Raw genomic sequence first — 72,089 nt, forward strand, 5'->3', positions numbered from 1 at the left:
AGGGGTTAGTTGAATGCAGTAGGTAGATGAATTTACGCAAATTGATATACTGGGGATCAAGTATAAAATCAAGGTAGAAAAATGTAAAATTGTTTAAAATTTAAAATAGATGTTCATTTCATATACATAAAATGGAGTAAAAAGGGTTAAAAAGGTCAGGAAATACTGATGGGATCCAGGTATCCTGAATGATGATGAGGATTGGATCAATATAGGACCTAAGGAATGAGAGAAAAAAGGGGGATAATGTGTATATTAGAATATGGGCCCAATGGGGTAAACCTAGTGTTGTCGTATTCAGTACAAATAGAGATTACTTGTGTTCCGCAGAAGTGGGACAGTGAAGTGGTGAATAGAAGGAGTAGAACACAAGGCCAATGTCCAATGTACAACAGAGGGAACCTGGAAAAATATCGGTGGTTAATCAATGAATAAGGGCTCTAGGTAAAATTTATAGCAAGCCAAGTTATATACATGACGAACCTCCGATACCTATTGATGGTTGGCAAATGTACATAGAGGTCGTCACAAAGTTGAGGTGCTGTTTATGAAGATCCAAAAATGCCAGCAGCAACTAATCAGCTAAAAGGTAAATTTAAAAATTTGTATCCTCATGTATATCTATAGGGGAGAGAGATAGAGAGAAAAAAAAACCAAAAACTTTTTATACCGTTGATGGATTCTTATTCCTGAATTTAGGAAACAGTAGCCAACATACAAAGATCTGAGCTATTAAAAAATAAACCAACATTGAACGATGCCCCAACTATTCAAGACCAAATTGCCGATTTACCTTTTATCATACAGTTTCACAGTAACCATAAATGTTTTAAAAATATCATCAGTCGCCATTGGCATATCCTTCTTCAGGATAAATCAATTGGTAGTTTTTTACCTAAACACCCCCGTTTTATTTTTCGGAGAGCTCAATCTTTGGCTAGTAAAATTACCCCCACGGTAGCTAGGGAAAATATCCATAGTGGAATGAACGAGAATTATAATAAGAATTCCTGCTCTGCAGGCTTTTCACCCTGTGGATACTGTTCTAGCTGCAGACAAACAGGTCTTTGATAAGCACAAAATGGCGCCGACGCCACATGTCTGTATTTTATATGCCAAGGGACATGTTACTTAGGCAGCCAATGACACAAGCCCTGGTGTCTTAACCTTGAGGATATTTTTTGTGCCATGATTGGCTGCAGGAACATCCACAAATAAAGTTAAGAAAAAAGTACGCCGCTCCTCTGGCTTCTTCCGAGTTTCCACCCCCTCTACTCTATAAACACTTTTACTGTTTATTAGACAGCACCACAATCCTATACAAAAGCATAACATGTTATTAGAAAAGCATTTTGGAAGACGCGATCAGTTATCGAATAAAACCAAACATTGACAACTCTTTGGGAAATGGCTCGGATTACCGAGCTCAAGACAAACCGGCTAAGGCTTGTACCGAATTTGAGAACGGCGAACCTTTATTAAACACGCTCGCTCATCTCTAATTATCTGGGGGGGTTTCGGTCATTTCACTTCCTGCAAATAATTTAACAAAAAGAAATAAAGTTTTATGAACCCCCAAAAGTTACTGATAAAGAATACAGCTCACAGAGCTAAAAAAACCAAGCCGGTATGCAACTCTAGCAACTGAAAAATGAAGACGTTAGAGTTCTTGGAAGAAGAGAAGGAAAAATGAAAAGCGGTGTAAAACTTGGACAAATAAGTTTGCAAAGATCTTCCATGGTCACCTACGACACAGCGAGCAGACTTCATACATGATTCTTGCATGTCTGGATTCTGTCTTCTTTACGGTGTTGTCATACATAATTATACCGTATCAGTCAGTAACCAAGGTTGTAGACTACATATTTATTACACATTTATAATAAAATAGGCCCTGACCACCATTGTGTTACATGTTCCCTTTCTCTTTAGGGTCAGAAATGATTCATTATGGAATATGTGCAATGATAGAGGTCCAGGTCATCTGATAGGGGGCACGTTAGTATATACAATGTAAGGTACTAATTATACATAGGGATGGAAGTGAGACAGCGAATAACACATGCATGATACACTATCCCGATACTGATGTTCTCTGACTCAGTCTGGGATACATAAAGATGGATCAATCCGGGAACTGTCAAGGATAAGCTCTTAAATGGATTAGGAAATTACAGGCAATTTAACTTATTGTGCACAAGAATCCTACACATTACATTTCAAGAATCATCACGGTCTTATATTTCTCCTCCTGCCTCTCCGTATTGACAAATGAAGTCATGAGAATATAAAATGCTTCACTTTTTATTTAGTCGATTGAAATGAGAAGGACATAGATTTTGTATTACCCCAGAGCCTGGAAGGATAATAGGCCATGATAACCACGGGCGGCCATATTGGCGTTTTATCATTGTACAATGCACAGTGTTCATTATCAGTCAGACCTACAGGGGGCGCCGCCGGCACTAATGGCCTTGGCATCATGCATGATACTATAGAAAAACTGTTTAGATTGAGCGGTATTATTTGTGCAACTTACAGCAACATTGATTGGACACTAAAAATAAATCAGAAAGTTTTATGAACCTCAAAATGGTAGTGATAAAAAATATAGCTCACACATCAAAAAAATGGTATCATCTGGGCACTATATGTTTAGATGGAAGGAAAGAAGGTCAATGTTATGTAATGAGTTTTAGTCCTATTGTATATATAAAGGCATGGTTGATATTATGCTGAATGATCATGATTAAGGCTTAGGCTGAAATGCGTCAGTCATTTTCCCCCCTTTTTTCCCCTATCACTCCATGTTTGTTTTTTTAACTGTCTGACCATTTGGCAATCTTTAATGTACTAATATAAATGTGAAATTTTACGTGATACGTCTCGACAGTCCGGTCTTTCCAGCGCTGGAGTTTTTTGTTTTAGTTTGTTAGTCTAAAGGCTACTTTACACACTGCGATATCGGTCCCGATATCGCTAGTATGGGTACCCGCCCCCATCTGTTGCGCGACACGGGCAAATCGCTGCCCGTGTCGCACAACAGCCGTCACACATACATACCTGTCCGGCGACGTCGCTGTGACGGGCGAACCGCCTCCTTTCTAAGGGGGCGGTCCGTGCGGCGTCACAGCGATGTCACTGAACCGCCACCCAATAGCAGCGGAGGGGCGGAGCTGAGCGGAACGTAACATCCCGCCCACCTCTTTCCTTCCTCATAGTGGCCGGGAGGCAGGTAAGGGGAGCTTCCTCGTTCCTGCGGCGTCACACGCAGCGATGTGTGCTGCCGCAGGAACGAGGAACAACCTCGTTACTGCTGCAGTAACGAGATTTGAGAATGAACCCCCATGTCGCCGATTAGCGATTTTGCACGTTTTTGCAACGATGCAAAATCGCTTATCGGTGTCACACGCAACGGCATCGCTAATGCGGCCGGATGTGCGTCACGAATTCCATGACCCCAACGACTCCGCATTAGCGATGTCGCAGCGTGTAAAGCCCGCTTTAGAGTAGGTGTAAGAAGATTGAGTTAGTGCATAACAGAGCTCTGCAAACAAACATCGCCATCTGCTGACCAAAGGTAGAAGGAAAAAGAACTGTGTAACTAGGAACTGGAGGGTCGAGTGTATGTTCCAGAGAGGAAGAGACAGTAATGAATATCAGGTTAGGTAACAGCGGAGTTGCAGCTAGGAATTATTAAAGACCCAAAAGGGCAGAGAAGGGGAGAAGTTCACACCTGGACGTTTGTAAGGGCAGATGTGTGAAGGCAGATGAGCTGGATTATAGTCTCTTTAAATCTATTTAGTAAAGGTTAAGTTTTATATTTTTCTACCTTCGCTAATCTCCGTGGACGCTCTGCAATCCGAAAGGTTGCAACGCAGAATTGTCCGGATTGTGGATAAGCCCCAGTCAGTACTGTGGAAAGATGAGACCAAGATAGAGCTTTTTAGTAAAGCACATCATTCTACTGTTTACCGAGAACGGAATGAGGCCTACAAAGAAAAGAACACAGGACCGACAGTCACATATGGTGGAGGATCAGAGATGTTTTGTGGCACTGGGTTCCTTGATGGTGTGTGTCGCGGGCGGAGGAGGGGACGCTGCGCTCACCCACTGCTCGGGTCCGGCTGCTGCTGCTCAGTGGTGGCTCGAGCGGTGGGCCGGATCCCGGGGACTTGAACGGCGTTCCTCGCCCGTGAGTGAAAGGGGGGTGGTTTGGGTTTAGGGATATTGTCCGTGACGCCACCCACGGTTGTGGTGAGATTGGTGACACCACCGCTGCTCTGGACGGGGATCCCGGGAGCGATGACAGGGAGCAGCTTGGATGTTGGTTCTCCCCTCCGTGGGTACAGGGTTTGGTTGTCCCGGGGCCCGGTGAGGGGTAGGGATGGATGGCAGGCGGGTTACGGGGCCTGGTGAGGTGCAGGGTCGCGGGAGCAGCGCTGTGCCGCACGGCACAGTGGTACTCACTCAGCCAGTAATTCACACGGAGTCTCTGGTCAAACAAACGGCTGGATGGACGGGTCCCACAGGCGGCTGCAGTTGTTCTCCTGCCGGTAGGTTGATGGTGACTGCCTTTCCCTGCACCTGTGTTGTGTTACGGTTCTAATGGCTTCCCACCGGTAACCCGCTCCCCAGCTTGGATGGATGCTGAAGGAGCCCCTTTTGCCCGCAGGCTCTGGCCCTGGGAACTGTAGCCTTGGCGGTGACTGTGTTTCCCTTTACGGTGTGAGCGGTTGCCTTCAATCGGGTCTTGGCTGCTGGGAAACCCCGGAGGTTCCCTTCGCTAACGGATTTTACCAGTTTTACGGCGACTCCTAGCCTGGTCGGGGTCCGTAAGCCCTACCGGATGGTGCTGGCTTCTCTTTGCTCTCCGATCCGGTACCGTCGGGCCACCACCCGTCCACGGTCCTTACGGTTCGCTCTAATCAGCCTCTCCTGCAGACGGTCACCACCGTCTGCCAACCTTGCTGTACCGTCCGGGCCACACATCCGGACGCCGTCAGTCTCTTCTACCACCACTTCACTCCTCTCTAAACTGATCTAAACTGACTCCTTTTCCCGCCTCCAGGACTGTGAACTCCTCGGTGGGCGGGACCAACCGCCTGGCCCACCCCCTGGTGTGGACATCAGCCCCTGGAGGAAGGCAACAAGGATTTTTGTGTTTGACTTTGGTGTGCCTAACCGGACTGTGGGGTGTGTTGGTGTAGTACCTGTGACGACCTGGCTTGTCCACGGCGCCACATGTGCAAGACACATTGAAATTTGAAGATTACCAAATAATTTTGGATCGCAGTGTAGTGGGTTTGCGTCCATGGGTCTTCCAGCAGGACAATGACCCAAACAAGCTTCGAGAAGCCCCCAGAAATGGATGGAAACAAAGCGTTGGAGAATTCTGAAGTGACTGCAATGAGTCCGGATATAAATCCCACTGAACACCTGTGGAGAGACCTAGAGCAGTTTATAAAGAAGAGTCCAAAATTCCAAGTGAGAGAAGTAAGAAGCTTGTTGATGATTATAGAGAGTGATTGAATGCAGTTATTTATTCCAAAAGGTGGGCAACCAAATATTAAGTTGAAGGTGCCACCAATTTTGCAATTTTGTCCGGCCCATGTCTGTAGTTTTGTGTGAAATTATGTCTAATTTGCTTTTTTTTCCTCAGTTTTTTTTGTCTTGTTCTGATACATACAAAGGAAATAAACATGTGTATGACTTTATGGGAGAAATATTTCCTTTTCTGGAACAACTTCAAGGTAGCCAACACTTTCGGCCATGACTATATATATATATATATATATATATATATATATTTTTTTTTTTTTATAGCAGCTATAGTAGGATCTATGGTGTGTTATTTAATCAGCTAGTCTTGCCTGGTAAATTGCGATATGTATATAAGTCTTCGTTCTTCGGCCTACTGACCTTCCTTCTTCATAATATATTGTTCTATTATCTTTGGTATTTAGACAGCAGCACCTCTCTTAATTACATAGCCACATAAATATAGGACTTATATACAGCTCTGACACCGGTGTCACTTTTTCCTATACCTTGTCTTCCAGCGGGATGGCAGCACTTGAAACATATCATCTCGCCCTTTCATTAATTCTTCCAGGCTTGAATGCACACAGTATACATCAGTCTATGTAGTATTATTCTTTGGATTTTTCCTTTACATGGAGTGCTGCCAGGCGTGTACGTGTGACCCCGCTAGCTCCAGGTACACCTTGTGTTACACAACCGGCTATCATTTACAAACAAGCCTAGCTGTTGCATAGATTATATTTTTTCCTTCTGCTATTACTTTTTTTTTTGCTAATGGAAGCTAAAATGAAACATTTGTAAATCACTGTTGTACTGCCCAAAAAAATTTGTTTAAAAGAACAGAGAGTCCTCAGTGGTTGATACCTTTTAATGGCTAACTGAAAAGATGGTAATAATTGCAAGCTTTCGAGACTACTCAGGTCTCTTCATCAGGCATGGTATAACACAAAATCTGAAGAGTCACGTATTTATACACAACAGGACTTAGAATAGTGCAGTAAAAAAAAAAAAAAAAAAAAAAAAAGAACAAGTTATATGAAACAGAACTATCTCTATGGCAGGGGGACAAGCTGTTCTAGCCATAAATACTGCTGCAGTTCAGTGTGAAAGTTTTATTGTCCTTTGATAAGGGTCTGGTCCAGGGCTGTGACATGCTCGGATGGTCAGAGGAGCACATCTTTTAACTGATGTAAAAAGACATGAATCCATGAGACACATTCATTCCTTCTCTGAATGTGTCAAAGGTCATCATAAGTTTGTACTCCCATAGTCTCCTGTCTCTCTGGGACTTGAAGTTTCCTTTCAATACCAGCAATTTCATGTCCATGATGCTGTGGTCTGGGTTACAAAAATGTTTGGCCACAGGTAGATCCATCCTTTTTTCTCTAATTGTGTGGCGGTGAGAATTCATCCTTGTCCTGAGCTGTTGTCCTGTCTCCCCTACATACAGACCCCCAGTTGGACATTTGGTACATATAATTAAGTACACCACATTGGTTGTGGTGCAGCTGAACGTACCTGGGATCTTGTAGTCCTGATGTGATCTGGGAATCTTTATCTTGTCCGTTGTCAATATTAATGGACAGGTCTTGCATTTTTTCTGGTTGCAGGGAAATGTTCCTGTTGGTGTTGGAGAGGACAGGGAGCTTCTGACAATGATGCTTCTTAGATTTGGGGGCTGTCTAAAACACAGAAGTGGGGGGTCTGGAAAAATAGATTTTAACCGGGCATCTTTTTGCAGTAATGGTTGTAGTTTCCGTGCAGCTCCTCTAAACACCTCCAGATGTGGATTGTAGGTGACTACAAGAGGGACCCGGTTGTTCTCTTCTTTGGTTTTATAATGTAGAAGATGGTTTCTTGATATTCTGGTGGCTCTTATAATCTGGTTTTCAATTGTTCTTGGGTGGTAGCCTTGATTCAAAAAGGTTTTTCTGAGGCCCTCAAGGTGATTGTCTCTATCTGTACTGTTGGAACATATCCGATTGTACCTGATAGCCTGGCTGTATACAATAGAGTTTTTTATGTGTTTTGGATGAAAACTGTCCCATTTCAGGTATGTTGGACGGTCAATTGGCTTCTTGTACAGGGATGTCTGTATTTCATTGTTCCGTAGTTTAATGATGGTGTCCAAGAAGTTGATTTCCGTGCAGGAGTAGTTGAGTGTTAGGTTGATGGTGGGATGAAACTGATTAAATTGTTCATGGAAGGTCTTCAGCTGCTCCTCAGACTCTGTCCAGATGATTAAAATATCATCAATGTAACGGTAGTAGGCCAGAGGCCTGATAGGACAAGAGGATAAAAAGTCACTCTCAAGCTTGGCCATGAAAAGATTTGCATATTGTGGTGCCATTTTGCTTCCCATTGCAGTCCCAGTCTCCTGTAGATATATGTCATTGTCAAATTCAAAGTAATTATGGGTGAGGATAAATTTTGTAAGCTTCACCACAGAATTGGCATCAGTTCCTGTATTTTCCAGGAAAATTTTGCAAGCATTTAATCCATCCTGGTGTGGAATATTCGAGTACAAGGATTCCACATCCATGGTGGCAAGGATGGTTCCCTCTGGAAGAGGACCTATTGCTGATAGTTTTTTCAATAGGTCAGTAGTGTCCTGGATGTAGCTGGTTGTATCCCTTACCAAGGGTTTAAGGATACCCTCTACCCATCCAGAGACTTGTTCAGTGAGGGTGCCCACACATGAAATGATGGGTCTTCCTGGGTTTCCAGATTTGTGAATTTTGGGAAGCATGTAGAATGTGCCTATTCTTGGACTCACCGGTATCAGTTCATCAGTTCTTATGGATATGTCAGGCAGACAAGAGGCCAACTTGTTAAGTTCCTTGTAATAGTCCTGTGTAGGGTCAGACTCCAATTTCTTATAGTAGCGTGTGTCCATCAGTTGTCTGTGTGCTTCCTTCATGTAGTCTGATTTGTTCATCATGACTATTGCACCCCCCTTGTCTGCAGGTTTAATGATGATTTCTTTGTTGGTTTTCAAAGATTTTATGGCCCTTCTCTCCTGGGCACTGATGTTGGATGGTTGCCTCCTGTGTGTGTCTAGGAAAGTGGATTTTACCAAATGTCTGAAAGTGTCTATATAGTTATCCAGATGAGGGTTGCGTCCTGGTGGAGGTGTCCAATCTGATCTTTTCCTGGTTGTCAAGATCCGTCTTCCTTCAGTCTGGGAGGATTCTGAAACATCTGCATCGCTAAAATATTCCCTCAGACGTAGTCTCCTGAAGTAATCTTCCATGTCGCTGCAGAGTTCAATTTTGTCTAGAGCTTTAGTCGGACAAAATGAGAGTCCTCTAGAAAGCACAGCAACTTCCATTTTGTTTGGTTTGTAATCCGAGAGATTGATAACACAGTTAGATGCTTTTGTGCCTTGAATGGACTTGGTTTCCAAGTTGTCAGGTTTTGGCTTTGTTCTCCACCTGTTTGTATTAAGTCCTGAATTGAGGCGCAGTCTGTGTAGCTTCTTTTCCTTGTTGTGGATCAGAAGGGTTCGTAGTCTGTAGTAGTATTGTTGTACTTCTTGTTCTGTGCTTTCTGGAAGTGTCTTCCTTTGTGTTTCAAATTCCCTCTGGATTTTACTCTTGATGCTGTAGAAGACATGCAAAAGGTGATTCCTTAGTCTCTCAGAAGTCCTGTGACAAAGGTTTTGTGCATAATGGGTATTGTAGGTATGTAGAATTGGGTTTGTAATCCAGAGTCCTTTGGGGATCAGATTCTCCTTTTTGCATTTGGATAAGAAAAATATGTCGCTGTCCAGTTGTGCGCGTTTCTTCAGAAGTGCCTTTAGTTCCATAAAGATGCGGTACATTCTGGTATCCTCCATTTTGATACAAGTAAAATATATCTTTGTACCGTGTTAGCCAGTAGAGATAAAAAAATTTGTTTAAAAGAACAGAGAGTCCTCAGTGGTTGATACCTTTTAATGGCTAACTGAAAAGATGGTAATAATTGCAAGCTTTCGAGACTACTCAGGTCTCTTCATCAGGCATGGTATAACACAAAATCTGAAGAGTCACGTATTTATACACAACAGGACTTAGAATAGTGCAGTAAAAAAAAAAAAAAAAAAAAAAAAGGAACAAGTTATATGAAACAGAACTATCTCTATGGCAGGGGGACAAGCTGTTCTAGCCATAAATACTGCTGCAGTTCAGTGTGAAAGTTTTATTGTCCTTTGATAAGGGTCTGGTCCAGGGCTGTGACATGCTCGGATGGTCAGAGGAGCACATCTTTTAACTGATGTAAAAAGACATGAATCCATGAGACACATTCATTCCTTCTCTGAATGTGTCAAAGGTCATCATAAGTTTGTACTCCCATAGTCTCCTGTCTCTCTGGGACTTGAAGTTTCCTTTCAATACCAGCAATTTCATGTCCATGATGCTGTGGTCTGGGTTACAAAAATGTTTGGCCACAGGTAGATCCATCCTTTTTTCTCTAATTGTGTGGCGGTGAGAATTCATCCTTGTCCTGAGCTGTTGTCCTGTCTCCCCTACATACAGACCCCCAGTTGGACATTTGGTACATATAATTAAGTACACCACATTGGTTGTGGTGCAGCTGAACGTACCTGGGATCTTGTAGTCCTGATGTGATCTGGGAATCTTTATCTTGTCCGTTGTCAATATTAATGGACAGGTCTTGCATTTTTTCTGGTTGCAGGGAAATGTTCCTGTTGGTGTTGGAGAGGACAGGGAGCTTCTGACAATGATGCTTCTTAGATTTGGGGGCTGTCTAAAACACAGAAGTGGGGGGTCTGGAAAAATAGATTTTAACCGGGCATCTTTTTGCAGTAATGGTTGTAGTTTCCGTGCAGCTCCTCTAAACACCTCCAGATGTGGATTGTAGGTGACTACAAGAGGGACCCGGTTGTTCTCTTCTTTGGTTTTATAATGTAGAAGATGGTTTCTTGATATTCTGGTGGCTCTTATAATCTGGTTTTCAATTGTTCTTGGGTGGTAGCCTTGATTCAAAAAGGTTTTTCTGAGGCCCTCAAGGTGATTGTCTCTATCTGTACTGTTGGAACATATCCGATTGTACCTGATAGCCTGGCTGTATACAATAGAGTTTTTTATGTGTTTTGGATGAAAACTGTCCCATTTCAGGTATGTTGGACGGTCAATTGGCTTCTTGTACAGGGATGTCTGTATTTCATTGTTCCGTAGTTTAATGATGGTGTCCAAGAAGTTGATTTCCGTGCAGGAGTAGTTGAGTGTTAGGTTGATGGTGGGATGAAACTGATTAAATTGTTCATGGAAGGTCTTCAGCTGCTCCTCAGACTCTGTCCAGATGATTAAAATATCATCAATGTAACGGTAGTAGGCCAGAGGCCTGATAGGACAAGAGGATAAAAAGTCACTCTCAAGCTTGGCCATGAAAAGATTTGCATATTGTGGTGCCATTTTGCTTCCCATTGCAGTCCCAGTCTCCTGTAGATATATGTCATTGTCAAATTCAAAGTAATTATGGGTGAGGATAAATTTTGTAAGCTTCACCACAGAATTGGCATCAGTTCCTGTATTTTCCAGGAAAATTTTGCAAGCATTTAATCCATCCTGGTGTGGAATATTCGAGTACAAGGATTCCACATCCATGGTGGCAAGGATGGTTCCCTCTGGAAGAGGACCTATTGCTGATAGTTTTTTCAATAGGTCAGTAGTGTCCTGGATGTAGCTGGTTGTATCCCTTACCAAGGGTTTAAGGATACCCTCTACCCATCCAGAGACTTGTTCAGTGAGGGTGCCCACACATGAAATGATGGGTCTTCCTGGGTTTCCAGATTTGTGAATTTTGGGAAGCATGTAGAATGTGCCTATTCTTGGACTCACCGGTATCAGTTCATCAGTTCTTATGGATATGTCAGGCAGACAAGAGGCCAACTTGTTAAGTTCCTTGTAATAGTCCTGTGTAGGGTCAGACTCCAATTTCTTATAGTAGCGTGTGTCCATCAGTTGTCTGTGTGCTTCCTTCATGTAGTCTGATTTGTTCATCATGACTATTGCACCCCCCTTGTCTGCAGGTTTAATGATGATTTCTTTGTTGGTTTTCAAAGATTTTATGGCCCTTCTCTCCTGGGCACTGATGTTGGATGGTTGCCTCCTGTGTGTGTCTAGGAAAGTGGATTTTACCAAATGTCTGAAAGTGTCTATATAGTTATCCAGATGAGGGTTGCGTCCTGGTGGAGGTGTCCAATCTGATCTTTTCCTGGTTGTCAAGATCCGTCTTCCTTCAGTCTGGGAGGATTCTGAAACATCTGCATCGCTAAAATATTCCCTCAGACGTAGTCTCCTGAAGTAATCTTCCATGTCGCTGCAGAGTTCAATTTTGTCTAGAGCTTTAGTCGGACAAAATGAGAGTCCTCTAGAAAGCACAGCAACTTCCATTTTGTTTGGTTTGTAATCCGAGAGATTGATAACACAGTTAGATGCTTTTGTGCCTTGAATGGACTTGGTTTCCAAGTTGTCAGGTTTTGGCTTTGTTCTCCACCTGTTTGTATTAAGTCCTGAATTGAGGCGCAGTCTGTGTAGCTTCTTTTCCTTGTTGTGGATCAGAAGGGTTCGTAGTCTGTAGTAGTATTGTTGTACTTCTTGTTCTGTGCTTTCTGGAAGTGTCTTCCTTTGTGTTTCAAATTCCCTCTGGATTTTACTCTTGATGCTGTAGAAGACATGCAAAAGGTGATTCCTTAGTCTCTCAGAAGTCCTGTGACAAAGGTTTTGTGCATAATGGGTATTGTAGGTATGTAGAATTGGGTTTGTAATCCAGAGTCCTTTGGGGATCAGATTCTCCTTTTTGCATTTGGATAAGAAAAATATGTCGCTGTCCAGTTGTGCGCGTTTCTTCAGAAGTGCCTTTAGTTCCATAAAGATGCGGTACATTCTGGTATCCTCCATTTTGATACAAGTAAAATATATCTTTGTACCGTGTTAGCCAGTAGAGATAAAAAAATTTGTTTAAAAGAACAGAGAGTCCTCAGTGGTTGATACCTTTTAATGGCTAACTGAAAAGATGGTAATAATTGCAAGCTTTCGAGACTACTCAGGTCTCTTCATCAGGCATGGTATAACACAAAATCTGAAGAGTCACGTATTTATACACAACAGGACTTAGAATAGTGCAGTAAAAAAAAAAAAAAAAAAAAAAAAGAACAAGTTATATGAAACAGAACTATCTCTATGGCAGGGGGACAAGCTGTTCTAGCCATAAATACTGCTGCAGTTCAGTGTGAAAGTTTTATTGTCCTTTGATAAGGGTCTGGTCCAGGGCTGTGACATGCTCGGATGGTCAGAGGAGCACATCTTTTAACTGATGTAAAAAGACATGAATCCATGAGACACATTCATTCCTTCTCTGAATGTGTCAAAGGTCATCATAAGTTTGTACTCCCATAGTCTCCTGTCTCTCTGGGACTTGAAGTTTCCTTTCAATACCAGCAATTTCATGTCCATGATGCTGTGGTCTGGGTTACAAAAATGTTTGGCCACAGGTAGATCCATCCTTTTTTCTCTAATTGTGTGGCGGTGAGAATTCATCCTTGTCCTGAGCTGTTGTCCTGTCTCCCCTACATACAGACCCCCAGTTGGACATTTGGTACATATAATTAAGTACACCACATTGGTTGTGGTGCAGCTGAACGTACCTGGGATCTTGTAGTCCTGATGTGATCTGGGAATCTTTATCTTGTCCGTTGTCAATATTAATGGACAGGTCTTGCATTTTTTCTGGTTGCAGGGAAATGTTCCTGTTGGTGTTGGAGAGGACAGGGAGCTTCTGACAATGATGCTTCTTAGATTTGGGGGCTGTCTAAAACACAGAAGTGGGGGGTCTGGAAAAATAGATTTTAACCGGGCATCTTTTTGCAGTAATGGTTGTAGTTTCCGTGCAGCTCCTCTAAACACCTCCAGATGTGGATTGTAGGTGACTACAAGAGGGACCCGGTTGTTCTCTTCTTTGGTTTTATAATGTAGAAGATGGTTTCTTGATATTCTGGTGGCTCTTATAATCTGGTTTTCAATTGTTCTTGGGTGGTAGCCTTGATTCAAAAAGGTTTTTCTGAGGCCCTCAAGGTGATTGTCTCTATCTGTACTGTTGGAACATATCCAATTGTACCTGATAGCCTGCCCAAGAGACAAGACTACCAGATAGCCATTAATTTGGATGAGATAGAGTTTGCAATTCAATATGTAGCTAAAAACAAAAAAACCTTAATAAAAAGGTATTCCCATCTCCAAGATCCTATCCTAATATATACGAGGGGTTGCGCATACCTGTGTTTGCTGTCAATGCTCTTCTGAAGCCTGGCACTTCCAGTCATGCGCAGTAGACCTATCTGAAGCTGGGACGTGTACACCGGATTCATACTGCGCATGACCGGAAGTGCCCAGCATTCAGAAGCGCGGTCACAGCAAACATAGGTACGCGCGACACCACTGATGATACTGAATTGAATAGCATGTTACCACAACCCTGTGGGTATGCTAACATGCTAAGAGGTCAGACTAGTCGGGGGATATAACACCATGGGGACTAGTTCCTGCATTCATTAACATAAGATAAAAGATCTTTAAAAATACTTTTTCTAAAGATCCCTTTATCTATGCTACTAGATACAGGGACTGTTAGGGAGGGATTCGCAATATTCACTTACCGTAGAACTGCTCATGGTTCTGGGTGCATATTGCACCTGACAGGTTCCCTTTAATCCTTTGGCCGAAGATCGGCACTGTTCTATTGGGGCCCCAACTGATAAATGGGCCGGGGAGTGAGCATAAGGGATAATGCTCTGATCAAACTGTGTGGGCGGCCAAAGAAAACTGAGCGCTCCGTCACATGGATAATAACTTAAATTGCAGCATCGGTTGGAACCACATGAGCCAGCGGTACGTAAAGCTGAGCTGGGCTTCCTGCAGGGCCACCACCACATTCAACTATATGTTTTGCGAGAGGGAGGTAACAGGCTACCTTATGGTATGCTCACACAGCGATTTTTGAGGAATCTATTGTAGTACTTGCCTTTCAAAAAAATCAATGGAAAGATTGTTCCTATTCATTTTTATTGAGAACACCTTGCTGTTCAGGCTTTTGAACATTTTTTTTTTTCCGTTTAGCTCTAACCACAAAGTGGTGAGAAGAAGTGACTATTCTTTAGGAAGTTTCAACCATAAAATTGCTCCATAGTTTATAAAGTCAATAGGAAACCTAAATATACACTGCAAAGAATTGTTGAGTACTTTCTGTAAGAGTTTCTTTCTCATTTTATTTATCAGTGAAGGGATTTCAAAAAGTTAGAAATATCGCCCTAAAAAAACGGAATAAAAATGGCCAGAAACATGGATTAATGGAAAAAGCTCCAGGAAAACTGTAACAAAAGGCTTTAAAGCGCACCAATCACCAGGATTTTCCTATATAACCTAAAGCCAGTGCTATACTGGTGCTATCATGCTGATTCTATACATACCTTTAGTTGTCATATAGGATGTATAGGTTTTGAAATAAGTAAAGTTTGTGAAATGTACAGTTTTTGATTGGTAGCAACTGCGGAGCAGATAATAGCTGGGGTGGGTTTTGATAATTCCCGCCCCCTGCTGCCTGCTGTTCCTCCCCCTATCTTTTTGTGAGAGGACTGGTGAGTCAGCTGCAGTGTTATGTAAGAAGGCTGATGATCCTGATGTGCCAGGTGCAATCTCCCCACCCAGCCATAAGAGGGAGGTCTGTGCAGCCTGGAAGAGTTAGGGTACCTTCACACTTTAGCGATGCAGCAGCGATCCGACCAGCGATCTGACCTGGTCAGGATCGCTGCTGCATCGCTACATGGTCGCTGGTGAGCTGTCAAACAGGCAGATCTCACCAGCGACCAGTGACTAGCCCCCAGCCAACAGCGACGTGCAAGCGACGCTGCGCTTGCACGGATCCGGCGTCTGGAAGCTGCGGACACTGGTAACTAAGGTAAACATCGGGTATGGTTACCCGATGTTTACATTAGTTACCAGCGCACACCGCTTAGCTTAGCGCTGGCTCCTTGCTCTCCTAGCTACAGTACACATCGGGTTAATTAACCCGATGTGTACAGCAGCTACATGTGCAGAGAGCCGAAGCCGGCAGCACAGGCAGCATGAGAGTTGCGGAGGCTGGTAACTAATATCGGGTAACCACCTTGGTTACCCGATGTTTATCTTGGTTACAGCTTACCGCAGCTGCCAGACGCCGGCTCCTGCTCCCTGCTCGCTTCATTTGTCGCTCTCTCGCTGTCACACACAGCGATCTGTGTGTCACAGTGGGAGAGCGCCTTTGAGGAAAACGAACCAGGGCTGTGTGTAACGAGCAGCGATCTCGCAGCAGGGGCCAGATCGCTGCTCAGTGTCACACACAGCGAGATCGCTAATGAGGTCGCTGCTGCGTCACAAAAAGCGTGACTCAGCAGCGATCTCGGCAGCGAGCTCGCTGTGTGTGAAGCACCCCTTAGGAGAGGAGGGACTCAGAGCAGAGAGACTGGAGAGAGAGATGGCTGCCGGTGTCCTGGTCAGTGCTAGCAGACCTGGAGAGAGAGAGAGAGGGTCCACTGACTGCTGTGCGAGCAGAGTCCACTCAGTTGCTTGTGAGTGGATATAAACTGGTGTCAGAAAGAGAAAACTACTGCAGATCTGAACCTGGAAATGATCTTGATCTGAGGCCTTCCTATCAGACTGTGACTTAAGCCCTGAGAGCTGTCCATAGTGATTGTCAGTGCCATACAGAACTGTTACAAAGCTGGATACGGAATGGATATCCCTTTGCCTGGAGACCCCCCTGGAGATAAATACGCATAACAGTGAGTCCTGAGCTCAGGCCTGGCCTATATCTTTTTGTTTTTGTGGACAAGCATGCACACTGACTCAATAGTGGTTTGGCGCCAGACCAGGTCAAATATATACTATGCAGCAGGCATACTGTATACTGTTTGTGTATTTCTGCCAGAAAGTGGTAAATCCAGGGGAACATTCCTGTGTTGCTTATATATGTGGGGGAAGGGCGGGAAATTAGAGTTTCTGCTAAGATTGTTAATTGGTGTGCTGATCCAGGGACATACACCCAATGATTTACACCTTGTAGTGTTTCCAGACATTACTGGCTAGGTAAACTGTTCCTGTCCTATTTTAGTCAGTCCTTAGCCCAGCACGCTGATCCCGGATCAGTAATCGGGTGCCTGTACATTTCTTTGTGTTTGCATTTACTTTACAACCCCATTGCCTTTATTGGACTATAAAAAGTTTACGTTTAAACCTAGACTGGAGTAAAATCTTGGTTTCACATTTTATTTATGCTAATTTCATTATAGAAGCGTTTTACTAATGGTTGTGGCTAAATCAAAGTGGCTAGAAGGACCTTGATGATGTCATACCCTTGTGACCAGAATGGTCGGGGCCTAAGATAACAGAAAAATAATGTTGCTTTCTGGTATCAGCTACTCTTCTGGTCACATGGGTATGACATCAGCAAGGTTGTTCTAGGCAATTTGATTAGCCACAACCATTAGTAAAACACTTTTATAATATAATTAGCATAAATAAAATATAGTGGGAGAAACAACAGGCAGGGGGATGGGAATCACTATGAATACTATGATTTCCCACCCCAGCTATTAGGTGCTCGGCAGCTGCTGCCAATCAAAAAACTGCTCATTTTACAAACTTTATTTGCTTGTGTTTCAAAACCCATATGTAGCGCCCCTGAGCCACTCAGGGAACTACAGTGAACTGCATCCTCTTGAGGATGCAGGACCTACCCCCTGGTGTGAATTAGTGATGGGCAGTCCGGCTCTTTTTGCTGGTCCGCTTACCATGGCTCCGCTCACCAAAAAGAGCCGGCTCTTTTGGTTGGTTCATGGATCCCTATTAAATATCTGTTCACCACAGGTGAACACATATTTAGGCTTGAGTTAACGCTGCCAAAACCACGCCCACCCATAGCTAAACCTCAGGTTCAGGTGGGCGGGGTCTCCCCACCAAACACCAAAATTTTATGTCCAGTGAGAGCCAGTAAGAGAATATATTGGCTCTCACTGGGGATCCGGCTCCTGTCAGTCACAGCAGGGAGCCGGATTTTTGTGTCGGATTATTCGCAACCGACACATCACTAGTGTGGAGAGGAGACCTGGTGGGGTGGAGTACTTGGGTCATAATGGTCCTTTGCAGGTAGGTTCCCCTGGACATTCTGAAGTCACAGAGCTTGAGTATGGTGGCCCAAGAGATGTACTTGAACCACTCCGAACGAAAGGGTTCAGGGCTGCTTGATGTGAGAGGTATGGGACCCTGGAGGTATTAGAAACCTGGAGCTGGGAGCCCTGGGTACTGAAGGAAACAGAGCTATGCCATTCTGGGAAGAAGAAGGAAACAGCCTTGAAGAATAGTGCAGGTGGAAGCTAAACCGGAGAAGTGTATCTGCCCGTTGTAAACGTATAAACTTGTGGATAAGGACAATTTCTTGAGAAAGTGTGTCTAATTTCATACGGAGAACCTCATAAGGCTATGTGTCCACGGTAGAATGTACCTGCGGATTTTTCTGCATGAAAATCCGCGACTTTCGCGGCAAATCGGCACCCGCGGATTTGCCGCGGATTTGCTGCGGATTTTGATGCGGATTTTTTTTTTTTTTTTTTTTTCCCATTCTATACCCAAAATCCGCACCAAATCTGCAACAAATAATGTTGCTGCAGATTTTTCCGGATCAAAATCTGCGGCAAATCCGCAGTGGAAAAATCTGCAGCATGGACACAGCATTTCCAAAATGCCATTGAAATGGCTTGGAAGTGCCGCTGCTGCAGATTTTCGGGAAATCCGCGGCAAATCCGTGGCAAATCCGCGGCAAAATCCGCGGTAAATCCGCAGCGTGGGCACATAGCCTAAGACAGAAGAAATCATAACATAGCGGCCAGCAAGTAAGGGCCCGCCACTCCACACATTTATCAGCGACACGTATTTCATGTAACAGGACGGAGCGCGATACTCAATCTCGAGCTTGCCCATGACAACAGTGTCCCCGGTACCCATTACACAGTCTGGCAATCATTTCCACCAGGGTGATGCACCTTTGGTTCTATGAAGGCCAGAAGTCCAACCAGAAACACGAACCTCTCAGCTTTCCTGACTTGTCTGTTTTAATAAATAATTGTTTTGCTAATAAATTAACAACGATGGACCCTATTTTATTAGTACTCAGCATTACTATGGAAAATGTATAGTTCTTTTTTTATCCACTCACTGCTTATAGTGCCAAAGTATATAAGGACATACCATAATGAACACAAACATGATGATTGGCAGTTGTCAATTTATTTGTACATTTTGAGGAATAATAACAGAGACACCACTCAATGCAGAAAGTTTTTCAGGAACTTTTATCTTATGAAGAACGTATCTATTCACTGAAACAGATGTGTTAGGAGAGCAGACAGATCGAAATGAAGTTGGAGAAAGTTTGGATAACAGTTTCCAGAACTTGCCTAAACAGAATGAAAAGCTGCATGAAATACAGACACAACAACCCACGCAACAGGTGATAAGTGCGGAATTCTCCCATACCAAAATTCAGCACCGGAAAGGTTGTGTTGTGTAACGTTTTACTGATCAGAGAAAAAAATTATAAGGAAACATTCCCGGTGCACCGGTGACACTGAGTGGTGAGTTCCTTGCATTGCAAGTCAACACTTTGAGATGAACTTGGATTACCTAAAGCAAATACGAATAAAGATCAATTATTTTGGAGACTTTATATATGGAAGGGTTTTTTTTGTATGTGTTTCTCTCAATAGAATTGAATCTTCTACACTATGGATATTCTAGTTATTGTACATTACTACATGTCAAACGGAACTATGGATGGTAGAGATATTTTTAGGGGCATCGAGCCGTGGCTATATCATTTATAAGAGGCAATATTTTTAATCATAGTTTTGAAAATTGGAGATGTTCCGAAAGAAAGGAGCTAAATATTTTGGTACCAAATTATGCATCAACAAGTCTTGTTTAGGAGCAGCCATCATGGTGGCTTGGGCTCGATGAAAAATAAAAAATGAGAACAATTCCAATAAACGAAGACTTTAATGTGGGGTTCACACAGACTGGTGTGGTTGTAAAAAAGTGAATTATTCTCAAGTTTCTCAACATCACTGACAAGACAAATTGTGAGCTGTCTTTACTAGGGATGATCGAATACCTCAAATATTCGGCTTCGCAAATATTTTCCGAATAGGTCGCCACTATTCGACTATTCGTGAATCGTAAGTCTATGGAAAACCCGAGTAACAACTATTTGGAACTATTCGGGCTTCCCATAGACTTACATTGCGCATCGAATATTCGCATAGCGGCGACCTATTCGTCAGATATTCGCAAAGCTGAATATTTGAGGTATTCGATCATCCCTAGTTGTTACATCTGAAAAGGCGACCTCACAACTCTCGAGGTTCCACTACAGTCAGGCTGACTCTTGGATATCGCTTGTCCTGCTGTGCCACTGCGGCAATCTCCAGTCACTTGGTATGGATGCTGTTAAGATCTTGCTTGGATCTTCATGACCGCTATATCATTAGTTTTCATAGATTCCTGACTATCTGTGGCTGTAATCTTGCAACATGTTTGTTGCACAATACTCTGCAGAAACAAGAGTATGCTCACAAGCCAGGAAGAGGCTAGCACAGTTGTAGTCCAAGAATTGATATGTAGGGGGTGCTGACTTTTCAAGGAACTATTCAACTTGAAACAGCAGCAATGGCAGCACCACAGGTATAACTTTAGCATCCTTGATGTCACCCAGTACATACCCCAGAAGCCTAATCACAGGCGAAACGACCGTCGTCCGCAGTGAGGGGCCGCATCCAGGTCTTCTCCACCTGCCTATTACTACACACCTTTTAACTATGTGTATGGAATAAAGATTCTCCGGAAAAAGATATCAGCATTGGTGCGGTCTTATTCTTCTTCTTTATGGATGATTGGAACTGACTGTTTCTATTTGGACCTGCACGCTGATCCGGTTTTTACCAAGGACGACTGGTGCTGTATTCCTTCCCCTCCAGAGAGCCCAGGTGTAACAAGCATATACGGGTAGTGCAGGACTGCACTCTTCCTTGGATCTATATTATTACAATACCCCAGAAGTCTGCCAGACCAAGCGCCTACCTCTGCAACATCACAGCAGACATACTATTGTGTTATTGTACCACCCCCGTGCCAGCGGCCGAGCCGCTCGGATCCGGAGCCGCGGTGGCTCAAGGGGTCTCCGGACCTGGGGGTTGACGCAGACACTCAAATTTAAAGAAGGGGGTATATACAGGGGAGTTAGGAGGTCGTGACGCCACCCACGGTGCGTGGTAATGTGTAGTATCACCTTTGCTGTTGGTGAGAGGGGGGAGCCCGGGTGGCGATGTTGTAGCATCAGGATGTGTTAACCCCTCTGTGGGTAGGGAATTTGTGCCCTTGGGCCTGTTGATGTAGTTGGAGTTTGGGGTGCCGTTGGGAATAGGAAGAGGAGCTTTTCAGTGTACTCACTCAGTCCAGGAATAACAACACCGACAGCTTGTAAACCAGAATTCTGAGCACCACTGCAGCTTGTAGGGAGCACGCTTGGGTCCGTGCCCTTGGTGTTGCGGTTAGTCTGTGGCCCTTTCCTTGGCACCTCTTTTCCCTTGCTGGACCCTTAGGTATAAAACTTTTTGGGTCCCGCTCACCCGTATGGCTAACGAAGTGAGCTTGCTCTCAGGGTTCATGTGTAGGATTTCTTTGGACTGTATTGGGAAAGTCCTATCCCATCAGTGCGCTAGTACCCCAATTTTGGAGCTGGTTGGGGATGACACTTGAAGTTTTCACCCCCCGTCGGGTAAATTACCGGGACGCGTGAAGCTACTTCCCGGTCTAGGGTCCACGTGCCCCGTTGTGCTCTGGCCCCTGCCCGGAGATGGCTCAAGGTGGCCGGCTGCCCTCCTCGGCAGTCCGTGCCCCTTGACACGATACCCTGCGACCGGGGTTCCAGCTCCTACCAGGCCCAGACTAACGTCTGCCACCTAGTACTCAGGAGCCCAGCTCCACTTGTGACCTTTCCTCTCGAGAGTCACTTCACTTCTCTCTCCTTCCACTACTCTTTTACTTCTCCTGTCACTTTTTCACTTACCCCTACCAACCCCCCATGTGGGCGGCCCTATTCCCTTCAGGTCCCCCAATGGTGTGTCTGGTGGGTACAGTGTAAAGTGTTTCTAGGATTTTGATTGGTTAAGCTGTTAGCAACACCAAAGGACCAGGACCCTTAACCAAGGAGGGTGGATACTGTGCAGAAGGGCAGATTGCACAATACCCTGTGACGACCTGATAGGCCAGGGCGTCACATTATTATGCTAAGTCAGTAACAGGGGCGTAATTACCGTGGTCGCAGGGATCACTACTGTGACCGGGCCCGGGGGTGCAGAGGACCCGCCGGCCTCAACACCTGTTTCAGTTGGATGTGCATCCGAGGGTGCACATGCAACCTGAAATACATTGCAGCACTGAGACCTGTCCGGTCCCTGTACTGCGATGTGCCGCAGATTAAGCCTGTGAATATCCACTGCTCCCCATGACCATAATTCTGGGCATGGGGAACAGAGAATATACCCGTACAGCTGACAGCACTGTAAGTGGGCGCACATGACAGTGATGTCATGCACTGCGCCAGCTTACATGCTGGTCAGTTGCCAGCATGCAAGCACCAGAGGAGGACACCTGGGGAGCAGCAAGAAGGTGAGTATAACTGTTTTGGGTTTTTTTACTGAGTTCGGCGCGCTGGGTGTTCACAGTAACCAGGATGGGGCCATATACCAGGATGGAGCTATATACCAGGATGCAGCTACATTCCAGGATGGGGACATGATGTGGCCATATATAGCAGGATGGGGACATAATAAAGTTAGGATTGGGACATATATCAGGATGGGGCTATATACCAGGATGGGGACATGATGAAGCTATATATGCCAGGATGGGGAAATGATGGGGCAATATACACCATGATTGGGCTATATATACCAGGATTGGGACATATACTAGGATGGGGCAATGATGAGGACATATATACCAGGATGGGGACATGATGGCGACATACACCAGAACAGGGCCATGATGGCGGCATATGTACAAGGATGGGCTATGATGGGGACATATATACCAGGATGGAGCCATGATGGGGACATACATACCAGCATATAGTCATGATGAGGTTATACACCAGAATGGGGGACATATTTACCAGGAAGTGGCCCAGGATGTGGGGAGATTAGTACAGGATGGGGGGTATTACTACACAATTAAGGGAATGGGGGGTTTGTCATATGTCTTTACAGGATTTTGAAGACTAAAATGGCCCAAATGGGGATCCCGGATCAAACTTTGCACCGTGGCCCATCAGACTCAAGTTATGCCACTGGTCAGCAAGGTAGTGGCATGTACTTCAAGCATCTTTAGTGCATGTAACTTTTGCCTATGTACCATTACTTTGCCGGCTCAGCACATCTTCTGTGAGCTTGCAGAGAGTAGTGCTAAGTCTGTCACTCTTTAGGCATGCACAGTGTGATGCCAAGGCATTGGTACATAGGCAGAAATTCACATTGCATGCCTAAAGTCACTGTTAGGGGGGCTTTTCACGTTGCGACATCGCTACTGCGATATCGTCGGGGTCAAATCGAAAGGGACACACATCCGGCGCCAGTAACGACGTCGCAACGTGTAAAGCCTAGATGCACCGATAAACAATCGCAAAAGCGTTGTAAATCGGTGATCTGTGTAGTGTCGGTCATTTACATAATTTCGCTGCAGCGACAGGTACGATGTTGTTCCTCGTTCCTGCGGCAGCACACATCGCTGTGTATGAAGCCGCAGGAGCGAGGAACATCTCCTTACCTGCCTCCAGCAGCTATGCGGAAGGAAGGAGGTGGGCGGGATGTTAACGTCCCGCTCATTTCCGCCCCTCCGCTTCTATTGGCTGCCTGCTGTGTGACGTCGCTGTGACGGCTTAGGAAGGAGGCGGGTCGCCGGCCAGAGTGGCGTCGCTGGGCAGGTAAGTGCGTGTGAAGCTGCCGTAGCGATAATGTTCACAAGAGATCGCATCTGTGACGGGGGCTGGGACTATCACGCTCGGCATCGCTACAATCGGCTAGCGATGTCGCAGCGCGCAAAGCCCCCCTTAAGGCCCTGTCACACACAGAGATAGATCTGTGGCAGATCTGTGGCAGATCTGTGGTAGATGTGTACCGCCCCGTTCAAGGACGGCTGCCGAGCCGCTCGGATCCGTGCTCGTTGGTGGGTGTCTCGAGCTCTCCACGGACCCGGGGTCACGTCGCTCTGAAAGGGGGTTGGCGCTACATGTAGGGACTTCGGTGGGGAGATCCATGGCCGGAGCGCGGTGGTTTGTAGGAGATTTAGGTTTGTGACGCCACCCACGGGTTGTGGTGAATGGATGGACACCACCGCTGCTTTTGACTAGGCTCCCGGGGACGGTGTTGCACAGCTTGGTGTTGACCCCCCTCCGTGGGTAGGGGGATGGTGGTCCCAGGGGCCCGAGGGAGGTGCGTGCTGGAGTGTCGGTGCAGTGCGGCGCGGTGCACGGCTCGAAGGCACTGTTGTACCTACTATGAGAAAACACGCTGAAGTCTCTGGTAAACCAAACAAGATGGTGAACAGTGCCCGCAGCTGGCTGCAGTTTTCCCCTTAACAGGTTGGTGGTTTCCGCCTTTCTCCTGCACCTCTCTTGTGTTAAAGTTATGACTCTTATGCCTAAGCAACGGTAGTCCGCTCCCCGGCTTGCTGTGTGTTGGGAGAGCCCTGTTTGCCTGCAGACGCTGGCCCTTGGGTCTCTATGCCTTGGTGATGGCTTTACCCTAATCTTTGGGCTGTTGTCTTCAGTCGGGTCTTGTGTGGGAAAGGTCCTAAAGTCCAGTCCTCAATCAGTTGATTTGACTTAGCCTAGTTGTTTCTGGGCCTCGTACTGGGTCTGAGTACCCCTCCTGGTACTCCGGTTTCCAATCGGTTCCCTGGTTCGGTACCGGCGGGCCACCGCCCGTCTCCGGTATCCACGGTTCCACCGGCTGGAATCCCAGCTCCTGCAGGCGGCCACAACGGTCTGCCTCATTGCCAGAGGTGACTGGGCTCCAACCCAGACACCTGGTGTAGACTTTGGCAGGCCTGAGCACAGGTCTGCCATTAAACTTGACTCCACTTCACTCCACTGTCAAAGCTCAACTCTCACTAACTGTTTTCCTGCCTCCAGGCCTGTGAACTCCTCGGTGGCGGAGCCAACCTCCTGGCTCCGCTCCCCTGGTGTGAACATCAAACCCGGAGGGTGGTGACAGGTTTGTCGTTTGGGTGCTGTCACCTTTTTAGGGGAGGGGTGTGTGTGCATGGGACTACCTGGGACGACCTGACTAGTCCAGGGTGTCACAGATCTGTGGTAGATCTGTGGTTGCAGTGAAATTGTGGACAATCAGTGCCAGGTTTGTGGCTGTGTACAAATAGAACAATGTGTTCATGATTTCACTGCGACAACAGATCTGCCAAAGATTTCTCTCTGTGTGTAACTGGGCCTTTAAAATTGCACATTTATAGGATTTAGAAAGCAGAGAGGAGGTGAAGGAGCAATGTAGAGACATCAATGACTCCTCCATGGGCATTATATTGGCTGGAAGAGTCCATACTAAGAGCACACACACGTCTTGGACTAGACCAGTTAATTATATGTGGCACCATAATATTAAAAAGTTGATTTACAGTTACGCAGAGATCTTTGCCTAAACATTGAGTTTGCTAGATTAGTGTTAAATGAAAAATGCAGCACTGTAATTAGTTAAAAGGGGTAAATCCTGACAAGTTCCCTTTAAATTAAACCTGACATCTGATACATGCTACCCAATTTGTGACCAGCATAGACTGCTGACGTGATGAAACTACCTGAAGCCATGACCCTTCTCACCTCTACATATGACATCTCTCAATTCCCTCTCCCTGCCTGAATACACCCCTTTGAAACTCAAATATCCAGGCCAGATAACTATAATCTCATTTGCTGGATGAAGGTTGGTCACAGCATTTATTTAAACCAACATTGCCATATTACTGTATATCAAAACATTCATCCACCGAAGAGCTGGAAAGCAATAATGCCTACCACCCGACTCCAGACAGTAAAGCGGGCTTTACACGCAATGACATCGCTAGCGAGATGTCGTTGCGGTCACGGAATTCGTGATGCACATCCGGCCTCGTTAGCAATGTCGTTGCGTGTGAAACGCAGGAATGACCGTTGATGATCAAAATTACTCGCCTAATCGTTGATCGTTGACACGTCATTCTATTCCCAAATATCGTTGTTGTTGCAGGACGCAGGTTGTTCGTCGTTCCTGTGGCAGCACACATCGCTATGTGTGACACCGCAGGAACGAGGAACAACATTGTACCTGCAGTCGCCGGCAATGAGGAAGGAAGGAGGTGGGTGGGATATTACATCCGCTCATCTCCGCCCCTCTGCTTCTATTGGGCGGCCGCTTAGTGACGCCACTGTGACGCCGCACGAACCACCCCCTTAGAAAGGAGGCGGTTCGCCGTCCACAGTGACGCACAACCGACGGGGGCGGGTGCTATCGCTCGCGACATCACTAGCGATGTCGCAGCGTGTAAAGCCCGCTTAAGAGTGGGCTCACTGAACGTTACCGGGTTGACAGCTGCCGTGACAGCTACCTGGTTCCCAGAGCTCACAGCTACCGGGTCTCCTGCCAGCTGTGAAGCCCGGAAATCTTAAAGCAGCCTGCAGATTTCACAGCAACTGGGAAATTCAGGAACCTTAAATGCTCATTTAAAGTCTCCATTATAAGAGCCTTCAAGGGAGACTTTAAGGTTCCTGGAGTACCCAGCTACTGGTGCAGCTGGAGGCTTTGAACTCTTGCCAGAGTTTACAACCTCTAGGTGTACCAACAGCTGGAAACTCCAGGAACCTTAAAGTTTACCTTAAAAGCTTCTATAAGTTTTCTGACCCTCTCAGCTACCGGACTGTTGGACTGAGCTACCGCCGTGTCACACACTCCAACTATGAGTTCATCCTGAGGTCACTTCTGGTGGTTCTTCCGATACCCTCTGAGTGAGGAAGCAGCTGTAACCTCAAGTGAAGTCAGTGCTGGACTGTGGGACTGCACTGCCGCCATGACACGCATTCCAACTGTCTGGCACTGCATTCACCTGAAGTCACAGCTGATGGCTCACACAGAGGGTACTGTGAGAACCACCAGAAGTGACTTTAGGTGAACACAGTTCCGGACTGTCTGACTGCGTGAAACAGTGAGACCGAAGTCCGACAGTCCAGCACTGAGTTCACCTGAGGTTGCAGCTGGTGGTTCACTAGGTCTGGCACCAGGTTTTTGTTACCTCATCTGAGAGCAGCATAATTTATAAAAAGAGACACTGATTCCAATGAAGTATCTTTTAGTTTACTGGGTGCAGTAGTTGGGACACAGTCAGAGATTTTAGCTGTAGCATGTAGCAAAGCTCAGAGGACCAACCCTGCCCATAGTACTCTGTGTACATTGTATATTGTCAGGTAGTTGCTTATAAGAGGAGGGGGCGTGGTCAGTCTAGCAGGCATGGTATGAATGTTGTAGTCCAGGCAGTGATGATAAGACACTCATTGTATTGAAACAACAGCACCTCGCCTAATAAGTGACACTTGTCCTGAAATTATTGTCAAAGCGTACCGTCTCACTAAATGACGTACCAGCGATTCCGACCACGATATAACCTGGTCAGGATTGCTGGTGCGTCGCTACATGGTCGTTGGTGAGCTGTAAATCAGGCAGATCTCACCAGCAACCAGTGACCAGCCACCAGCGACTCATGGAAACGATGCTGCGCTTGGTAACCAAGGTAAATATCGGGTAACTAAGCAAAATGCTTTGCTTGGTTACCAGTTATTTACCTTGGTTACCAGCGCATACCGCTTAGCGCTGGCTCCCTGCACTCGCAGCCAGGGTACACATCGGGTTACTAAGCAAAGCGCTTTGCTTATTTACCCGATTTGTACTCTGGCTACGTGTGCAGAGAGCCAGCATTGGCAGCCTGAGAGCAGCGTATGCTAGTAAACAAGGTAAATATCGGGTAGCCAAGCAAAGTGCTTCGCTTGGTTACCTGATGTGTACCTTGGTTACCAGTGTCCGCAGCTTCCAGACGCCGGCTCCCTGCTCCCTGCACATTCAGATCGTTGCTCTCTCGCTGTCAAACATGCCGATGTGTGCTTCACAGCTGGAGAGCAACAAGCAAAAAATTAACCAGCACTGTGTGTAACGATCAGCGATTTCACAGCGGTGGCCAGGTCGCTGCTTAGGGGTACTTTGCACGTTGCGACATCGCTACTGTGATATCGTCGGGGTCAAATCGAAAATGACGCACATCCGGTGCCGGTAACGACGTCGCAACGTGTAAAGCCTAGGAGAGAAGATGAACGAGCGTGAAACAGTTAAAAATCGGTGATCTGTGTCGCTTTCGTCCATTTCCATAATTTCGCTGCAGCGTCAGGTACGATGTTATAACTTGTTCCTGCGGGAGAACACATCGCTGTGTATGAAGCCGCAGGAGCGACGAACATCTCCTTACCTGCGTCCCGCCTGCAATGAGGAAGGACGGAGGTGGGCGGGATGTTTACGTCCCGCTCATCTCCGCCCCTCCGCTTCTATTGGCCGCCTGCCATGTGACGTCGCTGTGACGCTGCACCACCTGCCCCCTTAGGAAGGAGACGGGTCAATGGCCAGAGCGACGTCGCAGGGCAGGTAAGTGCGTGTGAAGCTGCCGTAGCGATAATGTTCGCTATGGCAGCTATCACAAGAGATCGCATCTGCGACGGGGGCGGGGACTATCGCGCTCGGCATCGCTACCATCGGCTAGCGATGTCGCAGCATGAAAAGTACCCCTTAGTGTCACACACAGCGACATCGCTGATGAGGTCACTGGTACGTCACAAAACCTGTGACTCAGCAGCGATCTCGCTATGTGAGAAGTACCCCTTAGATCCCATTCTCATGCTGTTTTTAGATTCATAGCAAAAGCGTTTTGATAGATTCCTTTAATTTTGCCTGGAAAATTGTATCCAGATCTGACAATCTATTTCTGAAGAAAATTGAACCTGGTTCTCATTTCTTGTGAGCGTTCGCAATCTAATTGTTATTAATATTATTATCTAATAAATTTGTTCCTAGTATATGACTTCCAGATGCAAATCGAAAAATCTGAAAAAGAATTGACATGAAAGTTTATTATACATATTTTATAATACTATTGTAATCTCACATATGATAGAATTAACATAAATATTCACATAACCTTTCACTGCTTTTACAAGTATCACATTAATTCTCAGTAAATCTGCAAATCCTAATCAGCCACTAGTATAATTACATATGAATATAAATGGAGAGTTCAGTTGCTTGTTGGTTCTGTCACCAGTTTATCTGGCCAACATCCATCAATCTCTCCAATAATGTAGACACTGTTACTGCACATCTTGAGATGTTGCCAAAACATGTTTTTCATTTGTCATTTTAATGAGAGAATCTATGAAACTCTTGCAGCAACTCTTCACTGAGTAATCAGTTTGTGGCATCAAAAGAACAGTCAGGACTGGAGCGTATGACTGGTGGAGAGGCTACCCGACTCCCTCCATGGTATGCTCCACTAATGGGAATGTGTCATTAATTGCATGAATATTTATTATATTTATTATAGACGAGTGAATAGATTCAAATGTAAATAAAAGCTTATAACCTTTAAATTCATCCATTGGTTTCATAAATTACTCTTTTGAAAGCTGAAACCCTCCCAAATTTGGTTTAGGTTATGAAAATAAAGTTGCTGCAAAGCTGAAATATTGATCATTTAATGAACACAGAAAGGTCAGATTTTAGCAGCACAAAAGTTTTATCGCCTTGTCATATAATGTACCCAATCCTAGTTTACATCCTCACCTGTGCTCACTAAATGATCGGTTAATTAGTGGGTGTGTAAAAAAAGAAACCCAGCACCCCAGATCTTCAGTTAAACTGCAACTTGACCTCTGACAACATGCCAAAAATCCACCCCGCGACCAAAGCCTTGATTATCAAGAGGCTGAAGACCAGATCCACTGCAGAGGTGGCTGGCACCTTTAATGTGTCTCAGCGTCAAGTACAAAGAATTAAAAAAAAGTTTGATACACAGCCAAGATAAGCACACAGCTGGGGGCTGCAGCCTTTAGATTTATGCTTTATCTGTGCTTGGTATCATAATATGGGGGGACCCCACCCCATTTTTTTAAATGTATTTATTTTTACTGTATGATAGACGCACACAGCATCAGTGATTGGAAGTGTCAAACACGCTGTCATGCAGAGTGGGGAAGTATCTAACTGCAACGTATCACAGATGCCAGGACAGCCGGTGGGTGGGGAAAGTAGTGCATATGCATGAGCCTAATGTGCAGCCCTGGAAGTGAATGGGCTTTCAGCAGTTACAGTCTCGGTAAGTACAGCCTACTTGCTTTATTATTTTTCTCTTTATTCTTCCTTTATTTTTTTGCTTTCCAGAGTGCCGGACCCAGATCATTAGCCGAAGTTCCCTAAGAATTCCGGACCCGGGTACCTTTGAAACCGTGCGGAAACGGAATTTACAGTCCGTTTTCGCTCATCACTAATATTTAAATAAACCATGCATCGGTTCTTTCTATAACAGGTGTACCTGCATTTGGCATTTTAGTGCCTGTTTGGCACTGCCTGCACCCCATACAGCAAAATCATGCTGGTTGGTTCTCTTTAATGGCATAAATAATGTTTTCTAAAAGTGCGATAGAATAATTGGCTCCATGTAACTTTAAATCACTAAAGACAAAAAGCTTTACTTTCTTGGAATTAATAGAATCTGGTTGCCATGCAGAAACTGAAGCCAAAACACATTTCTCTTCCTTCCATGCAATGTGTAAATTGTGAATGTGACTCTTCAATCTGTTATTCGTGTTGCTATGCAATCTTTCATTTTCAGATTCTGCAATGACAAAATAATATCACAGTTTTTAAATTAACTCTAACAATCAAGATGAACGTTTACACCAGCAATTACAGCCGGGATCAGCGCTGATATTTGTCAAAGGATTGCTAATTAACAATCAATCATTGAACTGTGTGTTAACACGTACCGGAATTTTCCATCCAGATTTTTAGGCATTTTACAATTTTGTAAAAGCAACAAAACAAGAAAAAATGTCCTTATCTACACGCTGCTGGTATTTTACATGTAGATATTGACTTGGAACACAGACTCTTTTTATCTGCAGCATGTCAATTTCTGGAGCTGATTAATTGTGGTTTTATTCCCTACTAGCTGTAGTACCCGGGATAGTAACTATCTCTGTCTCTCTCCCAGTCTGTCTGTCTGTCTGTCTGTCTGTCTATCTCTTTCTGTCTGTGTCTGTCTCTGTGTGTCTGTGTGTGTGTGTGTGTGTGTGTGTGTGTGCGTGTGGCTCTGTCTGTCTGCCTCTCTGTCTGTATCTTTCCTACTCTGTCTCTTTCCCCCTCCGTCTCTGTCTCTTTCCCTGTTCATCTTGTTGCCTGTCTGCCTGACTCTGTCTGTCTCTTTGACTCTCTCTCTTTGTCTCTTTCCCTGTATGCCTCTTACTTTGTCTGTGCTTATGTCTGTTTGTTTCCGCATGTGTTATTTTGCAGGATCCTGCCACTTGAAGTTTATGGGCAGGCATTGAAGTCATGTGATCGGGAGTGAGGGGAACTGAACTTGATAGACTGGGATCCGGCATCTGACAGCTGCAGACGCTGGTAACCAAGGTAAACATCTGGTAACTAAGCGAAGTGCTTTGCTTGGATACCCGATATTTACCTTGGTTACGAGCATCCGTAGCTGCTAGGAGTCAGGCTGCCTGCTCCCTGCACACGTAACCAAGGTAAACATCGGGTAACTAAGCAAAGCACTTTGCTTGGTTACCCGATATTTACCTTGGTTACGAGCATCCGCCGCTCTCAGGCGGGGGAGAGAGAGAGGAGAGAGAGGGTGGGGGAGAGAGGGACGGAGAGAGAGAGACTGATCACGCCAGGCTGGTTTCTGGGCATGCTCAGTAGAGCAAGCAGGATCCTGTCTATCAGAATGCCAGCATTCACATGCGTTTGCGTGCAGTATAGTCAGGATCCAGTGAAAAACAGTATTTGGACGCAGCTCAAAAACGCTACAAGTAGTGTTTTTGAAAAAAGTAAAAAAACTGCAAGTCGCTGGATCCTCACTATAACGCATGCAAACGCATGTGAATGCATGTTGACGCAAGTCCATTGCAAATGCATTGAAATGAAAACGCATTTGCACTGGATCCGTTTTTGCGTTAAAAAAAAGTTCATGACGCATGTTAAAAAAACGTAGTGTGAAAGCAGCCTAAGCTTCTTATACTAACATTTTATGTTTTTCCTATAGCAACCAATCACAGCTCCTATTAATAACCCATAGCTCCTATCTCCATTGACTTTAATGGAGGCATGTTGTTTGGAGAGTAACTGTAAAGTGAGGGGTTAAATTTTCCAGTCAAAACATGGTCTATGACGTTCCCTCAGTCACATGAGGCATCTGTGCAATATTTTGTGATTGTAAAAGTCAAAATCTGCAATTAAATCACATATTTTACAGATTGTGCTGATTACCACATCAAAACATTCAAGCTGAGAATAACAACAAAAAAAATATTTCAAATTAAAAACTAACAAGCAAAAACATGATACCTATTTGGCTGATTTCTTATATCCTAGCAGTGTTTCAAATCCATTATCAGTGCATCTGGATCCCTGTGCTGAAGCTTTGTTCAACGTAACCATTTGAACCAATCAGGAGCAATTCAGGAACCCCTGATGATGCAAAAGTAAAGGTGAAACGTGTGGGTGTCCTTACCACATGATTTTCCAGTTTCCATAACTTATTGTCATTGTTATGTGATACAGAATAACGTGTGCATTATGATCTGGAACCATGGAAGATCACAATAGATCATTGGCAAAAAAGGTGGCAAGAGCATTGGCAACTAATCTGGCCGCCATCCCCTTACTAACCATCAACACTAGAAGTAGCTGAGGGGTGAACTAACATCCTATGCACCGCGAACCCAGCCGGAGAACTAGCTATCCTGAAGGAAGGAAGGATGAATAACTCGCTGCCTCAGAAATTGACCGCAAAAGGTATAGCAAGCCCCCCCACATTCAAAGACTATATACCAGATATAGGAAATATAATACACAGATGGATGATAGGATTAGCAAAGGTGAGGCCCCACTGACTAAATAGGAAAGGATAGGAAAGGGGCTGATGGTGGCCAGAGACAAACCCTACAAAAATCCAAATACTCGATAGTACAAAAAGTCCTCAGATCACACGATCTGAACTCCGTCCTATATCAGGCGCTCTTGTCAAACCAATGAACAGAAAACATGAAAAGTTACAAATTCAAGAAGCAACAAACACATGGACTTATAGGAGCAAAACTCCAAACATAGCTGCAGGGAGCTTCCCAGCTAAGCAATAAAGAGGGAAGATTCCTGCATGCAAATGAACAGACAAAAACCACAGTAAATGACAAACCCAGATAAGAACATAAGAACAAAACAACATAAGAAAGAACCAAGCACTTATCTGGGGTAGATGTGGTCTGGAGCAAGATGAGAAGGCTGGTAAACTAAAGAACAAATAAGAAGCGGCTCAACCTGCTAGCAGACCAAGGTTTAAATAGGCAGAGAGTTAGCAATGGAAACGCCTATTGCTCCAGCACACCTGGTCTCTGTCCAAACCATTCCTGGCCACAAGAGGGAGCCTCACAGCAGCAAAAGCATAATTGACATTCCCAACATGTGTGTTTGTGAAGATGTAGTTTTAAACTTTACTATGTATTTTTTTTTTTTTATTTACCTTCGCATTTACTACAGTGAAACACTTGCATTTTAATATGTATGATATATTTAATGTTATACACTGTGATACATTGCTGGTTTTATGTAGCTTATCAGCTTGCACATTTGTGGCTGGCTTATACTCTTTTCATCTTTTTGGATGTGTCATGCAGGGATAGGGGGACACAAGATTAGGGGTGCAAGATTAGGGACACATTAAAGAAGATGTAAAGGTAGATCCTGATGCTAGGGAAAAGTGATAAGGGTCATCACTTAACTCACCTGTGGCTGCTTCCTGAGATTCCCTAATGTCACTAGACAGGTCCTTATGTGCCGCCCCCGTGCCAGCAGCCGGCGCTGCTCGGATCCGGATCTAGGGTACGGCTTGAGGGATCCTGCCGGACCCGGGGGTCGTGCGGACACTCCGACTAAAAGGGGACATATTTGTGCGGGGATGGTAGTAAACTGTCTGTGATGCCACCCAAGGTGTGTGGTGAGGTGTGGCACCGCCGCTGCTGTTGTGGGACACCCGGGGCGATGGGATGGCAGCTTGTTGTTAACCCCTCCGTGGGTAGGGATGGTGGCCCCGGGACCCGTTGACTTGGTGCAGGGGACGGTGATGGCAGAGACCGGTGCACCTGGTCATACCAGGGAGTGTCAGATTACTCACGATGAAAGAAGTCAGACAAGTCCTTTGGTTAACCAAGGTGATGGTGGCCGGCCGCCGTGGCCGGATGTATTCTGGTCCCCCACCCGGGCTGGTGGTCCGTCTCTCTTCCCTCTGCACTGTGCTGTAGTGTTGTGGACTTCCCGGTCTGGAACTCAGGAGTCTGCTCCCGGTAATACTGTTGGGAGCCGTGCCCGCTGTCATTGACCCGTGGGATCTACAGGCTCTGATGGATGCCCTATCCCTTTCTGTGGGTGGTTGTCTCTTTGCGGGACTTAGGTTGGGACAGGACCTATAATCTTGCCCTCAATCGGTTAATTAGCTAGACCGTTGGTTCCGGTCCTGGCTTCAGGGTCCGAGTACCCCCTCTGTGCACGGTTTCCGTTCGGGTCTTCGGTGTCGGTACTGGCAGGTTCCAACCCGGTCCCGGTAAACTTCGGATCTGCCGAGCCGTCTTCCCATCTCCTGCTAGCTACGAGCCCACTGTCTGCCACCTAGCCAATGTGTCCGGGCTCCGACTCTGACACCTGTCAGTTTAGCCTCAGGCCTATAGCAAAGGCCTGGACTTCACTCCTTACTCCTCACTCCTCTTGGGAACACTCTTTACTTTTTCCTGCCCCGAGCTCTCCAGACCCCTAGGTGGGCGTTTCTTACCGTCTGGTTCCGCCCACTGGTGTACCTGTCTTTCCCTGGGGGAGGTGACTAGGGTTTTCTGGTTGGCTGTGTGTCACCTAGGTGAGGGAAGGTGTTATGCGGGGGCCTATGTGTGACTACCTGACCTGTCAGGATGTCACATTCCCCCGTGGTTAAATACAGCCCGACCGCGGGCTGTCCGACCACCACCATTTATTAAACCGGAACTGTAGAAAAGGGGGATAAAACAAGTTTACAAGTATAATAACATATTTACATCGAGGTAACTTTCTTCCCTTACGGGAGGCACAAGGCTTAAACGTTGCTAACGGACCGGGCCACCTTCTATTCGCTCCCGCCACCCAAACAACCTGTTCTCTGGTGCCACCACCAAGACAGGTGACACCCCTTTACCCCAGTTCAGGAACAGGCCCAGGTAGCACCCACACGGGCCGGGTAATAAGTTCCTTACCCGGCAGTCCTTGCTACGGGTCCCCACGATCTGGAGGGTGGTTACCGATTGCAATGGTGACGGACTTCGGCCGACCCCACAGCAGGCCCTTCCTCCAATCTGCCTCTCCCGAGACCGGGTCAGTGCTATATGAAGGTGGACGCCAATTATTTACAAGACCAAATAGTTCTTGGGTTGGCCTGCCAGTTTACGGCCGTGGTCCATGTTTAAAACGCTGTAACTGCAGAACGGTCCCAACGGAGACACATAACTAGGGTAGCCGGGAATCTGCTACCTACTCATTTTCAGGCAATGTAGAGGGTGAAGGAGGATATAGACACATCTTTCCTTTCACATTCACCCACTTCCGAACATTGAGGGCGAACCATCCTCTCTCCCCACAATGCCGGGTGTATGTAACCAGCTGTCCGGGCTCCAGGTCACAGTCCGGGACACGAAAATTTCAGTATCCATGCCTGGCTCGTAGATGAAGCCTTACGCACGCTCGGGGTTAAAATGGCAGACCTTCCCTTGATAAGTTGGGCCCCGCACTCTGAAGGTGGATTGCCGGAGGTGATCCTTTTCTAAGTATGTTCGGGTCAACACCTCAGCTTTCCTCTTTTCCCGGGCTGCAATCTCCTCCTGCAATTGCCTCTGCTGCCGCTCCCAATATGGAGAGCAATCCTCAGGCTCTTTTCCCCTGCTCGGGAGCTCGGCTCATGCGGAGGCTCTCACTGCCAGCCACTACCGATTACACTCTTGGTTGAGAGCTCGGCTCCATAGCTTGCTCCGCTTCCCGGCAGGTATACACTGAGTGCTCACAGCCTGGACTGGGTGCAGGCTGATGCGGGGACTCGCTGCCGGGGTTGTCTTCCGGGTCGGCTCTGCCTCCGATGTGGCCGGGCGGACTGCCGGGGCCCGTCTCGTCAGATGTGCGGCCATCCTCGTGGGCGGAGGTGACGTCATCTTCAGCGCGGCCGGGCTCGGGACTGGAGAGGATGTCTTTCGGGTCTTCGTCTGTCGCGGGGCTGACACGGGTGCCGGAACGGTGGTATGCTCATGGCCCAAGGGTTCCATGACCGGGGCCTCGCTAGCAAATGGAACGGACTCCACTGCCGTTGCTTGGGGCAGCGGACCATGCGGGGCATCAGCTGCAGGTACGGGCGGCGAGGGAGGCGACGTGGCGGACGGGGGCAGACCGAGCTCCTCAGCCTGGTGGGCCGGTCCGAGTGGGACATAGGGGCTTGGGTCACTTACCTGCTTCTCCGAGGCCATCTCCACTTCGCAAGCCCGAACGGTCGCAGCCAGGTCCCTCATCTCGGCCGTCCATCTTCTTAGGCCGGAGTCACACTTGCGAGAGACTCGCGCAAGTCTCACATCGGTATCACCCGGCAGGGCCACACACTCTCCTGACAGGAGCGGGTCGGTTGCATGAATTTCTATGCAGCTGAGACGCTCCTGTCCGGAGAGTGTGGGGCCGTGCCAGGTGATGCCGATGCGAGACTCATGCAAGTCTCTTGCAAGTGTGACTCCGGCCTTAGCAAGAAATTAACCTGGGCCTGGATCTTGCGGCACATCCGTTCTGTCTGGGCTTCGACCCAGTCAGCAGTCCCGGGAGCAGGTTCCTCCATCTTCGGGTTGCCGGACCGGTCGGACATCCTTCCACTTGGTATCCAGGAGCATAAGATGGCAGAGTCCTGGCGTCCCTGCCCTTTATCCCTTCGGGTCACATGCTGCAGCTTCTCTGCCCGCCCCCCTTGGTCTTTTGGAAGCACTGTCTTTTTTGCTCCGCTCCTTAGTTTCGATTTCGGCCTCAGGGTCCTCCTTCCGGCAGTGATCCCAGGGGGCGGGCCTTCGGCTTTGCGCCCTTTCTCGGGGAAGAAGATGCTGAGTTGTCCTTTTTCGCGCCTAAAAATGACAGCTCAAATGGCGGTTTTCCAAAATTTTGCAGCGGAGCACCGCTGACAGTCCAAAACAAGGCGCACTTTCACCAGGTAAGTGAACGGGTACGTATCCTGTTCGTGACGCCAGAAATCGAGGTGTGTCGCCCCCGTGCCAGCAGCCGGCGCTGCTCCGATCCGGATCTACGGTATGGCTCGAGGGGTCCTGCCGGACCCGGGGGTCGCGCGGACACTCCGAATAAAAGGGGACGTATTTTTGCGGGGTTGGTAGTAAACTGTCTGTGACGCCACTAGAGATGAGCGATGTTCGAGGTTCAAGGTTCGTCAATTTCATGTTCAAGTGATTTTGGGGGGTGTTCGAGCTCGAGCTCAAACTAGAGCTTTTTGCTAAAAGCTCGACAGTTCGAGTTACGTTCGAGAACGGTTTTATCACCAAAAGCCTGGCTTTTTACAGCTGCAGTGTGCAGGGAGTTATCGCTGGCAGCCTGCGGTAAGCTGGTAACCAAGGTAAATATCGGGTATCCAAGCAAAGCGCTTTGCTTAGTAACCCGATATTTACCCTGGCTACGTGTGCAGGGAGCCGAGACTTCACCACTTGGCTCCGCCCCCTCCTGCACTTGGCATGTACACACACACACTCACACACTCACCTGTCCCCAGCCATGCAGTCCCCGGCACTGACGTCCTCAGCGCCACATGGCCCCGCTCGGCTCCACCCACCTCGCACTCCACCGCCCGGACACATTATCCTGCTCAGCTCCACCCACCTCACACTCCGCCGCCGCACACATGGCCCCGCTCGGCTCCACCTACCTCGCACTCCGCCGCATGCGCACATGGCCCCGCTCGGCTCTACCCATCCCGCACTCCGCCGTCCGCACAAATGGCCCCGCTCGGGTCCACTTACTTCGCACTCCACTGCCCGCACACATGGCCCCGCTCGGCTCCACCCACCTCGCACTCCGCCGCCCGGACACATTACCCCGCTCGGCTCCACCCACCTCGCACTCCACCGCCCGCACACATGACCCCACTCAGCTCCACCCACCTCGCACTCCGCCGCCCACACACATGGCTCCGCTCGGCTCCACCCACCTCGCACTCCACCGCCCGCACACATGACCCCGCTCGGCTCCACCCACCTCGCACTACGCCGTCCGCACAAATGGCCCCGCTCGGCTCCACCCACCTCGCACTCCACCGCCCGCACACATAGCCCCACTCGGCTCCACCCACCTCGCACTCCGCCGCCCGGACACATTACCCCGCTTGGGAGAAGAAAAACAAAAAGCCAGCACTAAATGTGCACTTCAGCACTAAAAATTCCAAACTGTACTTATTATAAAAATGTTGAGATTTTTGGCAAAAAATTGCAATTTCTTGAGCTGCCTCGCCACGTCACGGCAAATCTCATTTGAGGCAGTCCTACACTAAAATATTTTTATAAAATGTGCCATACGGCCTCACATATGATTACCTTACATTACCCCGCTCGGCTCCACCCACCTCGCACTCCACCGCCCGCACACATGGCCCCGCTCAGCTCCACCCACCTCGCACTCTGCCGCCCGCACACATGGCCCCGCTCGGCTCCACCCACCTCGCACTCCACCGCCCGCACATATGGCCCTGCTCGGCTCCACCCATCCCGCACTCCGCCGTCCGCATACATGGCGCCACTCGGCTCCACCCACCTTGCACTCCGCCGCCCGCACACATGGACCCGCTCGGCTCCACCCACCTCGTACTTTGCCGCCCGCACACATGGCCCCACTCAGCTCCACCCACCTCGCACTCCGCCGCCCGCACACATTACCCCGCTCGGCTCCACCCACTTCACACTCCGCCGCCCGCACACATGGCCCCGCTCGGCTCCACCCACCTTGCACTCCGCCGCCCGCACACATGGGCCCGCTCGGCTCCACCCACCTCGCACTCAGCCGCCCGCACACATGGCCCCCCTCGGCTCCACCGACCTCACACTCCGCCGCCCGCACACATGGCCCCGCTCGGCTCCACCTACCTCGCACTCCGCCGCCTGCACACATGACCCCGCTCGGCTCCACCCACCTTGCACTCCGCCGCCCGCACACATGGGCCCGCTCGGCTCCACCCACCTCGCACTACGCCGTCCGCACAAATGGCCCCGCTCGGCTCCACCCACCTCGCACTCCACCGCCCGCACACATGGCCCCACTCGGCTCCACCCACCCCGCACTCCGCCGTCCACACACATTCTCGGCGGCCGAATGCTGTGAGCGATCAGCTGATCGCTCTCGTTATCTGGCCGCCAGGAGATCATCTGTTCATTCTCAAAAGCCGGCCGGCTAATGAGAGCGATCAGCTGATCGTTCTCTCTTTTACAACGGAGTCCGACAATGAATTCTATTCTTGTTATCCGTTGTACAATGCATCAGTCACAAGCGTCAAACAACGCATGTGTCTGATGCAAAACAACGGAAATGTGATCCTAGCCTTACCTGCGGTGATGAAGTCCTGCCCTCCCGACGTCAGCGCTGTCACTGTCCTCCATGGCCGCTGCTTGTCACATCTCCTCTCACTGCCGACCCGACTGTGACTAGCGGTGACGTCACAGGCTCCCGCGATACTTGGTTTGTGAAGGCGGCGGTCATTGAATTCAGTGACAGCTCTGCTATCAGGAGTGCAGCAATCACCGCAGGTAATGTACCTCGCTATCCTCCTGACAGCAGCACTTGTCATGCCCTGCAGTGACAGCTCTGCTATAAGGAGTGCAGCGATCACCGCAGGTAATGTACCTCGCTATCCTCCTGACAGCAGCACTTGTCATGCCCTGCAGTGACAGCGTTGCTATTAGGAGTGCAGCGATCACCGCAGGTAATGTACCTCACTATCCTCCTGACAGCAGCACTCGTCATGCCCTGCAGTGACAGCTCTGCTATCAGGGGTGCAGCGATCACCGTAGGTAATGTACCTCGCTATCCTCCTGACAGCAGCGCTCGTCATGCCCTGCAGTGACCTGGGCTGACCTATTGATGTTAGCTCAGGTCACTGCATTGCTCTCCCAACCAATATGGAACATTCTGTTCTTCATTGACTGGGACATTGACTATGGTATGGATCGTCATGGGACCCCCTTGGATTACACCAGACCTGGATTTGTTTTTCTTTCTAATAAATTGGTGAAAGAGGGAATGTTTTGGGGAGTGTTTTTTCAAATAAAAATATGTTTGTCTACTATTTTTTTTTTATTACTGACTGGGTTGGTGATGTCAGGTATCTGATAGACGCCTGACAACATGAACCCCAGGGCTTGATGCCAGGTGACATTACACATCTGGTATTAACCCCATATATTACCCCGTTTGCCACCGCACCAGGGCAACGGAATGAGCTGGAGCGAAGCACCAGGATTGGCGCATCTAATGGATGTACCACTTCTGGGGCGGTTGCGGCCTGCTATTTTTAGGCTGGGGAGAGTCCAATAACCATGGACTTCCCTAGTCTGAGAATATCAGACCCCAGTTGTCCGCTTTACCTTGGCTGGTGATCCAATTTTGGGGTGACCCCCACGTGCTTTTTTTTTTTTTAATTATTTAATTTAAAATAACAGCGTGTGGTGCCTTCAGTTTTGGATTCCCACCAAAGTGAAGCTGCCAGCTGTGGTCTGCAGGCTGCAGCCATCTGCTTTACCCTAGCCGGCTATCAAAAATAGGGGGAACCCCACGTCATTTTTTTTTAATTTTTTTTTTGGGCTAAATACAAGGCTAAGCACCCCTTAGTGCCACATGAAAGGCACCAAAGGGTGCAAAATTACAAAATGCAGGAGAGTGGGACATTATGTGTCTTTCTGCCATTATAATGACAGAAAAGACTGATATGAAGTGTACAAAGACAAGAAAATCACCAGAGTGCTCTACGCTGTGAAAAGCAGTAGAAAATGGCACTAGAGGGAACATGTGACCGCGTCATGTAGGTTGAAGCTATGGATCCTGGGTAAATTTATGTATTTTCCCTCCTTCAGTTTTTTTGCAGTACGCAAAAAAACGGAAGGCACACGGATGACAAACAGATGACATACGGACCGTATACGGAACGGAAACGGATGCCACATGGATGCACCCGTGAAAAAAACGTACCGTTTTTTGCGGACCGCAAAAATGGATTGGTCGTGTGAATGTAGCCTTATTCTGATCTGCTGTTTATAAACAGCAGGCAGAAATAAGTGAATAGCGCCCCCCCAGCGTCAGAAAAACTTCGGGGTTTCAGGGGGTAGCTGAGACCCTCGAGATCATGATTCAGGCCGGTTTTTCCGGTCCCCGCTCACGTGATCACCGGTATACACCGTATACCGATGATCACGTTACAGTAAATGACAGCGCCGGTAAAAAAATATTTATCTCCCATCTGGCATGAACAAACATGTCAGATGGGAGATAAATCTCCTCCCCGGTCCCCCGGTGTCGCTAAAGTGCCCCCCCCCGACCTCCCAGAAATCCAAGATGGCCGCGCGCACAGCAGCGCGCTGGCACATTCCACCCTACTCATCTGATTTCTGCCGCATGTGCGATGACACATGTGACAGAAAACTCCTCCCCAGGCCCTGCCAGTTCACCCCCTATAACCCCACCGGTGTTCCCCGGTGTCCCACGGTACCTGTGCAGCGTTGATCCCCTGCGGCCCCCTCCTTCACAATAGACGCTGCCGCATGCACAGAGCGGCTGTCAGCTCAGCTTCCTGTGTTCAGACACAGTGAGTGGTGGTAACCATGCATCTGTAAGCTATTGCAATGCCCTGCTCAAGAGGTAAGGAACATAGTTGATCAGGAGAGCTATACTTCATTTCCAAATGGAGGCATTTGATTTCATAGTTGCCCTGCTGAACGACTACCAAACATGAGAGTCCGTTATACGCCACAAGAAAACACATCAAAATAGCGAACTCTGTTGTTTAGTATTCATTCAGCTTGATAACTGGACAAAAAGGGGTATTCCATCTTCAAGATCCTATCCCCAATATATAGTAGGTGGAATAGCAATAATATAAGCAAATACCAATATTTGGAAATGTAGAATAGTTCTCCTGATTAGGCATGCCCTTACCTCATGAGCAGGACATTGCAGCTTTGGTAGCAACAGTTACGACATGGACTCTGCTGCTGTGGACCCGAAGAGAGTGGGTGCAGATTCATTGCAACCACACTCCTCACATGGAGGGTCTGCACTCCTAGAAAATGGGGGATACATTCCCTGAGCGTGTTCCCCCAAATTCTAGACGGTCCAGAGTCGTCGTGGGACCCCCTTATTTTTTTTCCCTTACAATAAATTGGTGAAAGAGGGAATTTTTTGTGGAGTGTTTATTCAAATTCATTTTTTTTGTCTATTTGTTTTGTTAGTACTGACAGTTTGTGATGTCGGGTATATGATAGACGCCATGACATCACAAACTGCGGGGTTTGATGTCAGGTGACCTTACAGCTAGTATCAACCCCATTTATTACGCCGTTTGCCACTGCACCAGGGCACGGGATGAGCTGGGGTGAAGCGCCAGGACTTCTGGGGCACCTGCGGCCTGCTATTTTTAGTCTGTGAAGGGTCAATAACTATGGACCTTCCCACCCTGAGAATACCAGACCACAGCTGTCCGCTTTACCTTGGCTGGTGATCCAATTTGGGGGGGACACAACTTTTTTTTTGTTATTATTAATATTTAAAAAATAATTATAAAAAAAGAGCCTGGGGTGACCTCCATATTGGATCACCAACCACGGTAAAGCTGCCAGCTGTGGTTTTCAGGCTACAGCGGTCTGCTTTACCCTAGCTGGCTATCAAAAATGGGGGGACCCCACGTCATTTTTTTTTTTAACAATTTTTTTAAATAAAAAAATTATTGGGCTTCCCTGTATTTTGAGTACAGCCAAGGTAACGCAAGGCAGATGGGGGTGGCAACCTGTAGCTGTCTGCTTTATCTGCGCTGAGATAATGATTTATTTTTACAGCACTGTGATGTCAGGCAATCAAAATACAGGGAAGCCCATTTTTTTTTTTAGTTATTTAAATAAATAATAAAAAAAATATATATGGGCTCCCGCTGCATTTTTTTGTATTGCTAGCTAAGGGTAATCCAAGCAGCTACTGGCTGCTAACCCCCACTGCTTGGTGTTACCTTCACTGGCAATGGAAAATCCAGGGAAGCATTTTTATTCTTTTTGCCAAAAAACTACAAAAAAAAATGACGTGAGCTTCGCCATATTTTTGTATGCTAGCCAGGTACAGCAGGCAGGTACGGGCTGCCCCCAACCCCCAGCTGCCTATTTGTACCCGGCTGGAAACTAAAAATATAGGGAAGCCCTTTTTTTAATTATTTCATGAATTTCATGAAATAATTAAATAAAAAATCAACATAAGCTTCGCCCCATTTATGTGTCCAGCCAGGTACAACTAGGCAGCTGGGGATTGGAATCCTCAGCACAGGTTAGCCCGAGGTTTTTGGGCCCCTCTGCTGCAAATTGCAGTCCGCGGCCGCCCCAGAAAATGGCGCTTTCATAGAAGTGCCATCATCTGGCACTGTATCCAACTCTTCCAGCTGCCCTGAAGCCAGGTGGCTTGCTGAGTAATAATGAGTTAATACTAGCTTTGTTTTACTAGCTAGTATGAAATCAGAGATTCTTAATGTCAGGCAAGTTTGACCCGGCCATTAAGATTCTCCAATAAAGGGTTAAAAAAAAAGACACCACACAGAGAAAACATACTTTAATAGAAAAAAATACACAGATGCACTTAGAGACTCCATGTTTATTACTCCCTGTCACCCCTCCACGATCCTGCTCTTCTGTCTTCTTTCCCCTTCAACCCATGCAGCTCTGCAACATCAGACAGCACTGCATGGGAGGAAGACGCTGCTGTTCCCCATGCAGTCTTTTCACTCCGTGAGTGATCAGAGGCTGCTGGCTGTAAGCGGTGAAGTCACCACTGACAGACGGGTTACCATAGCAACGGTGCTCTGATCACGTGATTCCCGGTGCCGCTGCGTGCTGTAAGCAGTGACATCACCGCTGACATACGGGTTACCATAGCAACGGTGCTCCGATCGCGTGATTCCCGATGCCGCTATTTACTGGCTGGGACAGCTAGTCCCTGCATGTGGCTGACTCTGTAAAGAGCGTCCACATGCAGGAACGGGGAGTCGACCATGTACCGCAGCATTTCGCCGGTACACGGACATGCTCAATCGAGCACCACGTACTGGAGAGATGCAATGACAGGACCTAGCATGACGTTATAACCATGTGACCAGTCTGTAGCCAATGAGATAATAGACACGTGACTGGTCACATGCTATTTTGACGTCACGATAGGTCTTATCCTCAGTGCTGGTTACCGGGAGGACGCAGCGATTATCAGAAGGAAAAGCGGCGAGACAGAGTGCAGGACGCATCGCGGGGACAGGTAAGTGTTATGGAAATGTTTATTGACTTTATGTGTACATTTATAATGTGTTTTTATGTGTTTGTGATTGCCTCCCATTGTTTTCAATGGGGTTCGAGAGGTCCGTCGAACGGCTTGCCGATCCGAACTCGTACGCGGCCTCTGTTCGACGAACCGAACCAAACTCGAACCCCTAGAGGCTGGCTCATCTCTAGACATCACCCACGGTGTGTGGTGAGGTGTGGCACCACCGCTGCTGTTGTGGGACACCCAGGGCGATGGGATGGCAGCTTGTTTTTAACCCCTCCATGGGTAGGGATGGTAGCCCCGGGACCCGGTGATTTGGTGCAGGGGACGGTGATGGCAGGGATTGGTTCGCCTGGTCAGACCAGGGAGTCTCAGATTACTCACGATGAAAGAAGTCAGACAAGTCCTTTGGTTAACCAAGGTGATGGTGGCCGGCCGCCGCGGCCGAATGTATTCCGGTCCCCCACCCGGGCTTTTGGTCCGTCTCTCTTCCCTCTGCACTGTGCTGTAGTGTTGTGGACTTCCCGGTCTGGAACTCAGGAGTCTGCTCCCGGTAATACTGTTGGGAGCCGTGCCTGCTGTCGTTGACCCGTGGGATCTACAGGCTCTGATGGATGCCCTATCCCTTTCTGTGGGTGGTTGTCTCTTTGCGGGACTTAGGTTGGGACAGGACCTATAATCTTGCCCTCAATCGGTTAATTAGCTAGGCCGTTGGTTCCGTTCCTGGCTTCAGGGTCCGAGTACCCCCTCTGTGCACGGTTTCCGTTCGGGTCTCAGTGTTGGTAACGGCGGGCTCCAACCCAGTCCCGGTCCACCTCGGATCTGCCGAGCCATCTTCCCATCTCCTGCTAGCTACGGTTCCACCGTCTGCCACCTAGCCAATGTGTCCGGGCTCCGACCCTGACACCTGTCAGTTCAGCCTCAGGCCTATAGCAGAGGCCTGGACGTCACTCCTTACTCTTCACTCCTCTTGGGAACACTCTTTACTTTTTCCTGCCCCGAGCTCTCCAGACCCCTAGGTGGGCATTTCCTTCCATCTGGTCCCGCCCACTGGTGTGCCTGTCTTTCCCTGAGGGAGGTGACTAGGGTTTTCTGGTTGGCTGTGTGTCACCTAGGTGAGGGAAGGTGTTATGCGGGGGCCTATATGTGACTACCTGACCTGTCAGGGCGTCACACTTAGCCCCCCATGCACGATCACATGCATGCCGGTGGCTGACCATGGACATGTCCTGACTAGTGCACAGGAGAGCAAGACACTTGTCTTTCTACTAATATAAAGTCAACAAATGGAAGGGGAGAAAAACAAGAGAAAACAGAAACAACAGAAACTCCAATTCTTCTCCTGAGAGAGACTCCACAAATCCTACTGGAAAGAAAATCATAGCTTTCTCCAGAGACAACTCCTTCACAGGTCAGCATAGAATGAACTATAGCCGGCATAGGAGAGAGTGAGCAGTGCGTTCACATAGCAGAAGGGAGTGGCTTCAGCTGATATTAACAGCTACAAATCAATCTCAGCAGGATAGCAAAGAGATCTTAACCCCTTCAGCACCAAATGGCTTCTACTCAGCATAAATGATGAGCTAGTTTTAAAACAGATCTGCAATCAACTAAACGCTGTGACATTCTGATCCCAAATCCTTCAGTGGTCTCAGCAGGGTGTGACACATTTGTGACAGGATGAGAGCCTGATTATAAATGTACAGCATGGTTTAGTTGTTTTAAATAGAGATATCAACTGTTGCAGAACCCTATACTTAACTTTGATCCTGGAACCATCTTCTGCAGTCTGTCCACCACTGATCTCCTGACGTAAACATATCCCATGACCGCTGCTGCCAATCTGACTAAGTGCAGCCTTTACATTTCTGTCTGAGAGGAAAAAAACATCCACCAGTCTAGAAGGAAAGCGTGGGTTTTTGATTTTTAGTTTATGCAATATCATGAGGCCATTAATAAGGGTTTGTCCACTTTTGAACTGGCCCTCTCAAGTCAGCCCCGACAGACAATCTGATCAGCGCACCTGAGTTTCAGATCAGAAGACACTTGGACACTGAATCACAATCACCCTGTTCTTCAAAAATGCAACAGATGTGTGTTTTGGATCATTGTCATGTTGGAAAAGTGTACGTCTACCAAGGGCACAGAGTGATGGGAGTACTTTTTCTTTCAATATAGAGCAGAATTCATGATCCCATCAATGAAATGAAGGTCCTTGACTCCAGCAGCACATATGCAGCCCCACATAAAGACATTGTTACCATCATGTTTAACTGTAGGTACTATGCATTTAGAAAAATTCACTTAGACAGATGTATGGACCCTACAGTGAAACACGGTGGTGGCAGTGTCCTTATGTAGGGCTGCATGAGAGCTGCTGGTGTTGGGGAGCTACATCTCATTGATAAGATCCTGAATTCTTAGATGTACTGCTCTATATTGAAAAAGAAGGTGCTTCCATCACTTTGTGCCCTTGGTAGATGTACACTTCTCCAACATGACAATGATCCAAAACACATATCTGCTGCATTTATGAAGAAGAACAGGGTGATCGTGATTCAGTGTCCAAGTGTCTCCTGCTCTGAACCCAACTGCACATCTAAGGAGAATTCTGAAGAGACAACTTGTCGTTAGTCTCCATCCAACATCCAGGCTCCAAAAGAGGTCATTCTTGAAGAATGGGAAAAGATGGATGTTGGCATATGTCGCAAATTAGTTAATTCTAGGCCAAGAAGACTTGGTGCTGTTCTTAAAAATCGTGGAGGTTGTACAAAATACTAGATGTAGTAGTTTTTGATGTGGGGTGTATTCATTTTTTGTATCAACAACTTTGAGTAAAACTGAAGACTTTGTAATGAAAGCGACAATATATCATAAAAGGGATCAAGATAAAAGTACACACCTCACATTTTTGTAATTATTTTATTATATCTTTTCATAGGACAACACTGAAGATCTGACCCTGGGATACAATGAAGAGTAGTCAGTGTGCAGCTTGTATAACAGTTTAAATTTGGTGTCCTCTAAATAACTCACTACACAGCCATTAATGTCTAAACATTTAGCAACAAAAGTGAGTATGCCCCTAAGGGAAAATTGCCAAATTGTGCCCAAAGTGTGAATATTTTGTGTAGCCAACATTATTTTCAAGTACTGCCTTAACTTTTTGGGCATGGAGGTCACTAGAGCTTCACAGGAGCCGCTGGATGCTCTTCCTTCCTCCATGACAACATCACAGAGCTGGTGGATGTTAGAGACCTTGCTCTCTTCTACCCTCCATTTGAGGAGGCCCCACAGATGCTCCATAGGGTTTGGTCTCAAGACACGCTTGGCCAGTCCAACACCTTTACCCTCAGTTTCTTCAGCAAGGCAGTGGTCATCTTGGAGGTGTGTTTGGAGTCGTTATCATGTTGGAATACTGCCCTGCAGCCCAGTGGATCATGCTCTGCTTCAGTATGTCACAATAAATGTTGGCATTCTTGGTTCTGTCAATAAACTGTAGTTCCCGACAGCTAGCAGCACTCATGCAGCCCCAAGCCATGACATTCCCACAACCATGCCTGACTGTAGACAGGACACACTTATCTTTGTACTCCTCATCTGGTTGCCGCCACACACACTTGACACAATCTGAACCAGATAAGTTTATCTTGGTCTCATCAGACCACAGGACATGGTTCAAGTAATTCATTTCCTTAAGGTACCGTCACAGTAAGCGACGCTCCAGCGATCCCACCAGCGATTTGACCTGGCAGGGATCGCTGGAGCGTCGCTACATGGTCGCTGGTGAGCTGTCAAACAGGTAGATCTCCATAGTGATCAGAGATCAGTCACCAGCGACCCGTGTAACGATGCTGTGCTTCGTAACCATGGTACACATCGGGTTACTAAGGAAAGCGCTTTGCTTATAGTTACCCAATGTGTACCTTGGCTACGTGTTCAGGGAGCCGGCTTCTAGAAGGTGCGGACGCTGGTAACCAAGGTAAACATCGGGAAACCAAGCAAAGCTGTTTGCTTGGTTACCCGATGTGTACTTCGGTTACCAGCGTCCGCAGAAGACAGCTCCCTGCACATTCAGATCGTTGGCTCCCGCCATCAAACACAGCGATGTGTGCTTCACAGCGGGAGAGCAACAACCAAAAAATGGTCCAGGACATTCAGCAACGACCGGCAATCTCACAGCAGGGGCCAGGTCATTGCTGGATGTCACACACAGTGACATCGCTAGCAAGATCACTGTTGCGTCACAAAAACCGTGACTCAGCAGCGATGCTGCTAGCGATGTCGCTTAGTGAGACATGGCTTTTAGTCTGCTTGACATCAGCAAACTGTTCACGGGCTTCTTGTGCATCATCTTTAGAAGAGGCATCCTTCTGGAAAGACAGCCATGCAGACCAAGGTGATGCATGACAGACTGACCCCCCCGCCACCCCTATAACTTCTGCAGCAATACTGACAGCGGTCATGTCTATTCTGAAAGGATGATGTCTGGGTTTGATGCTGTGCATGTGCACTTAACTTTTTTTGTTCACCATGACGAGACCTGTTCTGAACTTTTTTTGTCCACCATGACGACACCTGTTCTAAACTTTTTTTGTCCACCATGACGAGACCTGTTCTGAGTGGAACCTGTGTTGTTAAACCGTTGTATGGTCTTGGACACCATTCTGCAGCTCAGTTTCACGATGTTGGAAATCTTCTTACAGCCTTGGCCATCTTTATGTAGAGGAACAATTCTTTTTTTCAGATCTTTAGAGAATTCTTTGCCATGCGGAGCCATGTAGAACTTGCAGTGACCAGTATAAGAATGTGTGAGAGCTATAATACCAAATGTAACACACCTGCTCCCAATTCACACCTGAGACCTTGTAACATTAATGAGTCTCATAACATTGGGGGAGGGAAAATGGCTAACTGAGTACAATATGGCCATATTCACTTAGGGGTGAACGCAGCCTTAATGTTTTGCTATAATGAAGTAAGATCTTTAAACATCTTTGAATATGTGTTGATAAACTTGTCAGGCATCTCTTTGGATTTTATGTGATGTTGATGTAGGCGGTACAAGCTTCTGAGCCCAGTGATTGGCTGCTGCAGCGACCTGCGCCATAGTCATGATGTCACCACTACAGCTTGTCATCAAAGACTGGAACAGCGGCGGAGAGGCAGTGCAGGATCTGAAGAGGGTGAATATTAGCATGTTTGATATTTTCTATGTCTGCTGCCTTTTAATGAAATAAATATTTTCAAACCTCTTTTAAGTTTTATTGTTTTGCTAAGGAAGTGATTCTCACTCAGTGGATTTAGACATACTCTAACTTTGTTTTAATTATACATTGAGAATAATTCATAAGCCCAGGAAAGCGCAGCCGGCACCATCTGTCATTATGGATCATTTACTTTTATCTTCGAGTAATTCAGTCGACTTACCAGCACCTGTAACAGAATGAATTAACACAAGAAAGATCGCTGAATCATAGTGATAATTTATTGTGTATATGCACGTACTATAACTAAGCCTGAATGGAGGCCTTACAGCTCCTTCTATATGGCATCATATGCTCCCCTCTACACAATGCTCAGTGATAAGATGTAACATGACATATATGGTACTTTGGATTAAATCTGAAGGACACAAGATACAGTATAGGCAAGATACAGTAGAGACTTTTAAAGGAGCCATACTAAAGATCAGCGGATGATGGTAAGGCTGGTGTTAAGTCAAGTACTGGGGCCTACTGCGCCAAGGGGCCAACTCAGCCTAGATTTCCATTGTCAACATCTACCATACATGGAGAGTTGATGAGTGCGCTGCATGTACGCAGCAGGCTCAGGAGGAATGTGTGAGGGCTGTGTTTTACAGCTGGCGCCCACATGTAATTGACACGATCAGAGCCAGCTCTGATTGCACCAGTTTAATCCCTTAGATGCCGCCGTCAATTGGTCAATTATGACAGGGTCATTTAAGAGGTCGGAAATAAAAGTGAAGTGTACCTTCCAATATCCATCATAATTGTGGGATGCCAATGGCATAGTCACAGCAGCCGAGCGGCTACTAAAGGCCCCCGAGTCTATGTTAGTGCAGCCTGTGCCTGGGTGTCAAAGAAGATCAGTAGTTTTGAAATACACTGCAATATCATACAGCAATTGCAGGTTTAAGTCCCCTAGAAAAACTAATAAAAATTGCAAAAAACAATGAAAAATATCTCTATAAAATAAAGAATATACAGTACTGTGCAAAAGTTTAGGCATGTGTAGATACTTTGTGGTTATGAAGAAGAAAACGGCACTTCCTTCGTATATATTTTCAAAAGATGTCGGGGTGCACTTCAGGTTCCAAAGCCATAAAACAAGAAGTAACAAGGCACTCCCAAAGTGTGATGAAAAAGTATATTTATTGTGCTTGAAGAACGTTTTCGGCCCAAATTGGACCTTCCTCAGTAGCACAAATGTGAGGAGTAAAGTAGCATGGACTGCAGGCGCGGAATCCACCGCTGCATGGGGGCTGCCATGCATTTGTGCTACTGAGGAAGGTCCAATTTGGGCCGAAAACGTTCTTCAAGCACAATAAATATACTTTTTCCTCACACTTTGGGAGTGCCTTGTTACTTCTTTTTTTAGATACTTTGTGGTGTCGGTCCAAAATGTTAGATTTTACTTTTGTCATGCGATGTTCTGCTATAATCTCATTGGGTGTCTTGGCGTCTTCAGACTCTGTTCATACTGCAGAGTCTTACACAACACCTGGTGCTGTAGAGTTACCCTGTCAGAGCCGAGTGTTGACCGATTTTGTGCTCACTGATGATCGGTCAACCAGGAGTTAATTCCTGGTGGCTTGTGAATTGCTGCTGGGGTGGATGGTGGAACCTAGTCCCTCATGCCGATTATAGCTCTAGCTTTTCTTCAGCAATACCGGTCTTTGTGCATGGTGATCCAGTTGTTGGTGAACTGTTGTATGATATTTGGTGTGTTTTGGAAATTTCCTTGTTGTTTGTTTATTACCTCCCTGTACTTTATTTCTCCCTGAGCACGTATTGTCTTTTCCCCTGTGTGTGCGTGCAGTGAGTTTGAGTCTTGGTTTTCCCCTGTCTATTGGTATTTGTGGGAGTCTTTACTTCTGTCCCAGTCCTCCCGGGGGTGTTAGACAAGGGAAATTCAGGAGTTAGGGCAGTCATGGCGAACCTTTCACAGACCGAGTGCCCAAACTGTAGCCCTAAACCCAATTTTTTTCCAAAGTGCCAACCAATTCTATTATATAAAGAATTGATTGTAATCTTACCTTTGCAGTCTTCTCTTCAGCAGGGGGCATCACGCTCATGCTTACCACACATTGAAGCTGAGCCCCTGCCCTTTCCAGACACAGCAGTTGGATTGATCTTTCTGGAAAAAATTGCAGCATATTAGACAGAGATTTTAGTCTGGAATGCAATCAGATGTCACCCTGTAATCCACATCTACATTTCAAAGTCTGAACATCTTGAAATCCCATAAAGACGTACGAGTTGCTCCCCTCCCCTTCATTGTGTAGTTATGTCCCCCTTCCTCGGCCACTTCCTGGTAAACATGTCCCCCATCCTGATATATATTTCCTACATTCTGGTATATTTGTCCCCATCATGGCCCCATCCTGGTAAATGTACCTCATTCTGGCATGTTCCCCCATGCTGATAAATGTACCCCATCCTGACATAGTGCCCATCCTTGTAAATGTTCCCCCATCCCGGCATGTACCCCATTCCTGGTAAATGTTCCCAATCCTGGTAAATTTACCCCCATCCAGGTAAATGTACCCCTTCCTGATAAATGTACCCTATCGTGGCATGTTTCCTCCATCCTGGCATGCATGTTTCCCCATCCTGGCATGCATGTTTCCTCCATCCTGGCATGTATTCTTTCCCCATCCTGGCATGCATGTTTCCTCCATCCTGGCATGCATGTTTCCTCCATCCTGGCATGCATGTTTCCTCCATCCTGGCATGCATGTTTCCTCCCTTCTGGCATGCATGTTTCCTCCATCCTGGCATGCATGTTTCCTCCATCCTGGCATGCATGTTTCCTCCATCCTGGCATGCATGTTTCCTCCATCCTGGCATGTATGTTTCCTCCATCCTGGCATGCATGTTTTCCTCCATCCTGGCATGCATGTTTCCTCCATCCTGGCATGCATGTTTCCTCCATCCTGGCATGCATGTTTCCTCCCTCCTGGCATGCATGTTTCCTCCCTCCTGGCATGCATGTTTCCTCCATCCTGGCATGCATGTTTCCTCCATCCTGGCATGCATGTTTCCTCCATCCTGGCATGCATGTTTCCTCCATCCTGGCATGCATGTTTCCTCCATCCTGGCATGCATGTTTTCCCCATCCTGGCATGCATGTTTCCTCCATCCTGGCATGCATGTTTCCTCCATCCTGGCATGTATGTTTCCTCCATCCTGGCATGCATGTTTCCTCCATCCTGGCATGCATGTTTCCCCATCCTGGCATGCATGTTTCCTCCCTTCTGGCATGCATGTTTCCTCCATCCTGGCATGCATGTTTCCTCCATCCTGGCATGCATGTTTCCTCCATCCTGGCATGTATGTTTCCTCCATCCTGGCATGCATGTTTCCTCCATCCTGGCATGCATATTTTCCCCATCCTGCCATGCATGTTTCCTCCATCCTGGCATGCATGTTTCCTCCATCCTGGCATGCATGTTTTCTCCATCCTGGCATGCATGTTTCCTCCATCCTGGCGTGCATGTTTCCACATCCTGGCATGCATGTTTCCTCCATCCTGGCATGCATGTTTCCACATCCTGGCATGCATTGTTCCCCATCCTGGCAAGCATGTTTCCCCTCCATCCTGGCATGCGTGTCATCCCCCCCATGCTGGCATGCGTGTTCTCCCACCCCATGCTGGCATGCGTGTTCTCCCACCCCATGCTGGCATGCGCGTTCCCCCACCCCATGCTGCCATGTGCGTTCCCCCACCCCATGCTGCCATGTGCGTTCCCCCACCCCATACTGCCATGTGCGTTCCCCCACCCTATGCTGCCATGTGCGTTCCCCCCACCCCATGCTGCCATGTGCGTTCCCCCACCCCATGCTGCCATGTGCGTTCCCCCACCCCATCCCCACCTTGGCACAGCCGCACACGAGTTATAAAAAAAAAAAAGCAACACACAACTTACCTTCCTGCACACGCTCCCCCGCTACGCGCTGCTGGGTCCTCAGTTCCCACGCGGCCAGCAGACGACGCCGGCGCCGCTCTCTGACGCTCCTCCGTCTCCTAGGCAACACACCTGCAGCCTGGGGGAGGAGGAGTGTCAAAGCGGAAGAGAAATGTCCCCTCCGCTCCAACACAGATTTGATCTGCCGGCGCCACTGCACTAGCAGACCAAAGCTGCAGGATCGGGCGACAGCACGCGTGCCATAGGTTCGCCATCACTGAGTTAGGGCTACACTGACGGTCCAGATGTCGCAATCATGTGGCGTAGCTCTGTAATAAGGGACAGCTAAGTGTCCCTAATCTGAGGGCCAGTTTAGTGCTTCTATTCCTAGTTACCGCTTCATACCCCATGATACTTTTTACAAAAACAGCATATATAGTGATCCACAATTTGGTTGTGCCTAGGTTGTGGGGTCCAGTTTGTATTCTTTTCTTTTTATATATGTTTTTCATATTGGATCGTGATGTCATATCTGCTTGGTTATAAAATAATTGTTTGTAATCAGTGGAAGTATTCCTCGATATCACTAAAATATAATGGATAATGTTTCTCTGTGTAGAGAGTGATATGCATGGTATGTCACTGTAAGGAGGCTTATAAACCGTGAAATGCTTCTCTGGTAAACTAAATATGCAAATTGCCACTTCTGAGAGGAAGCGAAAGTGAACTCTAGTGCCAACTATTGGAAGTCAATATCAAGACCAGACTTTTAGGATTCCTTCTTCCAGTAGGTGGCACTAAAGTTCATGCTCTCTTCCTGTCTGAAGAGGCAATATGCATATCTGATATCACTAAAAACTGAGCCAAATCAAGTTGTTTAGTAGGACAGAATGTTTGTCTCTTTGATAGAACATTAATTTCTACTGTGTCTGTGCTGGCCTCATACTGAGAGAGGTTGACAACAGAGGACAATGTGTTCCAATTATTCTTTAGATTGGGCTTTCCTCCGGAGTCTGTTGACTTTCCTTTGATATTAAGGTGTTATTGTCATTTCCTATAAAAATCCTGTCATGTATCTTTGATTACACACAAACCCAGTTCTTGTATTCAGTCTCGTGGAGAAATGATCTCATTTTGGACGGTTCTCCTCTTGTTTAATTAAAATCCAATGAGGTGACTGTGCAGTCTTTCAGATCATTGTGTTAAGGTGAACTCATAACCAGAGATCACTAGTTGCCTACTGCCTGGCCGAATTGATATGGGCCAAGTGCATGCATAAAAGAATCCACACCAGACACAGTCGGATATGAAGTCTCTTCTTGGTCACAGTAGAAAATGGCACCAAACAGACAGAGAAGAGCATGCGTCCTCTTGATATAGGCTAGGGGTGTACACAAGTTCAGATATGCACATTTAGTGGGACAGTTCATGAGCTAGCCAATGGGGAGATCCGTGTTGCTGTTGATGGGGGCGTCTGACTCCAGTGGATGAAACCATGATGATGAGAGGGACGTCATCTGGTGCATGCATGCTGATGGTTTGGTCTGTCTTCCTTTATATGGTGGTCTTCTTTCATCTGGACATTCCTTGCATTCCAGGCAAGGTGTGGAGAAACAGGCAATAGCAGCCATCTTTATATCTGTGTCATGTATATGATCTGAAACCTGAATTATGTAAGGCAAATCGACATTTCCCACAATCCCTTGTCAAGAGGTTAATTAAGTATTTAATCTTATGGCTCTCCTCAACAGTCCCCCCTAAATACTTTATTAACCTTCTGACACTACCGTGGTCCTCTAACACATCAGCTCTAATGCTTTAACTGCAACCTTTTTTCGTTTTGCTATCCGCTATACAAGCAATACTAAGCCTTTGCCCCCACTGATACAGACTGCTGATCAGAGAGTTGATCACATCCCGCACACACAGTTCACAGAGTCACAGGTAACTAGAACAGACTATTTAATGCTGACGAGCTCACTCAGATTTCGAGATTAATCGATTAGAAAGAGTAAGGCAATTGTAAGAATAAGCTTCTTACCGTTATGCTGCAGCTTTTAGCGTTACTGTTTCTGAAAGACTGATTCTCAGTCAATATCCAAGTGCTGTCCGCGTTTTTGAGACTTTTCTACCCGAATACACCTGATCGTATCACCACAACACTAATGGATCTCTTCTTGTCTCGGGTCTATAATCTACCACCAGGAGGCCTTTAACAAGATTTCCCTTACACATGGATCCGATTACCTTCAGTAACACAGAGTAGCACTTTTACGGCTTCAAATACCAACAAATAAGACAATACCAGTTACCTACAAGTGTATGTTATCCTTAAGGCCCCGTCACACTAAGCAACATCGCTAGCAACATCGCTGCTAACGAACAACTTTTGTGACGTTGCTAGCGATGTTGCTGTGTGTGACATCCAGCAACAACCTGGCCCCTGCTGTGAGGTCGTTGGTTGTTGCTGAATGTCCTAGGCCATTTTTTAGTTGTTGCTGTCCTGCTGTGCAGCACAGATCGCTGTGTGTGACAGCGAGACAGCAACAACTAAATGTGCAGGCAGCAGCAGCCGGCTTCTGCGGAGGCTGGTAACCAATGTAAACATCGGGTAACCAAGAAGCCCTGTCCTTGGTTACCCGATATTTACCTTTGATACCAGCCTCCGCCGCTCTCACTGTCAGTGCCGGCTCCTGCTCTGTGCACATGTAGCTACAGCACACATCGGGAAATTAACCCCATGTGTGCTGTAACTAGGAGAGCAGGGAGCCAGCGCTAAGCAGTGTGCGCTGCTCCCTGCTCTGTGCACATGTAGCTACAGCACACATCGGGAAATTAACCCCATGTGTGCTGTAACTAGGAGAGCAGGGAGCCAGCGCTAAGCAGTGTGCGCTGCTCCCTGCTCTGTGCACATTTAGCTGCAGCACACATCCTGTAATTAACCCCATGTGTGCTGTAACTAGGAGAGCAGGGAGCCAGCGCTAAGCATTGTGCGCTGCTCCCTGCTCTGTGCACATTTAGCTGCAGCACACATCCTGTAATTAACCCGATGTGTGCTGTAACTAGGAGAGCAGGGAGCCAGCGCTCAGTGTGCGCTGCTCCCTGCTCTCTGCACGTGTGGCTCCGTGTGGTGGTAACCAAGGTAAATATCGGGTTGGTTACCCGATATTTACCTTAGTTACCAAGCGCAGCATCTTCCACGCGGCGCTGGGGGCTGGTCACTGGTTGCTGGTGAGCTCACCAGCAACTTGTGTAGCCACGCTCCAGCGATCCCTGCCAGGTCAGGTTGCTGGTGGGATCGCTGGAGCGTTGCAGTGTGACATCTCACCAGCAACCTCCTAGCAACTTACCAGCGATCCCTATCGTTGTTGGGATCGCTGGTAAGTTGCTTAGTGTGACGGGGCCTTAAAGTCACACTTAAACTCTTAAAATAATTGATTGGTTCAGGTCAGATAATGTTTTTCCCACCATGAGCCCTTATTTGTGTAATGTTCCTGTACCCATTGTTCCCTTATCATGGTTATTTCCCATGTATCATCTCCAATCTAGAAATTCTTCATAAGGTTCTATGTGAGATACTCCAGCACTATGTGTGTTGTGACCCCCATTCTGCTGGTATGATGACTCTTTACAGCGGCTGTTGTCTCCAGATGGGTTTTCCCTCAAGCTTCATGGAAGTCGCTGTGGTTGGGATAAGCTGGATCGGTCCACCTGATTCTGACTCATGGCTCATTCTGACTTGTCTTTTCAGGATCACCCAGTCTCCTGGCTGGAGACCACGTGCTCCTGACATTGATTTAGGATCTGGAATTGGAGGATACACATATTTAACACACTATATAGGCAGTTGTATACGGCTCGTACATCACTGGTCAGGATATCACACTGTATCTGCAGTATCTGTGAGAAATATAATCACATTGTAGGTGCTAAACCAAAAATACCTTATGTAAAGATCGAATTATTAAGGAAAACGAACATTTGTTACATGATTTGCAGCGTCCACCATTATCTTGTGGATCGTTACATGTTTATGTTATAATCATTAAAATTCCAAACAACATACACCCATGTGACTATAGACACAATTAAATATTCCAATAAAGGAGGGGCAGGGATTGGGGCAATAGCTCTAAACTCTCCCTACCTCGCAGCGGAGGTCGGCACCCTATAAGGCGAATTGGCGCCCCCGCTCACCGACGGCTCACCCTCTCTATCCCTACACTGCTAAGCTAATACGTGCTGCTAATGTCAGTGAGGGAATATAGAAACCGTGAGATACAGGGATAAAGAGGCGTCAATATGCAATTATATATATCCAATTCATTCCCAAAGATTAAATATTCCAACTCTGTATTTACATAGCTGTTTGGTAGCTTAAATCAATATGATACAGCAAATTCAAGGACCAAACCCTAAAATAAACTAAATATCTCACATGTATAACATGTACCCACTGTATCAATATAATAATAAGGCCAGGTAAAGTCATGAGGAGATCTCGTCCAATCACAGACCCTCCCCTGTACAATTCACACTCAGGCTAATAAAATAAATGCATATTTGTCAGACATTTAGCTTGAAAGAATCCCAACGCGTTTCTCCCTTCTTCACAATGGCAGATGGGTTCATCAGGGGCATCCCCAGGTACTGTAAGATCTTTATAATGACCTGTGCTATAGAATATGTACTTTTACCACTTTTTAGGAACTCCATCTTTACATACCACCAGCATCATGAGTTTTTCAGCAGTAACGTTTTCCACACTGGATATGTTTCAGAGCAGGCCTGAAAAGAAATTCACACAACACGCACAAAACTCATATAAACCTACTCATGGTAGATGTATATGACTAATCTGCAATCACCGGAGCAGTAGAGCGGATGAGGGGGGTGTTTCTACGAGGTCTTTACAGTTTTTCTACCTTAATAGGCACACGTCTTACAAGACTGGATGTGTCTGGCCACCTGGGTACTGAGCAGTGGTGCCGCCCATATCTTGTCCATCCCAACACCTTTGTCACATGGGTTACCTGGGCCATTATTGAGTAGAACGCTCACGGCAGAGAAAACTTACCGCCCTTTATCCACAGACCTTCCTCAGTCACTGGCTCCCTGCGTCTCACACTCCGTTCCTTGCTGAATCGCTTGTTCCTGTAAGGATTTAAGAACACAAGGAGTGACCAATGTCACGGACGACGTGACAGGAGCCACCGAGGTACTGGTCTGCTTTGTATAAGGACTCTCAACTCTAGGCCCATTCACTGCTTCTTTGTTGTGCACCTGTGCGAGCATCTCCTCCGGCTGCTGCCTATATCCACATTCTGACTATCTTACACCTTTCCGCTCTACAAACCACAGTGATCGCAAATCTTCATCTCATTCTCCTATTCCGATGGGAGAGGAGTGGTTTGATTTTTATTACCTCATGTTGCGTAACCTCAGCATATCCAGTGCAGAGTCAACCAGCATCTTGGTATCTGGATCCATCTACGGAAAAACTCAAAATCTGCATTAGCAATGGGCTCATCTGAGACATGTTCAAAACCTGAAAATTCTTGTTACATCAGAGCAATCATGAGATATATGTCTGTCTGCTGTATCCTCCTTACAGATAAAAATATAAAGAACACTTAATAGAAAAAAAACCAATCGATGAACAAATTAAAACCTTAAATAATATGTGTGATTTTCCACATCATCTTTCCCCCCTTTTTGAATCTATTATCCAAAACATAATTAGATTAAAAAAAAAAAAATGTGTGGCCCCGGAGCTCTACATTTAGGCATAAAAGTCACATTGTGTAGATTGTACCTAATCGGGAACAAAATAAATATTATGTTATGTATAACCTTATAATAGAAAACTATTTCAATGGCTTTTCAACCTTCGCTTGAACCACAGAAATCTGCATTACAATCTTTCTTTCTATAAAAAGGAAACAGATGATTCAATACATTATATATAAAACACAGAATGCCATAAATCATCCACATACTTTTAAACCAAATTGTAATTATGAATAAATTATTAATAATTATTATTTTTATCATTATTATTAACAACAATAATATTAATAACGTAACACAACCTCTGGCTATTGGATGTAGGGGTGTTCATATTTGAAACATTGAGGACATTATCAGCATCTCTGTGATACTGTCCTATAACTTGAAGGGATAAAAGAATCTAGAACAAATAAACTGGCCATGTGGAAAAACAAAATGTTGATTTGCCATAGAAAAATCATCTAACAGACCTCTATGCTTGAAAAGCTATCAATGAATCTAAACATGTCCACAGTTGACTTTTATTTCTTTGGGATAAAATTAGTAAAAATAAAACTACTGTCAATAACCTTTTTCCAATATAATTTGCAATGAATTAAATGCAGGATAAACCCCCCATGTTTGGCCTGTTGTTTGTTTTTTTTTGTTTTTTTTTTTCACAACTGACTCACAATAGATCAAAAGTGAGATAAAAATCCTGCATTACAGGTTTTTTTTTTTTTTATCTCTAAAAGTTGCTCCTTCCCCCAAAAGCCAGAAACACACTGTTTATTTTCCCTGGACACAAGTGAAATCAATTTCCCTCCTTCTGTTGGATTTTTTTTTTTTTTTTATTATTATTTATTTATTTATTTTCTTAAAACATTCAACTCTCAGGATTATTCGCCACATTCGTAATTGGAATATGTATTATTTATCATGACATCTGCCGCAAAGGTACGTTTATTTTAAGGTTTTTCTCTTATTCTTTTATTGCATATTAATTAATAAGATATTGCTCATTGTGACTGTCCTGACTCAATCCAACCTGCACACTGGATCTATATTAAGTGTCTTCCACAACTACCCAATCATACAATATTCCATCTTTTAGTGCTATAAACATTTACTAACACTTCATGTTATTCAGTGGCTGCAGTTTTGTCAGCTCCACTGAAGGGCTCCATACAGATTTACTAACAAAATGGCCACTGCCAGAATAGCACATGGCTTCTTTGTGTAAGGGCGGTTGAACCACATGAGAGGGGGAAGGGAGAAACTGATTTTACTTCTGCTAAACTTACAAGTTTAATCAATTATCCTTCCTGCCTATATTCCATACTCTATACATATACACACAGATTTACATATCCACAGTCCTGGTCCAACTACAGTTAAAAACACTAATTTTTCTGTCTAAGTATGTACTACTCCATTCAGCCATGTGCTTCATCCACCATTTTAAAATCTGTAGGAACATGTGGCAGAGAAAAGGGAAAACTGACCTCACAGCTGCTCAAACTCTGTCTCCCCATTTTCCATAGTCTGTACTTATACATATATATATATTTATACACACACACATATGTCCTAGATCTAAGTCTAATTATAGATAAAAACACTTATTTTTCGGTCTACGTATATAGTACTCCATCCAATCCATTGCTCAAACATTTACAGAGCACATGGTCTTCTTCACACAAACCCCTGACTCACTTTGTTTTCTTTGTCTCAATCATGCTGTAGCCATGTGCTTCGTCCACCATTTTAAAATCTTACCTAAAATGTCTGCCTCCATGACTAGCACATGGTTTATCACAGGATTGCAGCCTAGAGTCCCCACATCTCAACACAGTCCACTCATCCGGATCTTTCCGGCACAACTAGACACCGCTTCATCAATTTTTCCATCTTTCTCTCAAGATAAACAACACCAAACAAGCAATCTTTCTCTATGCATACCAGATAAAAACAGACAAACAAAAAGACGGGGGAGATGACATAACTGAAACACTAAAGAAAACCTGCAGTTTGCAGCACACACTTCCAAATCCTTCCTTATACTGCCACGTGGTCCCTGTCTGATTTCTGCGTTCCATAATATACAAAAAATACCTAGTATCACCCCTGACTACAAGGTGTCTATACCGGCTGATTCGCCTCTCTTGGAGGACTTACAACTAGCCTAATAAAAAACCACCTAGTATCACCCCTGACTACAAGGTGTCTATACCGGCCAATTCGCCTCTCTTGGAGGACTCATAACTAGCCTCTACAACACAGACTTCCGTTAACCTGCCTCTCTTGGAGGACATGTTAACTAGCCTCTACAACACAGACTTCCGTTAACCTGCCTCTCTTGGAGGACATGTTAACTAGCCTCTACAACACAGACTTCCGTTAACCTGCCTCTCTTGGAGGACATGTTAACTAGCCTCTACAACACAGACTTCCGTTAACCTGCCTCTCTTGGAGGATTTGTTAACTAGCCTAATAAAAAACCACCTAGTATCACCCCTGACTACAAGGTGTCTATACCAGCCGATTCACTCCAGGAAAATACTTTAAAAAGGTTAGATTTATGTATAACGTAAGGCTCTGCACTCAGTCTAGCTAAAGCTGGGCCCTTACATATGGCTCTGCACTTAAGTCTAGCTGATCTTGGCACTTACATCTGGCTCTGCACTCAGTGAGCTTGGCACTACAAAAAGCTCTGCACTCAATCTGAGCTTGGCACTTACATCTGGCTCTGCACTCAGTGAGCTTGGCACTACAAAAACCACAAACCGTATCACAGGCAACCACAAACCATATACTTTACACGTTTTACAGACACCACTCACAAACCCACATGCTCTCTTCACAAATACACAACAGGCAGCAGGCAACTGAATGTGACGGTTCTTCTGAGATTAATATGGCCAATAGCCGTGAGACCCGTCTGCCCGTCAACAGATACCCCAACAAACCGGACACAGTCAGGCAATCAGTGCCACACACCCCACCGAGACCATGGGAAGACTACAGATTATGAAAAATCAGCAGACTTACTCTCGTTCAGAAGTGATCAGTTTCCTGGGGTGTCCAGCACGTCATGCCATTCCAGTTGCCGGTTCATCAGGATTTCAGGTGTCTACGTCTATTGGCTCCACGTTGGGCACCAATAATGTTAAGGTGAACTCATAACCAGAGATCACTAGTTGCCTACTGCCTGGCCGAATTGATATGGGCCAAGTGCATGCATAAAAGAATCCACACCAGACACAGTCGGATATGAAGTCTCTTCTTGGTCACAGTAGAAAATGGCACCAAACAGACAGAGAAGAGCATGCGTCCTCTTGATATAGGCTAGGGGCGTACACAAGTTCAGATATGCACATTTAGTGGGACAGTTCATGAGCTAGCCAATGGGGAGATCCGTGTTGCTGTTGATGGGTGCGTCTGACTCCAGTGGATGAAACCATGATGATGGGAGGGACGTCATCTGGTGCATCCATGCTGATGGTTTGGTCTGTCTTCCCTTATATGGTGGTCTTCTTTCATCTGGACATTCCTTGCATTCCAGGCAAGGTGTGGAGAAACAGGCAATAGCAGCCATCTTTATATCTGTGTCATGTATATGATCTGAACCCTGAAATATGTAAGGCAAATCGACATTTCCCACAATCCCTTGTCAAGAGGTTAATTAAGTATTTAATCTTATGGCTCTCCTCAACAATTGGTGGCAAAGTTTCTGTGAAAAATGAGTGTTGTAAGAATAATGAGTTGGATTTCTTATCATGAGGCCTTTAGGGATTAAAAAGACTATTCACTACTGTAAGGCCTAAGCCACACGGCTGAAAATCGGAGCGAGTGGAATTCCACTCGGACCAATATTAGCCTATGTCCCAGCACCCATGAGCGATTATTTCCTCAGCCCTAATCGGACCGAGAAAACAATCGCAGCATGCTGCGATTATAATGCAAGTCTTGTTTCTCACGCACCCATTCAAGTCCGCAGAGCCTATCCTCAGTGCCGGCCAGCTCCCCACAGCCGAGGTCCGATCGCACGATTGGGCCTCAGTCGCAGTGACACTCGCATGACACTCGGCTCTTGCTGTGCTGCCAGCATGAGCCGAGTGTCATGCGAGGATCGCAGTAGATCCCTGTGTGGCCCCTGTCTAACATTGATAGCCTATCCGTAGGATAGGTCATCAATGTCTTATCGGCCGGGGTCCTACACCTGGCACCCTTGACAATCAGCTGTTCCCGGTACCAGCAGCAGCAGAAAGCCGGAAATGCTCAGTTCTGGAACTGCCCTGTCAACTGATAGTGGCCGCAGCTAGGTATGGCACATCCACCCCTTATTGATTTGAATGGAAGGCGGATTTTCAGTACCTGAACGCTATCTTTTGACAGGGCAGCTCCCGAACTGAGCATTTCTGCCCGCCTGATGTTGCAGCCACCGACACGGGGAACAGCTGATCGTCAGGGGTGCCAGGTGTTTGACCCTAGATGATCAAACAGTGATGATCTATCCTAAGGGGTACTTTGCACGTTGCGACATCGCTACTGCGATATCGTCGGGGTCAAATAGAAAGTGACGCACATCCGGCGCCGGTAACGACGTCGCAACATCTAAACCCTAGGAGAGAAGATGAACGAGCGTGAAACAGTCAAAAATCGGTGATCTGTGTCACGTCGTTCAATTTCATAATGTCGGTGCGTCCGCAGGTACGATGTTGTTTGTCGTTCCTGCAGCACGACACATCGCTGTGTGTGAAGCCGCAGGAGCGACAAACATCCCCTTATCTGCGCCCGCCGTCCACCGGAAATGCGGAAGGGAGGAGGTGGGCGGGATGTTTACATCCTGCTCATCTCCGCCCCTCAGCTTCTATTGGCTGGCCGCTTAGTGACGTCGCGGTGATGTCGCTGTGACGCCGAACATATTGCCTCCTTGAAAGAGGGATTGTTCGGCGGTCATAGAAACGTCGCCGACCAGGTAAGTGCGTGTGAAGCTGCCGTAGCGATAATGTTCGCTACAGCAGCTCGCACTACATCTCGCATGTGCGACGGGGGCTATCGCGCTCGGCATCGCTAGCATTTGCTAGCAACGTGCAAAGTACCCCTAAGGATAGGTCATCAATGTAAAAGTAGTGGATAACCCCATTAAGTTTTCTTTCTTGTATCTGAATAGAAAGATGTCATTGTTCGGTTGTGCCAGTTTCTTCAGTGGGTTTTTCAGATCCATCTGTGTCCGGTACATTGGGAAACCTTCCATTATTAGGATGAGCAATATTGCAATAAAAAAAAAATATATAGTGTGGTATTGTGTTAGCCAGAAAAATCAATGGAAATACTTTTTATGCCCCCCAAAAAGTAATCTAGGAGTGATACCGTTAACAACTGGTCAGAAAAATTATATTCACAAACCACCGGAAAATTTTGCAAAGTATTGTTTGTGGTACCAATTGCCGGACTCTAACCTATCATGAGAATGGGGGTTTTCATTTCTCAAAATAACATTATAGAAAGGAAGGGACCCAGCTCTCTCCATTGTAGTTTAGATGAGTGTTGAAAACATCTCAATGACCAGAAAACCACAATGCCAATAGCTGTGCTCATGTATGGTGTCCACTCCACCTCATCTATTCACTATTGGGTCACAAAGGTCAGTAAACTTTTATTAGGGTAGAGACACACTGACAAATGACTTGCACGAGTGCAATGCAACAAAATCTCGCATTTCACTCGGCCCCATTTAAGACAATGCTACAGCTCACATCTGCGAGTTTTTCCTCAGCCCTAAACGGACTGAGGAAAAAATCACAACATGCTGAGATTGTCTGGGAGTGCTGTGTCACTCGCACTCATACAAGTTTATGGATGCGAGAGAAACATTGGACTGCACATGGATGACATCCAAGTGCAGTGCGATATACGCACAAGCTGTTAATGGTGGAGAATGGGAGATTAATCCCTCCCTCTCCTCCGCAGCTGTGATCCAATCGCAAGATCGGATCACAGTTGCATGACACTCGGCTCCCGCTTGCAGCAGAGCAGGAGCCGAGGGTTATAAGCATATCGCATCCGATGCTCTCACCTCAGATGCCATACACTGATGTGACCCTTATCGGGATCCTAGAGATGGCCGTACAGTGCACTATTAGGACGTACCCATTCTTGCTTCTGCCCTCGCACCATTTCCGTGATATTGAAAATGACTTTCAGTAGAAACACAAAAGTGTAAATGTTTTTATTACATAAAGAATGTACAATGTATTTGTTATACATGTATTAATTACTTACAGTGCTGGCCAAAAGTATTGGCACCCCTGTAATTCTGTCAGATAATACTCAGTTTCTTCTTGAAAATGATTGCAATCACAAATTCTTTGGTATTATTATCTTCATTTACCGTATTTTTCGCTTTATAAGGCGCACCGGATTATAAGACGCACCCCAAATTTAGACATAAAAAAAGGTAAAAAAAAAAGAAAAATGGGGTCCGTCTTATACTCCGGTGTTCTCTTACCGGAGGGGGGCAGCAGTGGTGGTGAAGCGGGGTCACAGGAGGCACAGGTTGTGCTGGCAGGCGCGGCGGGTCAGTGGCAGCGGGTCCGTGGTGGCAGGTGTGGTGGCGTCCGGGGTGGCAGGAGCCGCGGGGTCCGTGGTGGGGGCAGCAGCGGCGGCGGGTGAGTTGTGCAGCAGGCCGGTGCAGTAAGTGTCCCAGTGTCCGCAGTCCCGGTTCAAATGATGGCTCAGTGGTAGCAGCGGCGGTGACGGCTCAGTGGTGGCAGTGGCGGTGACGGCTCAGTGGTGGCAGCGGCGGTGACGGCTAAGTGGTAGAGCAGACCGATGCGGTGTTTTCCCAGTGTGTCCACGGTCCCGATTCAAGTGATGGCGCCCGGAGCGGCGCATGCGCAGATGGAGCTCTCATCCAAGGACTCCATCTACGCACGCGCTGACTGCCGGAACAGCGCGTGCGCAGATGGAGCTCTCATCCAAGAGCTCCATCTGCGCACGCGCCCGCTCCCGGTGCCATCATTTGAAAGTGGGACCGTGTACAAACTAGGTAACTTGCTACACAGCCGCCCGCCCCGCACGCACAGAGTGGCAGCCAGCAGGCTGCCCGCCCACCCTGCGTGCAAGCGACCGGGTACCTGTGCTTGCGTGTGGGTGGCAGCCAGGTGCCTGTGTGAGGGCGGCAGCCGTCTGCCGCCCGCACGGGCACCCGACCATCGGCCGTACACAGCGCCCGGCCGCCGGCCGCACACTGCCACGGATACCTGGCTGCCACCGTACGGAAGCACAGGTACCCGACCGCTTGCACGCAGCCACAAGCACCCGGCCGCCCGATCGCCGCACAGACAGGACCCCCAGGTACCGCTATATTCGGATTATAAGACGCACCCCCCACTTTCCTCCCAAATTTTTGGGAGGAAAAGTGCGTCTTATAAAGCGAAAAATACGGTAATTTGTCTTCAATGAAAAAAAATAAAAAAAAATGTCATAAAGCCAAATTGGATATAATTCCACACCAAACATAAAAAAGGGGGTGGACAAAAGTATTGGCACTGTTTGAAAAATCATGTGATGCTTCTCTAATTTGTGTAATTAACAGCGCCTGTAACTTACCTGTGGCACCTAACAGGTGTTGGCAATAACTAAATCACACTTGCAGCCAGTTGACATGGATTAAAGTTGACGCAACCTCTGTCCTGTGTCCTTGTGTGTACCACATTGAGCATGGAGAAAAGAAAGAAGACCAAAGAACTGTCTGAGGACTTGAGAATCCAAATTGTGAGGAAGCATGAGCAATCTCAAGGCTACAAGTCCATCTCCAAAGAACTGAAAGTTCCTGTGTCTATGGTGCGCAGTGTCATCAAGAAGTTTAAAGCCCATGGCACTGTGGCTAACTTCCCTAGATGTGGAAGGAAAAGAAAAATTGACGAGAGATTTCAACGCAAGATTGTGCGGATGGGGGATAAAGAACCTCGACTAACATCCAAACAAGTTCAAGCTGCCCTGCAGTCCGAGGGTACAACAGTGTCAACCCGTACTATCCGTCGACATCTGAATGAAAAGGGACTGTAAGGTAGGATACCCAGGAAGACCCCACTTCTTACACCGAGACATAAAAAAGCCAGGCTGGAGTTTGCCAAAACTTACCTGAGAAAGCCTAAAACGTTTTGGAAGAATGTTCTCTGGTCAGATGAGACAAAAGTAGAGCTTTTTGGGAAAAGCCATCAACATAGTGTTTACAGGAAAAAAAGAGGCATTCAAAGAAAAGAACACGGTCCCTACAGTCAAACATCCCTGATGTTTTGGGGTTGCTTTGCTGCCACTGGCACTGGACTTCTTGACCGTGTGCATGGCATTATGAAGTCTGAAGACTACCAACAAATTTTGCAGCATAATGGGCCCAGTGTGAGAAAGCTGGGTCTCCCTCAGAGGTCATGGGTCTTCCAGCAGGACAATGACCCAAAACACACTTCAAAAAGCACTAGAAAATGGTTTGATAGAAAGCACTGGAGACTACTAAAGTGGTCAGCAATGAGTCCAGACCTGAACCCCATAGAACACCTGTGGAGAGATCTCAGAATGGCAGTTTGGAGAAGGCACCCTTCAAATCTCAGGGACCTGGAGCAGTTTGCCAAAGAAGAAGGGTCTAAAATTCCAGCAGAGCATTGTAAGAAACTCATTGATGGTTACCGGAAGCGGTTGTTGGCAGTTATTTTGGCTAAAGGTTGTGCAACCAAGTATTAGGCTAAGGGTGCCAATACTTTTGTCTGGCCCATTTTTGGAGTTTTGTGTGAAATGATCAATGATTTGATTTTTGTTTCATTCTCTTTTGTGTTTTTTCATTGCAAGCAAAATAAATGAAGATAATACCAAAGAATTTGTGATTGCAATCATTTTCAAGAAGAAACTGAGTATTATCTGACAGAATTGCAGGGGTGTCAGTACTTTTGGCCCACACTGTATATACAATGTATTTATAATAAATACATTTAAAACTTCTGTATGGTGTTTTTATTATAATTGTATTTATTACATATGTGTTTATTATAAATGTATTATTGAACTGTCACTTTAAATAAGTGAATTAGACAAAAAAGGAATTATGAAATACATTGATTCTGTCCATAACATTTCAGGGCTCCGCTGAGAAACCACATATTCCCCTTCCCTACAGATTTAGATGAATACATTATGTTTGTTTGTTTTTTGTAGGATTACTATGACCATGTCATAGTAACCATGGTGATATTTTTTTTTTCTCCAGATAATGGAAGTGAAAAGAAAATCTGTCTATCCTAATATGTAAAAGAAAATAGATAAAAATGTAACACAAAATAATAGAAAACAATACAATATTTAGAAATGTATTGTAACTAGAGATGAGAGAATCGATTCGCAGGACTATAGTAGGATAAGGTTTGTATGACTCCCGCCTTGTGGCCACAGGGTACCAGCGTCACTTTCGGGCTCATTCTGATGATAGTATTAAACTTGTTAAAATTGGATAACCCATGGACCAATTAATGAATAAGGTCCATGGGAAAAAAAAATCTCAGCAAGCACTGTTCTCTTACATATTTCAGATGAGATTCACTTATTTACATCTTAAGGTGCACTAAAAAAATAGGATCACAAATGGCTTCTGTGTTGATATTTTTATAGATACATCACCATTAATAACATAGGAAACTGTTTTGTTTTGCACTTTTTCCAACATGGAACACTGGGTATGTCAATCTTATTGTTGTGTGTTATTAGAGATTGCTTGCTCGTCAGTTTAAGGCACACAATTTGAAGGGGAAGGGGTTGTAACATTGTGTCATATTATATATACTATTTGGACTCTAATTTAAGCAGACCTGCAGTAGGATTCATTGTTCTGCCGGTTGACCGGAGTCCGCACTTCCATGCCCTACTTCATACTTGGAGGTACATGAAACAAATGCTTAAGCGTGTGGGATGTGATCACCTCTCCCCTTCCAAAGGGCTAATCTAAAAAGAGGTAGAAAAGTAAGGAGACATATATTTGAATGTAGTTGGTGTTGTAACGTGGAGGAGGGATGATCTGTTGTTGCAGCTAGGTCCTTGTGCACATGGATGTACTACAGAGTTTGGAGCTGGATACATGTGCTATGGTCATTATATCCGTTGTCTGAACTATCATAAGGACTACTGTTGCCGGCTGGAGCTGGATACATGCTCTACAGTCGTGATATCTGTCGAGTGGAGGAGCATAAGGACTATTCTTGCTGGCTGAAGCTGGATACACCCACTACAGTCTTGATATCCATCGTTTGGGGGAGCATAAGTACTATGGTTGCTGCAAGACCATGTATGGAAGAAATTCAAAATTGTTGCATCATTGACCTGCCTAGGTGATTTATACAATCCATGACCTCGGATCTTCTAACATCCCATCATGCAAAATATAATTTGATAAGCCAGCAGTGTGCCCTCCTTTAAGTATTACTTCCACCACCAAATTAATTTAAAGTCCCTGTATAGTGCCCTCTCTCACCCCCAATTCATTATAAGTCTCTGTCCTGTGTCCGCTCCTCACTCTCCAAAATCTAATATATAAAGCTGAATATGTGTGTGTGTGTGTGTGTGTGTGTGTGTGTGTGTGTGTGTATGTGTGTGTGTGTGTATATGTGTGTATGTTCGGGATTGGCATCTGCAACGTCGCATTTACAATTACAAAATTTTGCACACTCACACATCTGGACCCCGAGAGCGTCATAGGCTACGTTGTGAGCCGAAATTTTAACCCCGTGCGTTCCAATTTACCAATCAATTTTGCCCCTATCTACATAATGGGGAAAAAGTGAAACAAAAAGTGTATCCGCACCGTCGCATTTACAATCACGAAATTTTGCACAGACACCACATGTGACCCAGGGAACATCGGAAACTATGTTTTGACAGGAAAATTTAACCCCACGCTTTACAGTTATTCTCCAAAAAACATGCCTCCGTTAAAGTAAATGGAGCCTGGAACTACAGGTTATTAGTAGGAGCTGTGATTGGTTGCTATAGGAACAAAAGACATTCATAGTATAAGAAGCTTATATGTGAGGTAATTAGATGTCGGTGGGGAGACGGATAGAGGGAGACAGAGAGAGACAGACAGAGAGAGAGACAGAGAGAGAGACAGACAGAGACAGACAGGGAAAGAGACAGACAGACAAACAGTGAAAGAGACCTGGAAAGAGACAGATGGGGAAAGAGACAGATGGGGAAAGAGACAGACAGACATGCAGACAGGGACAGAGACAGGCAGACAGGGAAGGAGGAGACAGTCAGAGAGACAGATAAAGATAGATGGGGAAAGACACAGACTTTGATAGGAATAGACAGGGAAAGAGACAGAGAAATAGAGACAGACAAATAAAAAAGACAGACAGAGACAGGCAGACAGGAAAGGAGACAGACAGGAAAAGACAGACAAAGAGACGGGAGACAGACGGGGAAAGAGACAGACCTGGGAAAGAGACAGACCTAGAAAGAGACAGATGGGGAAAGAAACAGAGAGATAGTGTGGCGCCCTGGACTAGCCAGGTCGTCACAGGTACTACAACATACACCCCCACCCCGAGACAGGCACATCAGCCAGACACAAAATCCTTGTTGCCTCCCTCCAGGGGCTGATGTCCACACCAGGTGGGGTGGAGCCAGGCGGTTGGCCCCACCCACTGAGGAGTTCACAGTCCTGGAGGCGGGAAAAGGAAGTCAGAGAGCAGATCAGTTAGGGAAGTGAAAGGGAGAGGAGTGAAGAAGTAGTAGTGGAGGAGAAACTGACCGTGTCCGGGTGCGTGGCCCGGGCACTAAGAGCAAGGTTGGCAGACGGTGGTGGCAGTTTGCAGGAGAGGCGAATCGGCGCGGAACCGTAGGACCGGGGTCGGGCGGTGGCCCGCCGGTACCGAACCGGGGAGCGAAGTGAAGCCAGCACACTCAGGCAGGGCTTGCGGACCCCGACCAGGCTTGGAGCCACCATTAGAGGTCAAATCCGTCAGTGACCGGAACCCCAGGGGTTTCCTAACAGCCAAGACCCGATTGAAGGCAACCGTCCAAAAGGAAATACAGCTACCACCACAGCTAGAGTTCCAAGGGCCAGAGCCTGCAGGCAAAAGGGCTCCTCCGGAACATATACACGATGGGGAGCGGGTTACCGGTGGGAATCCATCGGTACCAAACATACACCCAGGTGCAGGGAAAGGCAGCCACCACCAACCGTCCGGGAGAAACTACAGCAGCCGGCTGCGGGACCCGTCCATCCAGCCGTTTGGTTTACCAGAGACTTTGTGTACATTTGGCTGAGGGAGTACTACCGTGTCATCCGGCACCGCGCTGCGCAGTCCAGGCGACCCTGCACCTCCCCGACCCTGCCTCCCTGTCACCTCACCGGGCCCCAGGACCACCAACCCCTACCCACGGAGGGGGAAAACAGCATCCCAGCTGCTCCCTACCATCGCTCCCGGGATCCCCGCCACCAGCAGCGGTGGTGCCCCAACCTCACCACAACCAGTGGGTGGCGTCACGGACTAAATCCCCAAACCCAAACTACCCCTTTTTACTCACAGGCGAGGAGCGCCG

The sequence above is a fragment of the Anomaloglossus baeobatrachus genome, chromosome 6, assembly GCF_048569485.1.
Source record: "Anomaloglossus baeobatrachus isolate aAnoBae1 chromosome 6, aAnoBae1.hap1, whole genome shotgun sequence".
Lineage (NCBI taxonomy): Eukaryota > Metazoa > Chordata > Amphibia > Anura > Aromobatidae > Anomaloglossus > Anomaloglossus baeobatrachus.